Source organism: Macaca fascicularis, chromosome 13 (genome assembly GCF_037993035.2).
Source record: "Macaca fascicularis isolate 582-1 chromosome 13, T2T-MFA8v1.1".
In the NCBI taxonomy this organism is placed as follows: Eukaryota; Metazoa; Chordata; class Mammalia; order Primates; family Cercopithecidae; genus Macaca; species Macaca fascicularis.
Window position 1 is genome coordinate 101,218,729 of NC_088387.1, and position 72,089 is coordinate 101,290,817.

General features: G+C 45.0%; 1 protein-coding gene across 1 annotated transcript; it reads left to right on the forward strand.

Annotated features, from left to right (window-relative positions):
• Positions 1-1,790: 1,790 nt before the first annotated feature.
• On the forward strand, positions 1,791-43,939 carry APOB (apolipoprotein B). Its single transcript, XM_005576465.5, has 29 exons — positions 1,791-1,988; positions 2,302-2,340; positions 3,379-3,494; positions 4,766-4,911; positions 7,706-7,859; positions 8,573-8,728; positions 10,124-10,248; positions 10,931-11,016; positions 12,316-12,535; positions 13,262-13,489; positions 15,783-15,900; positions 16,013-16,159; positions 17,215-17,426; positions 17,689-17,926; positions 18,782-18,958; positions 20,628-20,819; positions 22,016-22,183; positions 22,662-22,873; positions 25,818-26,000; positions 26,594-26,715; positions 28,538-28,748; positions 29,662-29,837; positions 29,947-30,134; positions 30,615-30,760; positions 31,705-32,078; positions 32,591-40,162; positions 40,562-40,676; positions 40,795-40,966; positions 41,904-43,939. The coding sequence occupies exons 1-29, from the start codon at positions 1,919-1,921 to the stop codon at positions 43,506-43,508; spliced, it is 13,668 nt and encodes a 4,555-aa protein (XP_005576522.3). The 5' UTR covers positions 1,791-1,918; the 3' UTR covers positions 43,509-43,939.
• The last annotated feature ends 28,150 nt before the right edge of the window (positions 43,940-72,089 follow it).

Below are 72,089 nucleotides of genomic sequence, written 5' to 3' on the forward strand. Positions count from 1 at the left end.
TTGTAAGTTAAAGCTCGACACCTCCTTTTGGCTTCTCTATACCTGAATATTCTTACCCATTCTCCTTAATGTGAAAATGCATGGAAGCAGGACCATTTCCTCACACACGAGCAGCAGCGAACCCTGTGGAAAGTCAGTCCACACAGAATAATTCAAATAAAGTGTTCAGAGAAACGGGGTTTCAGAGCAATTACTTTTTCCAGACCCTTCACAATTCAGTGGTATAGGTATGACGAGCCTTGAGTTGAGACCTCTGTAATATCCATCTTTAGTAACATTAATATGCCATGGATGCAGAGCACTGATCGCTGGAGGGAGTTCAGCTGCCCATAGGAGTTCATGGCTAATGACAATATCTGAATAAGGACAGGGGTGGAGCCCAGGGGCAGGGAGCAGGCGAAGGAATTTCCATGAGTCTCCTCTGAGGGAACTGCATCTTTATACATAGTTACTGTTTCAGAATTGATCCTTCTGGGATCATCAGTCTTCACCAGTAGCTTGTTACATCTGGAGGTATCTCATAATTCAAACAAAGCTGACAAGTTGTAACAATGAGCACACACTGACTTCTGCAACAGGCGCTGTCCACTTCCCATCCGCACTCATCCAGCTTGCTCCTGGCCGCCTCCCGCTCGCCTTCCTGGGTGGCCCCCCAGCAGGTCTACCTACCTGGTTTGCGCCCCCTCTATCCTACCACAATTGCTCACCAGCGGTTTCCTGCCGACACAGCTTGTCTCCCTAACCAGATTGGCGGTGCCTTGGGGATACAGCCAGGCTCAGACATTCATTCAGCCCATCATACTGCCATCCCATCAATAACCCCTTCTGAGTGACCCCAGGTTAGTAAACTGAGTGACGCTGAAATTCTACTGCGGCTGATTCCCTACAGCTGGGCAGAGGCAGCGAGCATGGGCTGAAGTTTCCTTTGGAAATAGGCAGTGCCTAGAAGAGAAGGTAACGAGGCATGAGAAGATTCCAGATGTCTATGAGGAATATGACATGTCCTGTCCACTACGTTGCGTTTCCTCATCGGCCTCCCCACCACTGCAGGAAACCCAGAAGCTGGTGCAGGTAGAGAAAGCCTGCTCTCAACACCCCAAGAACACTGCGCAAAACAGGTGGGCCCTGGGAGGTTGCTCTTCCCCAGAGGCCTCTCCTCACTGGGGTTTCTTAAAGACAGACACTTGGACTCCTGCTGGGACCAGGCAGGCCGCCCATCCTCAGGGGCAGTGCCTGATCACTCACTAGACCCCCTGCATCCCCCTTCTCTCTCCTCCTTCAGCACAGGCTGAACCCCACAGCCACAGACACTCATCAGGATTAGGGTGTCAGTGCAAATCCAAGGTCCACCAAAATGGAAAAGAAGGAACCGGTGGGAACATGTCTCCACCAAGACAGCGCTCAGGACTGGTTCTCCACGTGGCTCCCATTTCAGTCCAGGAGAAGCAGGGATTTTGTCCCCGTGGTGGGTCATCTGAAGAAGGCACCCCTGGTCAGAGCAGGCTTCTCAGACCCTGAGGCACCAGCCATGGCCCCACTGAGATATAGGAAGGGCCGTGCCAGAGCCTTGAAGACGCTCGGGGGAGGGAACCCACCTGGGACCCAGCCCCCCGGTGGTTGCAGCTGCATCCCAGGTGGGCCCCCTCCCTTGAAGCTCTTCAAGGCTCAAAGAGAAGCCAGTGTAGAAAAGCAAACAGGCCAGGCCCGGGAAGCGCCCTTTGTACCTTTTGCAATCCGGACGCTCTTGCAGCCTGGGCTTCCTATAAATGGGGTGCGGGCGCCGGCCGCGCATTCCCACCGGGACCTGCGGGGCTGAGTGCCCTTCTCGGTTGCTGTCGCTGAGGAGCCCGCCCAGCCAGCCAGGGCCGCGAGGCCGAGGCCAGGCCGCAGCCCAGGAGCCGCCCCACCGCAGCCGGCCATGGGCCCGCCGAGGCCCGCGCTGCTGGCGCTGCCGGCGCTGCTGCTGCTGCTGGCTGGCGCCAGGGCCGGTGAGTGCGCGGCCGCGCTGCGGGCTCAGAGGGAGCGGGAGGGAGCCGGCGGCACGAGGTTGGCTGGCGCAGCCAGGGCCTAGGCCAGAGGGAGGGCAGCCACAGGGTCCAGGGCGAGGCGGGGGACTGGACCAGCTGGCGGCCCCCTGCAGACTCAGGATGGGGGGCATGGGATGGAGGGGCTGAGGAGGGGGTCTCCGGAGCCTGCCTCCCTCTTGAAGGGTGAAACCTGTGCCTGTGGTCCCCCTGTCGGGCCCTAGCACCCGCTGGGAAGACGTGGGAAGCTCACAGATTTCTTTCTCCTGTCTTACAGAAAAGGAAATGCTGGAAAATGTCAGCCCGGTCTGTCCAAGTAAGGCATCTGCGCATGGGGCGTGGAAGGGTGCCCAGCCCCATGCACCCTCCTACACCCGGGTCCCTGAGGTCCCCCCACTCTAAGGGGCTAAGATGGCCTCGTGGTGTGCCCTGCTCTGACCCCAGGAAGCAAGTTCCTTGAGCCTCTGCCCACACGCAAGGGATGCCAACTCTCCTCTACCTGCCCTTCTGTTCTCTCCCAAGAGTTCAGCCTGGGGGCGGGGGAGGGAAAGCACTGACACCCCGCTGGCCTGTGCACACTTTGAAGAAACATCACTGTCCTGTTTATCAGTGACTAGTCATTGATTCGAAGCATGTGAGGGTGAGGAAATACTGACTTTAACCTTTGTGCAGAAATCGGACCTCCATCCCCTTCCTATTTACCTGACCCCTGGGGGTCAAAGGAGCTGGCCTCCAAGGGGACCCTGTGTGCTGGAGCCGCGGGGCGGACGTCTGATGGGGCAGCGCTGCCATCTGGTGGACATCTGCCATCACTGCAGCTGGGCTCAGGACCCAGATGCTCTTTTTCTTCAATTGTTCAGAAAATTCCTCTCAACTACAGTGGAAACCTCCAGAAACTCCTTTCTAGGAGTTTCTTAAGTTAGTTACGCTTAATGCTTAATGAACTTTGCCTCAAGTATTTGGTAGTCTCAGAGTCACGGAATTAAGGCGTTTTCAAGCTAAAAAAGCTTTAGAGAGAGTACTATTTGCGTCATGTTGTCATCTCTTAATTTACCAGAGGGTGTCTCATGCAGATTTTCTGAGCCCCATTACTTGACACTTGTCATTCCCTTCCCTGTGCCTCAGACGACATAGTCAAGACATGCCAGCTAATTTAAACATTAGCCTCAGCAGAAACATAATGGAGAAGTCAAATCTATAAAGGAAAATGAAGTATAATATAAAGTCAATTAAAAACTAATTTCAGTTTAATTACATTTTAATTATCTATGCCACTGCCCCTCTCTGCCCAGAACTGGCTGTCCGTGGGAGAGCTATTTCTCCTATGTGGCTGACGTATTTCTCCCCACGTTAGGAGATACGACCCGATTCAAGCACCTCCGGAAGTACACGTACAACTATGAGGCTGAGAGCTCCAGTGGAGTCCCTGGGACTGCTGATTCAAGAAGCGCCACCAGGATCAACTGCAAGGTATGGAGGATGCAGGCGGGAGGGACCCAGAGCCCACAGCTTTCCCCCAGCCCTGTTCCAGCGGGTGCCCAACACGCGACCTTCCCGGAGGTTGTGTACTGAGCAAACGCAGAGCATCCCAGAACTGTTGTAATCTGATCAAACATTGGGACTTTGCCTCTGTTTGTAAGTCAGCCACATTGCTGAGATGTTGTCTGCCCCCGCCAAATTTCGCAAGCCAGATGTATTTTCCCGTTAACTTCCCAGATGCAATAGGACTACGTGATCTAGATTAGCAGCAGTGTGGGTCTGTAGATTTCAGCGTGAGAGAAGCCCAGTAGGTGAGCTAAGGAAGGCAGGCATGTCAGAATCGCACTGTGAAATGCAGTTTTTATAGTCTAAGTCCAACAGAATCTGTTGCTGAAAAACGAATAGAAAGAAGAAAAAAATATAAACATAGTTTGTTCTAAAATAAAACTTTGCTTATTATTGAGACTGGTTGTACTCATGTCACGTACATCTGGAGCAGATCTATAGGCTGCTGTTAGGGTTTGGGTGGGGAAGAGAAGTCAAGCTGAGCCGTCACCTTTTTTAGAGAGTGTTGTAGCTCTTGTCTGTGCTATACAATATGGTAGACATGAGCCACATTGGACTATTTAAATGGAATGAAATTAAAAATTCATATTCGTTGTCACATTAGCTGCATTTCAACTGCTCAACAGGCGCCCTGGCTACTGGTCCCCCTATTGAACAGCACACATGTACAACATTTCTTTAAAGTTATTTGAATAGTACTGGATAATAAGTAGGGATCCACTGAAACTCCAGCCATACGCGAAGCTCTAAATAGGCCCTAATAGATATAAACCAGTTTTTTGGGTGACATTAAGGGGACGTTTGCTGTGGAAACTGAGGATGGCCCTCTTCCTGCTTTCTGTTTTTCTCCTTCACTCTCACTCCTAGTCTACAGCGCTTCTATTTAACCACAGCTCTTTATAATTGAAGTAACTTTAGAACCAATAAAAGGACATCCTCCTTCCTGTGCACAGAGGCAAACTTAAGAAACGTGTTACCCTGGGAGGGGGAAAAGGCCAGCAATAGGACTAAGTCTAGGTTGGTGCACAGAGCACCCAGGAGGCATGTTGATAAGGCACGTGGTGTTGAGGAGCAGGCAGTGGTGTTCCCAGCAGAATTCCCTTTGGTGCTCTGATTAGAGATTAAGCCCTGGGCTTCAGGGGCCGCCTCTCATTCTTGATAGACAACCTCAATGCTATGCTACCCTGTATTCTCAGGTTGAGCTGGAGGTTCCCCAGCTCTGCAGCTTCATCCTGAAGACCAGCCAGTGCACCCTGAAAGAGGTGTATGGCTTCAACCCTGAGGGCAGGGCCTTGCTGAAGAAAACCAAGAACTCCGAGGAGTTTGCTGCAGCCATGTCCAGGTAAGGCGTGTTGTACATGAGCACACACATATGTGTGTGTCCGTCCGCTGAGGTATGAACTTGTGTGTTTACACCAGGCACGGATGTGACTCTAAGTATTTGTATTCCATATTCATCGTGGATCAGGGAATTGCTGTGTTTTCACAATCATCAAAAAGAGACAAGCATTATTTGCCCTTCCCTAGTTAGGTTCCTTTAATTATCATTTTAATGTGTTTCTAAAAATCTCATGCTTTAAACTTCTTGAGATTATAAAACTGAGATGCTGTGTTTAAACAAGTGAATTCTTAAAGAACTAAATAAGACCAGTGCTTGGTGGTCTTCGGTGCGAGGTCCCAGAGGCGCTGGCTGCTGTGGCGGGGCACGTGGCGGGGCAGGGTCTGTCCAGCGCAGGGCAGAGGAGCACCAAGGCTTCAGTGGCTCCCCCTCCTAGGCTGGCATTCAGCCACTGCACATGGATCGGCCGCTGCAGCTGCATCTCTGCTGACTGATCAGGGCCCATGTCACACCCGTTGTAAATATTTTCAACATCACCCCTGCCTCATCCTCAGTCACAGTTTGTAGGGTCTTAGGTGTGTGTGAATACAGACAGGATAGAGTTGTTAACTTGGTAGCATCAGAAAACTCCGTCTGAATTAGTCTGTTTCTATGCTGCTGATAAAGACATACCTGAGACTGGGCAATTTACAAAAGAAAGGTTTGTTGGACTCACCGTTCCATGTGGCTGGGGAGGTCTCACAATCATGGTGGAAGGTGAGGGAGAGCAAGTCACATCTTACATAGATGGCGGCTGGCAAAGAGAGCTTGTGCGGAGAAACTCCTGTTTTTAAAACCACCACATCTCCTGAGACCCATTTGCAATCACGAGAGCAGCACGGGAAAGACCTGCCCCGTGATTCAATCACCTCCCACCAGGTCCCTCCCACACATGTGGGAATTATGAGCTACAAGATGAGATTTGGGTGGGGACCCAGAGCCAAACCATGTCACCATCCTTGCCCGTTTTTCAGTTTTACTAAACGTTAGATTCAGATGCCAGTCCTTTCTCGCCAAAATAGGCTGTGAGGCTTCTTTCCTTCATATGCTTTATTTTCTCCAAGACTTAACTGTCTATGAGGGAGAGAGGTATGGTGGCAGGAGGAAGGAGTGGTTATTTTTTGGTCCTTGGTCTTCTCCAAATACAGAAGAGACTCCTGTTCTTGACAAGGAGGGCTTTCCAGGTTTGCATTTTCATGACTTTAACTGTCTTTTTAAAAAAATTGACATATAATAATTATACATATTTATTGAGAATATATTGATGTTTTGATACATGTAATGTATGGTGATCAGATCAGAGCAATTAGCATACCCATCATCTCAAACATTTATTGTTTCTTCGTGTCGGGAACTTTCTGAGAGGGTGTAGGCTGTGGGAGATGAGTCTGTCACCTTTTCCTCCTGATGTAACCAGAGTGGCTGCAGTCAGGTCCTCAGAAACTTAGCAAGTACCCAATGGGAAGTCCCTGAGACCAAAGTCAGCATGGGCTTCAGCCATGGCCTGACACCATACAAAAGAGTGACTGTCCAACAAGTGTATGGAAAGAAGCTCCAATTCACTGGTAGTCAAGAAATACAAATTAATGTAACAACAAGATATTTATCCACTTATACCCATCAGACTGCAAAACTGGAAAACAGCAATAGCACCTGTTGCTGGCAGGCCAGTGAGGAAAAGTGTGCTGTCCTGAGCTGCTGGTGGAAATTAGAGCCATCAGGCAATATCTACTCTAATTTAGAATACTTAATACCCTTTGACACAGATATTTTAGTCTCTGGGACTCTAGCCCATGAAAATAAAAGCAGTAATGTGTGAAGATAGGCATAAGGATGTTTGTTTTGGTATTGTTTGCGTGGTTTAAAAAAAATCCAGAAAGAGAGAAGGCAAATGCCATCAAATGGGGCAATGTGTGAATAAATTCTATATAGCCATGGAATGGAATGTTCTGCATGCAGCTTTTAAAAAATCTGTTAGAGCTATACCAAGTGACTCAGAAGGGTTTTTGTGAAGTATAATTAAGTGAGAAAAACAAGATAAAAGTATGCACAATACAATGCCACTTGTATAAAACAAACAATGACAAAATCTTTGTATGACTCTGTTTGCACTCACCCATGTTTACAGAGGATTGTGTGAGAGCACAGAAACAAATGGAACAACCACTTGGGTGTCCATATGGGGAGGATGGGCAAAGAGACTGATATGGGTGGAGAACAGAGCAGGGCTGGATGAGCCAAGCAAAAAACGTTAAAACACGGCTGGACCTGGTGGCTCATGCCTGTAGTCCCAGGACTTTGGGAGGCCGAGGCGGGCAGATCACCTGAGGTCAGGAGTTCGAGACCAGCCTGGCCAACAGGGTGAAACCTGTGTCTACTAAAAATACAAAAATTAGCTGGGTGTGATGGCAAATGCCTGTAGTCCTAGCTACTCCAGAGGCTGAGTCAGGAGAATCACTTGATCCCAGGAGGTGGAGGTTGCAGTGAACTGAGGTTGCGCCATTGCACTCCAGCCTGAGTAACAGAGTGAGACTCCATTTCAAAAAAAGAAAAAGAATCACCAAAATATATGTATATGTGCATGCTTTTTTGAAAATGTATGTCTATGTGTAGCTATATTCTATATTTACAAAAAATGATGTCACAAGAACAATTGGTTAAAAAACTATGAGAAAAGCAACTTCAGTGCCACCCAGCTTACTTCCAGCAAGTTGTAGTGGAGAAGGACATTCCCATGACCATCCTCTCTCTGGGACAGGTATGAGCTCAAGCTGGTCATTCCAGAAGGGAAGCAAGTTTTCCTTTACCCGGAGAAAGATGAACCTACACACATCCTGAACATCAAGAGGGGCATCATTTCTGCCCTCCTGGTTCCCCCAGAGACAGAAGAAACCAAGCAAGTGTTGTTTCTGGTGAGGATTTAGAAAACTGATAGCAGTGGCCCTTGAAACTCATCTTCATGTGTTAGAGGCCGGTCCTACCATATACAAAGCAGATTGTTGAGTCAGCTCCATGGCTAGTTACACAGGAAGCCATGGATTGGTGTGACATACTGGTGCCCGAGATTCCTCCTGTCCCTTGGGCTCGCTCACAGATCATTCCAAGCAGGCTGATCAGGTTGGGTCTAATTTTAAAACAGTTATTGAGGCGTCCTGGCCACCCCACCCCCACTTTTGTTTAATGCTGTTCACCTGTGTTTGATGGGTTATGGTATAACACAGTCAATCCTGTGTGTATTTTAAACACCAAAAATAACGGGATCTGTTGCCAGTCTCTTTTACGAATTTCAGGTTTCAATGTGAGACAGAATTCATTTCACCTCAGTCCCATGAGCACTTTTGTGCCCTTATCTGGCTCTAATTTCTCTATGACACCATACTGGGAGAAGACAGCGATGCATCCTGCAGAGCCTTTCTGCAGACCCACCCTTAACTGGTTTTCTCTCTCCCAACTTGGGCTGGCCAGGCACTAGCAAGACCACACTCTGCATAGGAGGAAAAAGAAAGTCCCTCCCAAAGCTAGATTCCTTCTGCCTTTTCTTTCACAATCCCCACCCTGTCCCTCCCAAATACCCAAGGATGTTTCCCATGTTGAATATATGTGGTTGCATCTTCTGCCCCCATAGGATACCGTGTATGGAAACTGCTCCACTCACTTTACCGTCAAGACAAGGAAGGGCAATGTGGCAACAGAAATATCCACTGAAAGAGACCTGGGGCAGTGTGATCGCTTCAAGCCCATCCGTACAGGCGTCAGCCCACTTGCTCTCATCAAAGGCATGGTAAGTCCCATGTCAGCACTGTCATGCACACCAAGGAGCATCCTCTTATTAATAACATTCCAAAATTTTCAAGCTAGTGGGCACCTTTGAGGGAGGACAGCCTGCCCAGCCTGTTTTTTATACAGACTACAGATAGGACCCTGAGCAGGCATAGGAAGGTCTGCCCAGGCTTCATGGCCTGGGATCAGTTGAGCCAAGACTTGAGTCAGGCTCCTCCCTCCCAGCCCAGAGCTCTGTCTTTCCTCCTGTCCTTCTGTCACTGGCACTAAACCACCTCTACTCTCATCACTTGAGAGTAATGACTGCTCATCTCTGAGAAGGCTCCGGGGATGGATGTAGGGCAGCAAAACTACCTACTGTTCCTTCCTGCACAAGAACTCCTTGTGCCAGCTCCAAGCCTCTGGACTTTGAAGAAGTCCGAAGACCTGTGTTCTCCCCATCTCCTTCATCCCATGAAATGCAGTGACTTAAGAGTGTTCCAGCTTCTTGTCCTCCCACCTCCAGTACCACCCTGACCAAACACGATCCCTCTGCCTCCGGCCTGGAGCACCCTCTCCTCTCTGTTAAGTGGGGCCATGGAGCACCATATTACCTGAGCCTGCCTGACCCCTGCAACATCTTCCCTGATATGAGCCCCAGGCTGTCTCAGTGAACATGAAGAACTTGAGCAATCACTGTCATGCCGGGCCCTGTTCCTGGTCATTGTCCTTCGGGTTGAAAACAGGGAGTCTGATGACCATGAGTGCCACAGTCAGAAGAGGATAATGCACTGGCTTAGGGGTCTTTTCTGAGCATCTGCTGTGTGCTCAACCCCACTCTGGGCAGCACCAAGGAAGGGACAGTGGCAAATGAACCATGGACCTTCCCCTCAGGATGCTTCCAGTCTAATACAGGAGCCAGGTCAATAAAGCATACATTGTATACTCAATAAGGTGATACGCTGAACAGTGCAGACAAGAAATCCTGGGCCTGACCAGGAAGGAGAAAGTATTATTCATGTAGCTCAGTGGGCAACGTTTCATGGAAGATGTGGAGCAAGAATCCAAAAAATGCAAAGAATGTGTAAATGAAACAGACATGTAAGAATGGGCTTTTGGGCAAAGAAAACTGACTGAGCAGGTGTGTGAGGGGCTATGTGGTGGGATGGGCATGTGGAGGATACAAAGTTTAGACTTTGTCCAGTGGGGGTGGAAAAAGAGGAGTCTATAGCTTGACTCAGCTTTGGGGATGCCGACATGTTGCACCCCCGGTCTAAATGTCAAGTACCCAGCTATCTTCTTTCCCTGAGTTTATCTAGTGGTACAGGACCCCTCCTCCCTTCTACCTTGAAGGTAAATGCTTTTGACAGAAGACACAGGGACTGATCAAAATGCTTGTCTCCAATCTCATTCACAGACCCACCCCTTGTCAACTCTGATCAGCAGTAGCCAGTCCTGTCAGTACACCCTGGACGCCAAGAGGAAGCATGTGGCAGAAGCCATCTGCAAGGAGCAGCACCTGTTCCTGCCTTTCTCCTATAAGTAGGTCACCTGATGCACTACTGATTTGTCATTTAATGGGTCAGTGTGAACTGAACACTTCTCAAGTGCTCTGTTCCAGGCAAACCTGTGCCTGGGAGGGAGGTATGGAGAAGGATAAAATGCAACCCCTCCCTGTCCCCCTTTTTAAGCTAACAGGCCATTTGGCAGAAAAGTCCTAGGCATGCAAAACAACCCAAGACCAACAAAAGATATCTAAGACCCAGTCTTTAAGGGGTGTAGATCCAGAAAACCTGGGGATCACTGCAGGGTACCCTGGTTAGAAAAGGTTTCATGGAAGATTTGGGATATTTACTGGAAACCTATATATCCAAATCCACTTTGAAAAGTGACAATCAGTGAATATTTATTGAGTAACTGCCATATTCTTGGTTCTGTGCTGTGGAAGATACGAAAGAATTTCGAGACATTGCACTAGTTCCTATGTCTGGCCACTCCAGACTAGTGGAGAGTATAAGGCACGCATGTCCTTTTGATGGGAGGATGACTAGCGTGACCAAGAAGAGGTGGATGTTATTCATTCAGGGCCAACAATGGCTGGATTTACCCATGCTTTGAAAGATGGGCAGGACTTGCGTAGATGCAGAGACAGGGGAAACCTTCAACATGGAAAGAATAGTATCTTCTGGCCATCCATGACATGATGTGCTTCCTTGGTTACCAGGAATATGTATGGGATGGGAGTACAAGTGACACAGACTTTGAAACTTGAAGACACACCAAAGATCAACAGCCGCTTCTTTGGTGAAGGTAAGACTTTCTGTCCACACAGTTGCTGGAAAATCTACCTAAGATGTGCCAATCATGGCTTAGCCACTTGCTGGGCCCTGTTAAATGTCTGCTGACTAACAAGTGATATGGACACTGGTGTTCTGGCTACCTCTATGAGAAAGCAAACTCATCTCAGAATGTCAAGTTGCAATGGCATAAAGAAAAAGAAGTTCCCAAAGCTACCTAGGCGTTTGTAAATAGAAAACTGGAATCCTAAGTTTAACATGACATATTTGGTAGCACTGATATCACCTATCCTGTGATAAGACCCAGAGCTGTCCCGGATGAGGTGGACCAAGTGGGAGAGAACCTTCAGAGTCCGGCCCAGATAGTAACCTCAGGAGTCAGTCTTTAGAGGTAGAAGGAACTCTAGCAATCTTGAGTCCAACCCTTACCCAGCATTGTATTGTATTTATATCTGTCCAAATTCCTTCTTGTACATTACCTCATTGTCCTTTTTGTTCACAGCAACCGGTGACGTCAGGTGGTAGAGAGGTGATTTTATACCTATTCTACAGGGGGGAAAGTGACACAGAGAGGCTTAGAGTTTGATGTAGACAAGGCCGTAGAATATTAGAGGGGGCAAATAAGTGCCCAGGTTGTAATCTAAGCCAGGACTCTTCTCATTACACCACACTTCCATGAGGACTTTTACCTCTCTTCCTGGCATAGGTCATAGTAGGTGGTGGAGAGGATACAAAAGTGTCTCCCCTCCCCACAAGCTGCTGCTAGACCCAATTAGAAGAAATGGTGATGAGCATCAATGTGCCTGGTCCCAGTTGTAACCATGTCAACAGCAGCACCTCCTCACCAATTATTTCAAGCTAAAGGTAACCTGATGATAGACTCAGACAAGTCTGAATTCCACTTCAGCTCTACCTCTTAGACCCTAAGAACTCTTCAAAAGTAAGTTGCTCATTTCTGGGTCGCAGTTCCTCATCTCTGGGTCTCATTTCTGTCTCATCTCTGGGACTCAGAGCTGAGATCCGGGGATGACAGTTTACATTGCCCAAAAACTCTGTGGGTCTCTGAAGCAGGGCTGAATTTATCTTTAAATTGAACAATAATGCCAACCCACAGGGATAGGATGATGAGTCGGTGAAAACAATTAAGTCAATCACCTATGGCAGAGCCAGATCTAGCAGTCATTGAATACATGATAGTTTTCTTCCCTTTTCCCCTGTGCTGATACTCCACAATTTCCAGCTTCCAGTAGACAAAGATATGGTTGAGATGAAGAAGTAAGCTAGAGTTCCTTTGACACTTTCCATTTTCCAGGTACTAAGAAGGTGGGTCTCGCATTTGAGAGCACCAAATCCACATCACCTCCAAAGCAGGCCGAAGCTGTTTTGAAGACTCTGCAGGAATTGAAAAAACTAACCATCTCTGAGCAAAATATCCAGAGAGCTAATCTCTTCCATAAGCTGGTTACTGAGCTGCGAGGCCTCAGTGAGGAAGCAGTCACATCTCTCTTGCCACAGCTGATCGAGGTGTCCAGGTATTTAATGGTTACAGCTCAACTTTTTATAAAACTGATGGTAACTGACTGAACTTTCAAACCTTGACCAAATGGAGAATCTCAGGGACCATTTGGATATCAATCCAGTTAATCAATTAGTCAATCAATTCATGATTGCTGGATAGAGAACTATCAGCTGACGTGCTAAGAGTTCCATGAAACACACACACACGCACACAGTGTTCAAGGCAGCTAAGTATTTGTGTGTTAAAATAGGAGGAGAATAGTTCCCACATTTTGATGGGTATCTTTTAATTCCTAGTTCTATTGCAGGTGCTCTCCAGAAGCTTATAGGCTGGTGGAGAGAGAACTCAGACAAAAAATATTATATGATTTCTCTACCCTTCAAGGCACTGGCTTTAGGCGCTATGAAGGTGAGAGAAGGGACTGAGGCCAGGAATGAGACCCAGCTAATGTTGGCCAGGCATATTCCATGTGCTGGCCAAAGGGCTGTGATAACAGTCTTCTTGTCGCTACAGATCCACAGTCCCCTCTTGGGACTGTCCTCGATGGGGCTTCTCCTGTGGGTAATGTTCCTAAGGAAAGCATCATGGCTCTGAGCTCCAAGTTGGGTTTTGAAAGATGGTTAGATTTGAATAGTGAATGAGGTGATTAAGGGCTCTCCTGGCAGAGGACACACCATGAGCAATATTTTATGTGCCCTGAAGGTGGTCTGTATAACTTTACCCATGTCTTTCTTCTCAGTCCCATCACTTTGCAAGCCTTGGTTCAGTGTGGACAGCCCCAGTGCTCCACTCACATCCTCCAGTGGCTGAAACGTGTGCATGCCAACCCCCTTCTGATAGATGTGGTCACCTACCTGGTGGCCCTGATCCCCGAGCCCTCAGCACAGCAGCTGCGAGAGATCTTCAACATGGCGAGGGAGCAGCGCAGCCGAGCCACCTTGTATGCGCTGAGCCACGCGGTCAACAAGTGAGTTTCCACACTGTATTTATCCTCCTAGGAGCAGAGGGACATCTTGCACTTCTGTGCGTCTCTGTATTAAAGCTGAACTCCTCCTTCCACTTTCAAACTCTGCTCCTTACTCTTGTGTTTATTCTTGATCATTTTTGGAGTAATGACTTGAAATAAGAAATCAGCAAACACAAACTGAATTTTTAAAAATATTTTCTCTACATTATAAAAGTTTTTGAACATAACAAAGTTGACAGAATTTCAGAGGGAAAACCCCTGGAAAACCAGCTATCTCCTACCATTTAAGTGTTATTATATTTGCTTTATCACATATACATCCATCCATTAATTCATCTTATTTTCTGAAGCATTTCAAAGTAAATTACAAACATTAACACACTTTCCCCTAAGTACTTCAGCATGCATATTATTAACTTCAGTTCAATATTAGTTAGCAGTTTTTTCCTCTTAATTTTTTTTTTTTTGACATGGTTTCACTGTGTCAGCCAGGCTGGAATGCAATGGTGCAGTCACGGCTTACTGCAGCCTCAAATTCCTGGGCTCAAGTGATCCTCCCACCTCAGCCTCCTGAGTAGCTGGGACCACAGGCGCATGCTACCATGCCCTGGCTAATTTTTGTATTTTTTGTAGATACAGGGTTTCACCATGTTGCTCAGGCTGGCAGTTTTTTCTTTTGATGAAATTTTTTTGCTCTTTCTTTTTTACATTTTTATATAAATTTATGTGGAACAAGTGTAATTCTGTTACATGAATAGATTATGCAGTAGTTAAGTCAGGGCTTTCAGGATATCCATCACCCAGATAACATATAGTGTACCCACTAAGTAATTTCTCACCATCCATCTCCCTCCACTTCCATACCTGAGTCTCGATTGTCTTATCATTCCACACTCTATGTCCTTGTGTGTATATTATTTAGCTCCCACTTATAAAGTGACAACATGCAATATTTGTCTGTGACTGTCCTGTTTTACTTAAGACAATGACCTTCAGTTCCATCCATGTTACTGCAAATGACATGATTTTATTCTTTTTATGGCTGAATAGTATTTTATTGCCTATACATTCCACATTTTTAATCCAATCATCCATTGACGGACACTTAGGTTGATTCCATGCCTTTGCTATTGTGAATAGTGCTGCGATAAACATATGGGTGCAGGTATCCTTTGGATATAATGATTTCTTTTCCTTTGGGTATGCACCCAGTAGTGGGATTGTTGGATTCATTGGTAGTTCTATTTTTAGTTCTTTGAGAAATCTCTGTATTGTTTTCCATAGAGGTTGTACTTATTTACAATACCATCAACAGTGGTTAACTGTTTCCTTTTCTCTGTATCCTCACCAACATCTGTTATTTTTTGTCTTTTGAATAATGGCCCTCCTGACTGTTGTAACATGTTATCTCATTGTGGTTTCAATTTACTTTTCTCTAATGATTAGTAATGTTATGCATTTTTTCATATGCCTATTGCCATTTGTGTGTCTTCTTTTGAAAAAATGTCTATTCATGTCCTTGTCTACTTTTTAATGGGATTATTTGGGGGACTTTTTGTTGAGTTGTTTGAATTCCTTGTACATTCTGGATATTAGTACCCCACTGGATGAATAGTTTGCAAATATTTTCTCCCATTCTGCAGGCTGCTCACCCTGTTGATTATTTGTTTCACTGTGCAGAAGCTTTTTGCTTTAATTAAGTTCTGTTTGTCTATTTTTTGTTTTTGTTGTCTTTGCCTTTGAGGTCTTAGTCATCGAATTCTTTGTCTAGGTCAATGTCCACAGAAGTTTTCCCTAGGTTTTCTTCTTGTATTTTGATAGTTTCAGGTCTTACATTTAAGTCTTTGATCTATCTTGAGTTGATTTTTGTATACGGTGACAGATAGTAGTCCAGTTTTATTCTTCTGCGTATAGCAATCCAACTTTCCCAGCACCACTTATTGAAAAGGGTGTCCTTTCTCGAGTGTATGTTTTTGTCAATTTTGTCAAAGATCCATTGACTGTAACTATGTGGCTTTATTTCTGGGTTCACTATTCTGTTCCATTGATCTATGTGTCTATTTTTATGCCAGTATCATGCTGTTTAGATTACTATAGCCTTGTAGCATAATTTGAAGTCAGGTAATGTGATGCCTCCAGCTTTGTTCTTTTTGCTTAAGATTGCTTCAGCTACTCAGGCTCTTTTTGGATTCCATATGAATTTTATAATTATTTTTTCTCATTCACAAGTTTGGATTTTAAGACAAACCTAACTGGGGTTACCGAGTCTTGACTCTCTGCTCTTATTCTGTAGCTATCATAAGACAAACCCTACAGGGACCCAGGAGCTGCTAGACATTGCTAATTACCTGATGGAACAGATTCAAGATGACTGCACTGGGGATGAAGATTACACCTATTTGATTCTGCGGGTAATCTCAGTCTTTTACACGACATAGATCATTTCAGAAGCGCTTTTCCTGGATACCTTTTACTTCCCTCTCCTGCACCCTGATGGGTTCTTGTTTCTTTTCTTCAATGCAGGTCATTGGAAACATGGGCCAAACCATGGAGCAGGTAACTCCAGAACTCAAGTCTTCAATCCTGAAATGTGTCCAAAGTACAAAGCCATCACTGATGATTCAGAAAACTGCCATCCAGGCCCTGCGGAAAATGGAGCCTAAAGACGAGGTAAAGTCCACAAGAAGAGGTCTGAAAGTGAAAGTTCATTAACAAGGATTTGGAAGGTACTGGGGAAATGAGACTCTAAATTTCATCTACTGACTTTATTCTGCTGTTCCCTCCCTCCCTCCCTCCCTTCCTTCCTTCCTTCCATCTTTTGAGATGGAGTCTCACTCTATTTACAAGGGTGGAGTGCAATGGCACGATCTCGGCTCACTGCAACTTCCGCTTCCTGGGTTCAAGCAATTCTCCCTGCCTCAGCCTCCTGAGTAACTGGGATTACAGGCACATGCCACCACACCCAGCTAATTTTTGTATTTTTTTAGTAGAGACGGGGTTTTGCCATGTTGACCAGGCTGGTCTTGAACTCCTGACCTCAGGTGATCCACCCACCTCAGCCTCCCAAAGTGCTGGGATTACAGGCGTGAGCCACTGCACCTGGCCTCTACTGTTTTCTAATTGCAAATTTCAACAAGCCTATTGACTTGACTGCCTAGCAGTATGTGACATGAGAGAAATACCTGACCTTGCTGCTATGTCAACATGCAGAATGTGAGATGTTTTTGCTACCTACCACCCACCTACCAGATTGACCATCCCTCTCATCATGGAAAAACATGCTTAATTTTCCCCCAATAACCTTAGGCTAGGATAGTCAACTTGGCCCCCTCTTAGGTGGCAATGGCTCCAGAGCTTTGGAAACTACCTTATTTATTAGGCCCAAACTCTTACTACCCCTTTTCATCTTTACCCTCACATTAAAATAACTTAGGTTAAAACAACTTTATTTTCACTTAGTGAAACAAATCATAACTTGGCCATGATTTATGTGTTTTAATGGAATTGAATTCAACAGGCATTCCACAGGCATCTTCTGGGAACCCTTACTTGATAGTGCTCTAGGAAACACTGGCAAGAAGATTCAATACCAGCATTTGAAGAGTGATTACAGAGAAATTAGACCTGTGCTTAAGAAAGAGCTAGCAGACAATGCCAGTGTTTGCCAGGCACGTTCTGTGTTCTGACCACAGGACAGTGATAACCATCTCCTCTTTTGACTGCAGGACCAGGAGGTGCTTCTTCAGACTTTCCTTGATGATGCTTCTCCAGGAGATAAGCGACTGGCTGCCTATCTCATGCTGATGAGGAGTCCTTCACAGGCAGATATTAACAAAATTGTCCAACTTCTACCACGGGAACAGAACGAGCAAGTGAAGAACTTTGTGGCTTCCCATATTGCCAACATCTTGAACTCCGAAGAATTGGATATCCAAGAGTAAGTAAGAGCAATTTTTCCCCACATACCACTGAGGGCCCTAAGCTGGAATTCCAGCGCTAGGTTTTGGCATAGCCACTGTCCGCCCTTGCTTCTGACACAAACACTTGTGCAAATGTGTAGCAGACCTAGACCCAAAGCCTTAGGGTAAATGAAATCCAGACATTTTGGTAGTGATTGGAAATCCATATTTACTTGGGCTGCAAGAGTCAAAGGATAATAACATGGTGTGTCAGCTCAAACTATACTTCTTCTTATCTAGTCTGAAAAAGTTAGTGAAAGAAGCTCTGAAAGAATCTCAACTTCCAACTGTCATGGACTTCAGAAAATTCTCTCGGAACTATCGACTCTACAAATCTGTTTCTCTTCCATCACTTGACCCAGCCTCAGCCAAAATTGAAGGGAATCTTATATTTGATCCAAATAACTACCTTCCTAAAGAAACCATGCTGAAAACGACCCTTACTGCCTTTGGATTTGCTTCAGCTGACCTCTTCGAGGTAAGTGTGAAGAGTTCAAGGTTCTCTAGCCCATTTTGTACAGCATCATAAACAGAGAGTCCCTGGGAGCCAGAAGCTAGCCAGAGGAAAACAAGAACCACCAGGCACTTCCTACCATGACTCTGAGGCTTTCTTCTTTCCCTCCTTCCCTGCCTTCCTCTCTCCTCGCTGGAGGTCACCTGAAGCATGACTTCTTAACATTAATAGAAATGCAGGCCGGGTGAGGTGGCTCATTCCTGTAATCCCAGCACTTTGGGAGGCCGAGGCGGGTAGATCATGAGGTCAGGAGATCGAGACCATCCTGGCTAACACAGTGAAACCCGTCTCTACTAAAAAAATACAAAAAAAATTAGCCGGGCGAGGTGGCAGGCACCTGTAGTCCCAGCTACTCGGGAGGCTGAGGCAGGAGAACGGCGTGAACCCAGAAGGCAAAGCTTGCAGTGAGCAGAGATGGCACCACTGCACTCCAGCCTGGGCAACAGAGCGAGACTCCGTATAAAAATAAAAAAAAAATTGAAATGCAGATGTCTCGTCTTTAAGTCCCAAGCCAAGGAAGCATATGTGCTGCCTAGTCAGATCTGCTTCAAATCTCAAATTCACTCCCAACTCTGAACCCTTGGTTGAATTGCTTGTCCTCTCTGAACCTTAGCTGCCTCTTCTAGAAAAAAGCAAGTAATAAGGTCAAGATTCTAGTGAGATTTTAATAAAGCAGCTCCTGTGAAGTGCTAAGATCAGCTCCTGGCCTGTGGTATTCAAATACTTGTTTAGATAAATGGACATCAAGAGGGGGAACTACTAGGCTGGCATATAACAAAGAAAGCTGATGCCATTTTCTTATCTGATTTTGTTTCTCAGATTGGCTTGGAAGGAAAAGGCTTTGAGCCAACATTGGAAGCTCTTTTTGGGAAGCAAGGATTTTTCCCAGACAGTGTCAACAAAGCTTTGTACTGGGTTAATGGTCAAGTTCCTGATGGTGTCTCTAAGGTCTTAGTGGACCACTTTGGCTATACCAAAGAGGATAAACGTGAGCAGGTGTGTATTTGTCAAGTATCTTCTTAAGGAAAGCTTTGGGTCTCCATGCAAAAACAATTCTTTTCTAAGCAAGGAAGTCATCAAAATATTATCTAACTGAAGTGATAACTATGGTTTTTATCAACCAGACCTGCTGGGATAAGGGCCAGTATCTTCAGTAGTTAAAGGTCTCCCGAAATTCAGTGTGCCCAGAAGGAAGACTTCTATCCTGAGAAGTACTCTAGGATAACAATTAAGAGTATGAACTCTGGGCTGGGCGTGGTGGCTCACACCTGTAATCCCAGCACTTTGGGAGGCTGAGGTGGGTGGATCACGGGGTCAGGAATTTGAGACCAGCCTGGCCAACATAGTAAAACCCCATCTCTACTAAAAATACAAAAAACTAGCCGGGCATGGTAGTGGGCGCCTGTAATCCCAGTTACTCGGGAGGCTGAGGCAGGAGAATTGCTTGAACCCAGGAGGTAGAGGTTGCAGTGAGCTGAGATTACACTGTTACACTCCAGCCCGGGCGACAGTGTGAGACTCTGTCTTAAAAAAAACTATGAACTCTGGGCATGGATTTAATTCTAACTTCCCTGTCTTGAAATTGTGTGCACTTGGGGAAGTTGGTTGATATTATGTGTATCTGTTTCTGTCTGCATCCCAGACTACTAATAATAGTCCAAACCTCACAAGGTTATTTAAAGACAATGAAATAAGGCATCTAAAATTCCAAGTGCAGTGCCTGATGCTGGCATTGACTGTTCAATAAGCAGACACTATTGCGAGTTTTAAATTAATATTTTCATTATTATTAACTGCTTTCTTTAGCGCTCACTGCCATCAGTGCACTAGCAAATGAGACCAAAATTCCACTTTGAAGCTAGTAATGAGCCCCTATTTAAGGAGCAAAATAGGCTGTATGATCTGGAGCTTATTCTTGAATTTTTTGCTACCCAATGTGTGGTCTGGTCAGAAATGTAGGTTCTCAGGCTTCACCCACAATCTACTGAATCAGAAGCTGTATTTTAGCAAGACCTCATGTGACTTGTATGCACATTCAAGTTTGCAGAGCAAGGCAGTAATTTACCCCTCCAAGCTCACTGTTGAGCACCAGTTCCATCTTCTGATTTCCTGACCCCCACTTGAGGCCAAGGGTCTTTGATCTGCTTTGAGTCTGTCAATTTCACATTTTTTTCCCCCCAATGCCTGGGCATCCATCTCTGAGATTCTTCTTCTCTCTAAGAAGAACTTGTCTAGGATCAAGTGTTTTTCAAACTTTTGGTAAATTTACATAGCAGCTACATTTTCTTAAGAAACACTTTGTAGTCTTCACTGGTCAAAGAAGAGAAGGCTAAGCAGGGAATGGGTGGGAGACAGAGGATCTTCTAATCTTGAGGATCCTGGCATACTGGAGAGCAGGGACCCCTCCCCTCAACCCACCACATCTTACTATGTCTACAGATTTTTAAATTAAGAATAGCTTTAAGAGTGCCACTATCCCTGACAAGACCTTAGTTCTTTCATCTCTGTTTAGAGAAATTAGCCTGGACTTCAGTGTCTCCCTGTTCCTCACCTGAAGCATTTTTTTAGGCCCATCCTGGCTGCAGCAGACAGGTCCCACATTGGGAACTAAAAGGTGTTTGACATTGCTGACATCTCACTGGCCATTTTATTACTAAACTCTCAGGACATGGTAAATGGAATGATGTTCACTGTTCAGAAGCTGATTGAAGATTTGAAATCCAAAGAAGTCCCGGAAGCCAGAGCCTACCTCCGCATCTTGGGAGAGGAGCTTGGCTTTGCCAGGCTCCATGACCTCCAGCTCCTTGGAAAACTGCTCCTGACGGGTGCCCGCACTCTGCAGGGGATCCCTCAGATGGTAAGTCAGCCATGAGACCAGACGTTGGTTTTTTTAGATCGCCCAGATGCCCTTATGATCACAACTGCACAAGACAGAAAAGATGCTTGTACTTTCTTCAAAGATGCAGGTTTGCCTTGAATTTCACTGAGATGACTCTTGGATCACAAGGAGCTGTTAACATTTAGAAATTAAGCTATTCATAATGTTAGCTATATTTTTAAGAGCATTAATTTATTCATCTGGAAAACAACGTTCGGTATACCTTCCTCTACCTTTGCTGAAGGTCCTTTTATTTTTATTTTTATTTTTTTAATTTTTTGAGATGGAGTCTTGCTCCCAGGCTGGAGTGCAGTGGTGCAGTCTCGGCTCACTGCAACTCTGCCTCCCGGGTTCAAGCAATTCTCCTGCCTCAGCCTCCCAAGTAGCTGGGACTACAGACACGCGCCAGCATGCCCGGCTAATCTGTGTACTTTTAGTAGAGACAAAGTTTCACCACGTAGGCCAGGCTGGTTTCGCACTCCTGACCTCAAGTGATCCGCCAGCCTGGGCCTCCCAAAGTGCTGGGCTAACAGGCATGAGCCACTGCACCCGGCCTGAAGGTCCTTTTAATATTGAAATGATATAATGATTATAAAAAAAAGTATTTGGCAAACTATAATTCACTATCTAAATATGCTATAATTTTTATTATTAATTTATTAATAAAAGGAAATATATAAATGTATTCCTATGGCTTGATAAAAAAAATGTTGACTTTAAGAAAACAGGTCTCAAGCTATTTTATGGAAATATTATTTAAAAAATAAAACCCAATGCAAACTGATATTTTTAAAAATGATTTTATCATAATATAATATATTTCAAGTACACCTTCACTTACAGTCAGACTCCAGAACACCAGAATGAAGCCATGGCATATATGATACTTAAAGTCCATAAAGCTCTGAGGCCCAGCAATATTTTTAAGAGCCTTCTGAATCCAGTTGAAAATGACATGATATCTATCTAGTGAATTTTCTTCTATCCTGATTCACTGAAAATGGTAAAAACATCAGTTTGATCTTTATTTATCAAACTATTCAGCTCATCAAAATATGCTAATCCTTCCTTTCTAGATAAAGAGGAATTACTCTCCAATGTATGGAAGGTTGCATTTAACAAAACTGACTTTAAAAAGACTTACTTTTATTTGCTCTCCCCTGTTGGGTCTATAGATTGGAGAGGTCATCAGGAAGGGCTCAAAGAACGACTTTTTTCTTCACTACATCTTCATAGAGAATGCCTTTGAACTCCCCACTGGAGCTGGATTACAGTTGCAAATATCTTCATCTGGAGTCACCGCTCCTGGAATCAAGGCTGGAGTGAAACTGGAAGTAGCCAATGTAAGATTCTGTTTGCCTTTTGATTTCTCAGGTTATTATTTTCTTCCAGGGTGGGTTTCTTGTTAAAACACATTTTAAAATGCGTTTTCAGTTCAAGACAAAATGCATCATCATTGTAATCATCTTATTATTTTTTATGAAAAACTTTAAGCTTCCACCAAAATGCACCACCTCACCAGCTCCAGTAGTGGTACAGCCACAAGACAAGAACTCAGTTCTCTCAATAAATGAGTATTCCTATCATCTTTTTAAACTGATTTTGCCTAATGTTAACTCAGGTACTTTCTAGTTCTGGGTAGTGTAGTCCAACTCTAGAGAAATGAGAACTTGCTTTCCTTCTTCCAAACAAATCCCAGTAATGTTTCCAAAGGTGTGTTATCCAGGAAGTGTTTGCCTGGAGGTGAGAAAGGTGGTTGATCTGACTGACAGGGGACTGAAGTATTTAATGAATCTGAATGGGTTGCTTTCTGACTTATAGATGCAGGCCGAACTGGTGGCAAAACCCTCCGTGTCTGTGGAGTTTGTGACAAATATGGGCATCATCATTCCAGACTTCGCTAGGAGCGGGGTCCAGATGAACACCAACTTCTTCCACGAGTCAGGCCTGGAGGCTCGTGTTGCCCTAAAAGCTGGGCAGTTGAAGTTTATCATTCCTTCCCCAAAGAAACCAGTCAAGCTGTTAAGTGGCAGGTAATTCTTTTAGCCAAGTCTGCCTAGCCAGTTTGAAAGAGAGAACAGAGAATGTATCTGCAGGATTTCGCCAGGCTAAACAGTTGATTGAGATTATTCAGGTCCTGAGGAAGTGGGAGAGAAATAGAGAGGAAAGATTCCGGGTTACCTATTTTAATTCTAGCCTAGACTTACTACATAACTACATAATTACTTTTCTTCTACTTTCCACATTTTACTAAATTGTCCTTTATCTTTCTGCTTTGAGACTTATTAAGACCTACTGCTTAATTAGTTATTATTAAGTTGTGATTTTTTGTTATCTATTTGTTTTGAGAATGAAGAAACAGTAGCTCTGGAGATCATCTTTGGGAAATGAATTGTTTTTCACCCCAAAAAATACCTAAGAACATATTGATTTGAGGTAGCTAGCTCAGTAGGTAAAGCATGAAACTCCTAACCTCGTGATAATGGGATACAGACTCTTATGGAGAGTTTCATTTTAAGTGGCACCCTCAACCATTGATTTACCTTAGTTTTCATATTTTAGACACATTCATATGTTCATTCAAAAATAATACTTAATTGGCCAGCCCGGTGGTTCATGTCTGTAATCCCAGCACTTTGGGAGCCCCAGGTGGATGGATCGCTTGAGCCCAGGTGTTCAGAGAGCAGCCTGGGTAACATGGCAAAACCTCATCTCTACAAAAAAAAAAAATAACAAAATTAGCTAGACATGGTGGCGCATGCCTGTAGTTCCAGCTACTCAGAAAACTGAGATGGGAGGATCGATTGAGCCCAGGAGTTCAAGCCTTCAGTGAACCATGCTTGCACCACTGCACTCCAGCTTGGGTGACAGAGCAAGACCCTGTCTCACAGAAGCCAAATATAGTATATTTAATTGCTTAATATGTGCCACATGTGTTGAGTGAGACATACAAGGTCCCTGACCTTTGAATGCTTACATTTTATGAGGGAGACACACAATAAAGCAAGCAGTAATCATAAAGTAAGGGCTAAGTTATAGAAAGTATTAGAATACCATGAAATTTTATATCATGTAGCCTGTGCTAGTCAAGGAATGCATTCTGAAGTAAGTGTACTTGACCTGATAACTGAGGACTGTGTCAGAGTCATTTAGGCAAAGGAGAAAGGAGTGAGTGTTCCAGGCAAAAGGAAAAGCAGGTAATGGCCTGAAGGTAAAGGCATATGGTTCAAGGAACTGGAAGAAGTGCAGAATGGTAAGGTGCTCAGGGAACGTAAGTGAGAGATGACGGGGAGAGGTAGGCAGGGGAGAGATCATTCCCAACCATGGAAGCCATCCTAAGGAGTTTGGACTCTTTTGAAGGCACAGGAGTTGAAGAGGGGAGCAGAAATAAGATAGGGGTGATGTTTTAGAAGAAATACTCTGACTCTAGTGTGGAAAATGGGTGGGAAGGAGGCACAGCTGGACACGAAGAGACCATTGGGCATCTCTTACGATCCTGTGTGGCTAAGAGCTGATAATGGCCTGCAATGGAGGAAAACCAGGTATAGAAAGGAGTAAGCAGATTCTAGAACTTTCTAAGAGGCAGAATCATAAGTACTGGGTGATTAATTGGGTATGGGACAGGGAAAAAGAAAGAAGAAAAGAGGGAGGAGGCACCCTTCACTTAAATAAGAACTACAGTGGGAGAGCTTCTTGTTTTAAGGAAGGTGACAAATTCAGTTTTGGATGTGCTGCATTTGATGTCCTATGAAACAACCAGTTTAGAAATCTAGTGGCAAATAGACCTGTGGATCTGAGCCCAGTAAAGTGGCTTGGGCTCCACATTTGGATTTGGGAATCATTAGTATACAGAGGTTGTTGTGGTTAAACAGCAACTGGTGTAGAGTGAGACATGAGAGATGAGGACAGAAATATGGAGAAGACGAAAACATGTAAAGGAAGAAGAGGAATAACCAGCAATGAGTTAGAAGAAGTGACCAGAGAAGAAGAAGGAGAACCAAAGCCACAAAAGGTCGCAGAAGCCATAGAGCAGCCATAGGGGAGATCACCCCATGGGTAGGCAAAAGCTGGCATTAGGACTCCAGCACATCAGCAAAGCTTGGTCTTATGGCACCCCCAACTTGGAGAAGCAATACTTGTAGGAAAATGTGCTGTTTCAAAGAAAGCATCCTTAGAAAAAACCAGGCCAAGGTTGAACTTTCTTACATGTACTAAGTTTTTAAGTACACACTTGGAAGGAAGGTGCCATCATCTCTTCAGATGTGAGAGGCTCCAGGGTCTTAGTCTGGTCATGAGTGTGCAACTCTACTGAAGGCTTCTGGGAGGTCAAGGAAGATAAAACCTAAATATGCCCATTGGATGTAGGAGCAAGGAGGGCATTAGAGACATTGATGAAAGCATTTTCAGAAGATGGAATGAGCAATCAGAGCACAGTTAGTGCAGCACGTTGGGAGGAAGTGGAGACTGCAAAGGCAGACAACTCTTGATGGTGAGGAAGCCAAGAGAAAGCAAGAAAAGAAAGAAAGGAGCATAGGCGAGGGGCACAGGGGAGGAGACTTGAGTGTGCTTAATGCAGGTGGAAGTAAGCAGGTAGAGAGTAGGGGATTTCATATGAAAGAGACAGTTTCTCTTGCCTTGCATCATAGGAAGGAAGGGGCACACTGAAATTCAGCCCCAGTGATCAGCTATTTAACATCTCTGAGCCTCTGCTTCTGTAAAATGAGAACCATAAGCCTACTGTTGTGGGGATTACAGGAAACATGGAAAGAACTCAGCTGGAAGCTCCACAGTCACTCTCATGGCTTGTCATGTTGATGTTCTTTCTAATATTATTTGTTTCTCAGTAAATCAAATAGTTAGAGATAGGTGTGGACTGAGGGAAGACAAGGATAAGGGGGTATTTACACCCTGAGAATTTGTGATATTCATTTTGATTCATGACTTAGCAATAACTCAGGTATTTTTGTTCTTCACCAGCAACACGTTACATTTGGTCTCTACCACCAAAACGGAGGTGATCCCACCTCTCATCGAGAACAGGCAGTCCTTGTCAGTTTGCAAGCAACTCTTTACTGGCCTGAATTACTGCACCTCAAGCGCTTACTCCAATGCCAGTTCCACAGACTCCGCCCCCTACTATCCGCTGACCGGGGACACCAGGTTAGAGATGCATTTTCTCACCTTTTACATCATGGTCACCTAGCATGGCATAGGAAAAAAATGCTCTGTGTTGTAAGCCCCTGTCACTAGCCTTCTGGGTTTGCACCATCTTTGGGTATTTAAAGCAGGGTCCTCTGGCCAACACGTTGGGTGTCCCATTTTGCTTTCTTATACACAGGACAGGATCACAGCACAGATCCCAATTTGCTCCTAATTCAGTGTCCATGTTTCTGAGCCTCCAGACCCATTGCTATGAACTTCCTGGAGCCCATCAATGTGCTTGAAGCCTTCACCATACTTAGGTGGCTCCCTGTCTTCAGCCCCCAAGTTCCAGTGCTTGTTCTCAGCTTTGCTGAAACAACCAGCCAACTCCTGCTCTGCTTGTCCAAAGTCTTGGGAATCCTGGTGTCTGCCCTTGCCTTGGGTTCTTGTAGGACTGAGGGATCAAAAAGATCATCTTAGTTAAGGGCAAGAGACAATGTTAAAATACGGACCATATTTTTGTTGCATTTGAGGCTGAATTGTTTTGGGGACATTATCTCCATCCTTGAAAGCTCTAACATTATGCACTGTCTTCATTGTAACATCTTCAGATTAGAGCTGGAACTGAGGCCTACAGGAGAAGTTGAGCAGTATTCTGTCAGTGCAACCTATGAGCTCCAGAGAGAGGACAGAGCCTTGGTGGACACCCTGAAGTTTGTAACTCAAGCAGAAGGTGAGTATTCAAAACACAGCTGCTTCATCTCTGCTCGCAGTCTCAGGTTCAGAATTCATGAGGAGAACACATGTAATTTAACCTATTTAACAAATATTAACTGAGTACCCAATAAGTGGCAGGCCTATTTTAAGACCTGGGGCTAGAACAGTGAACAATGGAGTCTCTGCCTTCGTGGAAGTTACAGTGAACAACCAAACAAGTTAATATTTGGAGTGTCAGATCAGTACTGGGGAGGAAAACAGAGCATAGACTGGTCTAGGGAAGGCTAGGAGTAAGAGGGAGGAAGAAGGGCAGGGAAAGCAGTGCATTTGGAATAATAAGGGAAAGTCTCCCTGGTAAAGTGAGTATAAGGAGACCTAACAGAGATAAGGGGAGAAGCAGTGTGGTAAGACTGTTACAGGCAGAGGGACCAGTAGGTGCAAAGGCCCTGAGGCTGACATATTGCTGCCATGTTTCAAAGAAAGGAAGGAAGCCAGTATGGCTTGAGCAGAAAGACCAGGGAGAAAAGAGGTAGAAGATGAGGACAGAGAGATATGGAGAGGTGAAGGAAGGATGATCTCATAGGCCATGGTAAGAACTTCGGCTTCTTCCTGTGAATTAAATGAAAGCCACTGGGGAGTCCTCATGATTTGATTTATGTTTATGTTGAGAAAAGACTATGGGGAGACAAGGGCAGAGAAACTACTATGTAGGTTATCACAATAATCCAGGCAGGAATCAGTGCTGTTTTGGATTAGGGCAATGGCAGAGGAGATATGAGAAGGGGTTGCATTCTGACCATATTTTGAAGATTAGGCTGACAAGATTTGCTGATACAGTAGATGTTGAGTGTAAGAGGAAAAGGGGAATGAGGACAAACCTAAGGTTTTTGGCCTGGGCAACTGGAAAACAGAGCTTCCATTTATGGAGATGGAAAGGGCAACTGGAGGAGCAGGTTTTAGGGAATGGGGCAAAATTAGGTGTTCACTTTGGAAAAAATTTTATATAGGGATAGCATATCACAAAATTAAACTAGGAAGAAAATCCCATGAGAGAAAGTACTGGGGGAGCAGGGCATGCTGGGGAAATAGTGTTTGGTAAACATTGTTTTACAAAGGATATAAAATGGACGAGCCTATGGATCGAAGGATGCCTGGGAATCTTGTTACAAAGAAAGGGGGAGTCGGGCAGATGGAGCCCAGGGCAAGGGCAGCAAGGAACCAGGAAAGGCATCTTGAATGGAAAGTAATATAGAGATGTCGTGTCTTCCTGGCCCAGAAGGACTGTGAGCCTTTGCTGTTCCACAAACAAGCTAAGTGCTCCCCATTTCAGGGCCTTTGTATTCCTGGCCCTCTGCCTGGAATGTGCTCCTCCCAGAACTCAGCATAGCTCCAACCTCTCTTCATTCTGATCTCTGCCCACATGTGCCCTTATCAGAGAGAACTTCTCTGACCACCAAGTATGAAATAACACTTCTTCTATCCCTTTCTTTTATCCTTGTATCCAGTTTTACTCTTCTTCATAACATTCATTACCATCTGACATGAGCAAGTTACTTGTTTATTGCCTGCACACCTCCCCCACTAGAAGGTAAGCCCCATGAAAGCAAGGACTCCCCAGTGCCAAGAGCAGTGTCCAGCACATAATAGGCTCATAATAGGCGATCCATAAAGACTTGTATACATGAATACCACTGAGTTTAAAATTTTCAGTAAAATCCTGAATTGTGTTTTTGTTTAAGTACATTAATTCCTTGGAGTTTCTCTGCTTTTTCCTCTCTTTCCTTCCAAAACATAGCTTCCTACCATACATCTCTTGATTCTCTTATACACTTGTCCAGGTGTAAAGCAGACTGAGGCTACCATGACATTCAAATATAATCGGCAGAGTATGACCTTGTCCAGTGAAGTCCAAATTCCGGATTTTGAGGTTGACCTTGGAACAATCCTCAGAGTTAATGATGAATCTACTGAGGGCAGAAAGTCTTACAGACTCACCCTGGACATTCAGAACAAGAAAATTACTGAGGTCACCCTCATGGGCCACCTAAGGTAAGGAAGGCTGAGGGTCATCTGACCTGCACTGCAGGCCTGGGTGGTTCTTTTCATTATTCCTCTTCTACTTTATACCTGACCAAGCCATGTTCATGTTCACCCCAGTGTACTCAGAGTGGCAGATAGAGCCCTTAACATTTTCCTTTTTTTTTTTTTTTTTTTTTTTTTTGAGACGGAGTCTCACTCTGTCACCAGGCTGGAGTGCAGTGGCACAATCTCGGCTCACTGCAAGCTCTGCCTCCTGAGTTCAAGTGATTCTCCTGCCTCAGCCTCCCAAGGAGCTGGAACTACAAGTGTGTGCCACCACACCCAGCTAATTTTTGTATTTTTAGTGTAGACTGGGTTTCACCATATTGGCCAGGATGGTATCCATCTCCTGACCTCGTGATCCACCCGCCTTGGCCTCCCAAAGTGCTGGGATTACAGGCGTGAGCCACTGCGCCCGGCCGAGCCCTCAACATTTTAAGCCTCTGCGCATGTCCAGTTGGATTTTCCTACCATTTATCAGGCACTTACTATTCAGGTATCAAGCACAGTGCTGGGTGCTTTAAAGAAAGTATCTCAGTCCTCACAATAAACTGCGAGGTCAGTGTGAGTTTACCTGTTTCATGGATAAGGAAATGGTAGCTCAGAGGGTTTAAATCATTTGACCAAAGTCATAGAGCTAGTAAATAGCAGAACAGGATTCAAACAGTTTTCAAAAAGCTTCTCTTTCTCCTAAACCTGCTTGCAAAGTCCTTAATTTGTGCTGAATGTTGGCTTCAGAAGTTAATGAATTTGATCTGTGACTGCTTCTCTGAACCATCCTTGTATCTGGTTTTGATCACCGCAAATGGAACTTCTGTTTAATCCTGCATATCTCCTTTGAAAGGACAAAATCACTGGTGCCAACTGATTTTCTTTACCATAGTTGTGACACAAAGGAAGAAGGAAAAATCAAAGGTGTTATTTCCGTACCCCGTTTGCAAGCAGAAGCCAGAAGTGAGATCATCGCCCACTGGTCACCTGCCAAACTGCTCCTCCAAATGGACTCATCTGCTACAGCTTATGGCTCCACAGTTTCCAAGAGGGTGGCGTGGCATTACGGTACGTGTCTCTTCCCCTGTGTGAGCACTTCCAAAGTAATGCAGCTGTTGAGACCTGTGGTTACAGGCTGACCTAGTACCACTCACAACTATTTCCTATGTATTTTCAGATGAAGAGAAGATTGAATTTGAATGGAACACAGGCACCAATGTAGATACCAAAAAAATGACTTCCAATTTCCCTGTGGATCTCTCTGAGTATCCTAGAAGCTTACATATGTATGCTGATAGACTCCTGGATCACAGAGTCCCTCAAACAGACATGACTTTCCGGCACGTGGGTTCCAAATTAATAGTTGTAAGTATGAGTCTGCCAGTCAATAAATACATGGGTATAAGTGCTGATTACATCCTCAACTCTGAGCTAGGTGCAGGAAGGTATCCAAAGATGTATAAGGCATGCTTCCTACCCCCCAGGGAATTCTTGGGGAAAAAAAAAAAACTTTCACACATGTGTAGTTATCCAGTTACACAAAGCTGAATATGATACATATCAAAGAGATGCTACTAAGCAGAACAGTTCTTTGCCTAGTGGTATCAAAGGAAGCTTCAGGACACTAGCTAGGAGGCTGACTATGTTAGACGTTCCTTTTATAAATATGGGCAGTGATCAGTGACTGTCAACGAAGATTCATAGTTTTCTGTTATTTATTTTTAACATTCAGTGCATTGTCCTGCTAAATAATTAACTTGTCAAATCTGGATTTGTGCCTAATGTTCATTGCTCTTTGAGGCTCATCCATGCCCATTACCTTAAAAATCTCCTGTCATTTTGTAGGCAATGAACTCATGGCTTCAAAAGGCGTCTGGGAGTCTTCCTTATACCCAGACTTTGCAAGACCACCTCAATAGCCTGAAGGAGTTGAACCTCCAGAACATGGGATTGCCAGACTTCCACATCCCAGAAAACCTCTTCTTAAAAAGGTAAAAGAAGAAACCGGCAAAGCTTCTTGAACCGTGCAAAGTAAATGAAAGATTTTACATAGCATGATTTGGATATTTTTTTAATTTAAATTTTTAAGGGAAATAATTTAAGCATTTTAAGGAGATTAATAACTAGTGCAAACACTGTGGCATTTTTGCATTAGTAAACATGAGAATGCCAACCCTGTCAGGAAGAATCTAAGAAAGTAATTGGGGGATTCTGGTACTTTCATCCTAAGATATTTTATCAGTACAACCTGAATTGGAAGGTCATTCAGCTTTCTTCTATTATAAGCAAATTCTCCCTCTGACTGTGAAGAATTCAGAATGGCTAGAGGCATTATTGACTACATGCTTACTGTTAAGTTACAGAGAGTCAGACCAACCATTGAGCACTAAATGGAGGCAGCATTCTGAGAAAATACTTTAACCCAGGCTTACTGACTTCCACACCTATGTTCTTTCCACAAATCAAGTTGCCTCAATTCAGTTTAGCAAGTTTGTATCAAGTATCCCCTATGGGCAAAATGCTAGACTAGGTACAGTGAGAAGATAGAAATTGGATAAGATACAGTCCTTTCTCTCAGAAAGATACCATGTAGACACCAACAAATGACAAATAATTAATTATATAAGCAAAATTATGACATGCTCTTTGAGAAAGGTGCAAGGAACTATGTAACTGTAAGAATGAGGCAAATTGGCTATGACTTAGGTGGGATGGTAATGATAATGAGTGGCTCTTAGAAGAGCTTTGTAAGGATTTGAGTGTTTGATAGGTGGAGATAAAAGCAAAGGGGTCCAGGCATAGGAGTAGCACAAGGAAAAGCGCAGAGTGGCTTCGGGAATGAGGCAGGTACAATATTGCTGGGAAGGTCAGAGGCAGAGAACTTTGAATGACTGATGTCTGACTGGGGGGATGTTGTCTTTGTTGTTCATTTCAGCGATGGCCGGGTCAAATATACCTTGAACAAGAACAGTCTGAAAGTTGAGATTCCTTTGCCTTTTGGTGGCAAATCCTCCAGAGATCTAAAGATGTTAGAGACTGTTAGGACACCAGCCCTCCACTTCACGTCTGTGGATTTCCATCTGCCATCTCGAGAGTTCCAAGTCCCTACTTTTACCATTCCCAAGTTGTATCAACTGCAGGTGCCTCTCCTGGGTGTTCTAGACCTATCCGCAAATGTCTACAGCAACTTGTACAACTGGTCCGCCTCCTACACTGGTGGCAACACCAGCACAGACCATTTCAGCCTTCAGGCTCGTTACCACATGAAGGCTGACTCTGTGGTTGACCTGCTTTCCTACAATGTGCAAGGTGAGCTATGCTCAGGTAAAGGATGCACAGGGCTAGTTCATGGCAGGCTCTAAGAGGAGAGCCTCCTCCAGGGAGGAAAGGACTTTGGCTTTCTAGCAGATAATCATCCTTGCTACTTGGAAGTCTTTTAAATCTTTTATTTTATTCAACAAATAGAAATATTTATTAAACATATCACATGTATTAAATATTCTAGTAGGCAGTAACAGAAAGTAGATAAGCCAGCAATTACAATTCAGTGTGAGAGGTGCTATGATAGAGTGTAGCATATAAGTATAAGGTAGAGTAGAAGCACTCAGCAAGGGAACCTAAACAAAGCCTGTGGTGGTCAGGCAAGGCTTCCTGGAGGAATGCCTTTTGCTATCAGATTTTATGTTTGCATTACAGGTGGAGGAGTCTATTGCACAACTGGCCCAGAAAAATGGGACTTTATTATTGAAAGACTTTCACACAGAGATTGCTCTGGAAATGTATTGCTTAATTTAACTAATGTCTTTTCATTTTTATGTTAGGATCTGGAGAAGCAACATATGACCACAAGAATACGCTCACACTATCATGTGGTGGATCTCTACGCCACAAATTTCTAGATTCGAATATCAAATTCAGTCATGTAGAAAAACTTGGAAACAACCCAGTCTCAAAAGGTTTACTAATATTCGATGCATCTAGTTCCTGGGGACCACAGATGTCTGCTTCAGTTCATTTGGACTCAAAAAAGGAACAGCATTTGTTTGTCAAAGAAGTCAAGATTGATGGGCAGTTCAGAGTCTCTTCATTCTATGCTAAAGGCACATATGGCCTGTCTTGTCAGAGGGATCCTAATACTGGCCGGCTCAACGGAGAGTCCAACCTGAGATTTAACTCCTCCTACCTCCAAGGCACCAACCAGATAACAGGAAGATATGAAGATGGAACCCTCTCCCTGATCTCCACCTCTGATCTGCAAAGTGGCATCATTAAAAATACTGCTTCCCTGAAGTACGAGAACTACGAGCTGACTTTAAAATCTGACACCAATGGGAAGTATGAGAACTTTGCCACTTCTAACAAGATGGATATGACCTTCTCTAAGCAAAATGCACTGCTGCGTTCTGAATATCAGGCCGATTACGAGTCATTGAGGTTCTTCAGCCTGCTTTCTGGATCACTAAATTCCCATGGTCTTGAGTTAAATGCTGACATCTTGGGCACTGACAAAATTAACAGTGGCGCTCACAAGGCAACACTAAGGATTGGCCAAGATGGAGTATCTACCAGTGCAACGACCAACTTGAAGTATAGTCCCCTGGTGCTGGAGAATGAGCTGAATGCAGAGATTGGCCTCTCTGGGGCGTCTATGAAATTAACAACAAATGGCCGCTTCAGGGAACACAATGCAAAATTCAGTCTAGATGGGAAAGCCGCCCTCACAGAGCTATCACTGGGAAGTGCTTATCAGGCCATGATTCTGGGTGTTGACAGCAAAAACATTTTCAACTTCAAGATCAGTCAAGAAGGACTTAAGCTCTCAAATGACATGATGGGCTCATATGCCGAAATGAAATTTGACCACACAAACAGTCTGAACATTGCAGGCTTATCACTGGACTTCTCTTCAAAACTTGACAACATTTACAGCTCTGACAAGTTTTATAAGCAAACTTTTAATTTACAGCTACAGCCCTATTCTCTGGTAACGACTTTAAACAATGACCTGAAATACAATGCTCTGGATCTGACCAACAATGGGAAACTACGGCTAGAACCCCTGAAGCTGCATATGGCTGGTAATCTAAAAGGAGCCTACCAAAATAATGAAATAAAACACATCTATACCATCTCTTCTGCTGCCTTATCAGCAAGCTACAAAGCAGACACTGTTGCTAAGGTTCAGGGTGTGGAGTTTAGCCATCGGCTCAACACAGACATCGCTGGGCTGGCTTCAGCCATTGACATTAGCACAAACTATAATTCAGACTCATTGCATTTCAGCAATGTCTTCCATTCTGTAATGGCTCCATTTACCATGACCATTGATACACATACAAATGGCAACGGGAAACTTGTTCTCTGGGGAGAACATACTGGGCAGCTGTATAGCAAATTCCTGTTGAAAGCAGAACCTCTGGCATTCACTTTCTCTCATGATTACAAAGGCTCCACGAGTCATCATCTCATGTCTAGGAAAAGCATCAGTACATCTCTTGAACACAAAGTCAGTGCCCTACTTACTCTAGCTGAGCAGACAGGCACCTGGAAACTCAAGACCCAATTTAACAACAATGAATACAGCCAGGACTTGGATGCTTACAACACTAAAGACAAAATTGGTGTGGAGCTTAGTGGACGAGCTCTGGCTGACCTCACTCTACTAGACTACCCAATTGAAGTGCCACTTTTACTCAGTGAGCCCGTCAATGTCATTGATGCTTTAGAGATGAGAGATGCTGTTGAAAAGCCCCAAGAATTTACAATTGTTGCTTTTGTAAAGTATGATAAAAACCAAGATGTTCACACCATTAACCTCCCATTTTTTGAGACCTTGCAAGAATATTTTGAGAGGAATCAACGAACTATTATAGTTGTACTGGAAAACATGCAGAGACACCTGAAGCGCATCAATATTGATCAATTTGTAAGAAAATACAGAGCAGCCCTGGGAAAACTCCCACAGCAAGCTAATGATTATCTGAATTCATTCAATTGGGAGAGACAAGTTTCACGTGCCAAGGAGAAACTGACTGCTCTTACAAAAAAGTATAGAATTACAGAAAATGATATACAAATTGCATTAGATGACGCCAAAATCAACTTTAATGAAAAACTATCTCAACTTCAGACATATATGATACAATTTGATCAGTATATTAAAGATAATTATGATTTACATGATTTGAAAATAGCTATTGCTAATATTATTGATCAAATCATTGAAAAATTAAAAAGTCTTGATGAGCACTATCATATCCGTGTAAATTTAGTAAAAACAATCCATGATCTACATTTGTTTATTGAAAATATAGATTTTAACAAAATTGAAAGTAGTACTGCATCCTGGATTCAAAATGTGGATACTAAGTACCAAATCAGAATCCGGATACAAGAAAAACTGCAGCAGCTTAAGAGACACATACAGAATATAGACATCCAGCACCTAGCTGGAAAGTTAAAACAACACATTGAGGCTATTGATGTTAGAGTGCTTTTAGATCAACTGGGAACTACAATTTCATTTGAAAGAATAAATGATGTTCTTGAGTATGTCAAACACTTCGTTATAAATCTTATTGGGGATTTTGAAGTAGCTGAGAAAATCAATGCCTTCAGAGCCAAAGTCCATGAGTTAATTGAGAGGTATGAAGTAGACCAACAAATCCAGGTTTTAATGGATAAATTAGTAGAGCTGGCCCACCAGTATAAGTTGAAGGAGACTATTCAGAAGCTAAGCAATGTCCTACAACAAGTTAAGATAAAAGATTACTTTGAGAAATTGGTTGGATTTATTGATGATGCTGTCAAGCAACTTGATGAACTATCTTTTAAAACATTCATTGAAGATGTAAACAAATTCCTTGACATGTTGATAAAGAAATTAAAGTCATTTGATTACCACCAGTTTGTAGATGAAACCAATAACAAAATCCGTGAGCTGACTCAGAGACTCAATGGTGAAATTCAGGCTCTGGAACTACCACAAAAAGCTGAAGCATTAAAACTGTTTTTACAGGAAACCAAGGCCACAGTCGCAATGTATCTGGAAAGCCTACAGGACACCAAAATAACCTTAATCATCGATTGGTTACAGGATGCTTTAAGTTCAGCATCTTTGGCTCACATGAAGGCCAAATTCCGAGAGACCCTAGAAGATACACGAGACCGAATATATCAAATGGACATTGAGCAGGAACTTCAACGATACCTGTCTCTGGTAGGCCAGGTTTATAGCACACTTGTCACTTACATTTCTGATTGGTGGACTCTTGCTGCTAAGAACCTTACTGACTTTGCAGAGCAGTATTCTATCCAAGATTGGGCTAAACATGTGAAAGCATTGGTAGAGCAAGGGTTCACTGTTCCTGAAATCAAGACCATCCTTGGGACCATGCCTGCCTTCGAAGTCAGTCTTCAGGCTCTTCAGAAAGCTACCTTCCAGACACCTGATTTCATAGTCCCCCTAACAGATTTGAGGATTCCATCAGTTCAGATAAACTTCAAAGAGTTAAAAGATATAAAAATCCCATCCAGGTTTTCCACACCAGAATTTACCATCCTTAACACCTTCCACATTCCTTCCTTTACAATTGACTTTGTAGAAATAAAAGTAAAGATCATCAGAACCATTGACCAGATGCTGAACAGTGAGCTGCAGTGGCCTGTTCCAGAAGTATATCTCAGGGATCTGAAGGTGGAGGACATTCCTCTAGCGAGAATCACCCTGCCAGACTTCCATTTACCAGAAATCGCAATTCCAGAATTTGTAATCCCAAATCTCAACCTTAATGATTTTCAAGTTCCTGACCTTCACATACCAGAATTCCAGCTTCCCCACATCTCACACACAATTGAAGTACCTACTTTTGGCAAGCTGTATAGTATTTTGAAAATCCAATCACCTCTTTTCACATTAGATGCAAATGCTGACATAGGGAATGGAACCACTTCAGCAAATGAAGCAGGTATTGCAGCTTCCATCACTGCCAAAGGAGAGTCCAAATTAGAAGTTCTCAATTTTGATTTTCAAGCAAATGCACAACTCTCAAACCCTAAGATTAATCCGCTGGCTCTGAAGGAGTTCGTAAAGTTCTCCAGCAAGTACCTGAGAACAGAGCATGGGAGTGAAATGCTGTTTTTTGGAAATGCTATTGAGGGAAAATCAAACACAGTGGCAAGTTTACACACGGAAAAAAATACACTGGAGCTTAGTAATGAAGTGATTGTCAAGATAAACAATCAGCTTACCCTGGATAGCAACACTAAGTACTTCCACAAATTGAACATCCCCAAACTGGACTTCTCTAGTCAGGCTGACCTGCGCAATGAGATCAAGACACTGTTGGAAGCTGGCCACATAGCATGGACTTCTTCTGGAAAAGGGTCATGGAAATGGGCCTGCCCCAGATTCTCAGATGAGGGAACACATGAATCACAAATTAGTTTCACCATAGAAGGACCCCTCACTTCCTTCGGACTGTCCAATAAGATCAATAGCAAGCACCTAAGAGTAAACCAAAACTTGGTTTATGAATCTGGCTCCCTCAACTTTTCTAAACTTGAAATTCAATCACAAGTTGATTCCCAGCATGTGGGCCACAGTGTTCTAACTGCTAAAGGCACGGCACTTTTTGGAGAAGGGAAGGCAGAGTTTACTGGGAGGCATGATGCTCATTTAAATGGAAAGGTTATTGGAACTTTGAAAAATTCTCTTTTCTTTTCAGCCCAGCCATTTGAGATCACGACATCCACAAACAATGAAGGGAATTTGAAAGTTAGTTTTCCATTAAGGTTAACAGGGAAGATAGACTTCCTGAATAACTATGCACTGTTTCTGAGTCCCAGTGCCCAGCAAGCAAGTTGGCAAGTAAGTACTAGGTTCAATCAGTATAAGTACAACCAAAATTTCTCTGCTGGAAACAACAAGAACATTATGGAGGCCCACATAGGAATAAATGGAGAAGCAAATCTGGATTTCTTAAACATTCCTTTAACAATTCCTGAAATGCCTCTGCCTTACACAACAATCACAACTCCTCCACTGAAAGATTTCTCTCTATGGGAAAAAACAGGCTTGAAGGAATTCTTGAAAACAACAAAGCAATCATTTGATTTAAGTGTAAAAGCTCAGTATAAGAAAAACACACACAGGCATTCCATCACAAATCCTTTGGCTGTGCTTTATGAGTTTACCAGTCAGAACATCAAATCCTTTGACAAGCATTTTGAAAAAGCCAGAAACAATGCATTAGGTTTTGTCACCAAATCCTATAATGATGCAAAAATTAAGTTTGATAAGTACAAAGCTGAAAAATCTCATGACGAGCTCCCCAGGACCTTTCAAATTCCTGGATACACTGTTCCAGTTGTCAATGTTGAAGTGTCTCCATTCACTGTAGAGATGTCGGCATTTGGCTATGGGATTCCAAAAGCAGTCAGCATGCCTAGTTTCACCATCCTAGGTTCTAACATCCGTGTGCCTTCATACACATTAATCCTGCCATCCTTAGAACTGCCAGTCCTTCAAGTCCCTAGAAATCTCAAGCTTTCTCTTCCAGATTTCAAGGAATTGTGTACCATAAGCCATATTTTTATTCCTGCCATGGGCAATATTACCTTTGATTTCTCCTTTAAATCAAGTGTCATCTCACTGAATACCAATGCTGAAGTTTTTAACCAATCAGATATTGTTGCTCATCTCCTTTCTTCATCTTCATCTGTCATTGATGTACTGCAGTACAAATTAGAGGGCACCACAAGATTGACAAGAAAAAGGGGATTGAAGTTAGCCACAGCTCTGTCTCTGAGCAACAAATTTGTGGAGGGTAGTCATAACAGTACTGTGAGCTTAACCAAGAAAAATATGGAAGCGTCAGTGGCAACAACCGCAAAAGTCCAAATTCCAATTTTGAGAATTAATTTCAAGCAAGAACTTAATGGAAATACCAAGTCAAAACCTACTGTCTCTTCCTCCATGGAATTTAAGTATGATTTCAATTCTTCAATGCTGTACTCTACTGCTAAAGGGGCAGTTGACCATAAGCTGATCTTGGAAAGCCTCACCTCTTACTTTTCCATTGAGTCATCTACCAAAGGGGATGTCAAGGGTTCGGTTCTTTCATGGGATTACTCAGGAACTATTGCCAGTGAGGCCAACACTTACTTGAATTCCAAAAGCACACGGTCTTCAGTGAAGCTGCAAGGCACTTCCAAAATTGATGATATCTGGAACCTTGACGTAAAAGAAAATTTTGCTGGAGAAGCCACTCTCCAACGCATATATTCCCTCTGGGAGCACAGTATGAAAAATCACTTAAAGCTAGAGGGCCTCTTTTTCACAAATGGAGAACATACAAGCAAAGCCACCCTGGAACTCTCTCCATGGGAAATGTCAGCTTTTGTTCAGGTCCATGCAAGTCAGCCCAATTCCTTCCTTGATATCCCCCACCTTGGCCAGGAAGTGGCCCTGAATGCTAACACTAAGAACCAGAAGATCAGATGGAAAAATGAAGTCCGGGTTCATTCTGGGTCTTTCCAGAACCATGTTGAGCTTTCCAATGACCAAGAAAAGGCACACCTTGACATTGCAGGATCCTTAGAAGGACACCTAAGGTTCCTCAAAAATATCATCCTACCAGTCTATGGCAAGAGCTTATGGGACTTCCTAAAGCTGGATGTAACCACCAGCATTGGTAGGAGGCAGCATCTTCGTGTTTCAACTGCCTTTGTGTACACCAAAAACCCCAATGGCTATTCATTCTCCATCCCTGTAAAAGTTTTGGCTGATGAATTCATTATTCCTGGACTGAAACTAAATGATCTAAATTCAGTTCTTGTCATGCCTACATTCCATGTCCCATTTACAGATCTTCAGGTTCCATCCTACAAACTTGACTTCAGAGAAATAAAAATCTATAAGAAGCTGAGAACTTCATCATTTGCCCTCAACCTACCAGCACTCCCTGAGGTAAAATTCCCTGAAGTTGATGTGTTAACAAAATATTCTCAACCAGAAGACTCCTTGATTCCCTTTTTTGAGATAACCGTGCCTGAATCTCAGTTAAATGTGTCCCAGTTCACGCTTCCAAAAAGTGTTTCAGTTGGCAGTGCTGTTTTGGATCTAAATGTGGTAGCCAACAAGATCGCAGACTTTGAGTTGCCCACCATCATCATGCCTGAGCAGACTATTGAGATTCCCTCCATTAAGTTCTCTGTACCTGCTGGAATTTTCATTCCTTCCTTTCAAGCACTGACTGCACGCTTTGAGGTAGACTCTCCCCTGTATAATGCCACTTGGCGTGCCAGTTTGAAAAACAAAGCAGATCATGTCGAAACAGTCCTGGATTCCACGTGCAGCTCAACCATGCAGTTCCTGGAATATAAACTAAATGGTAAGAAATATCCTGCCTCCTCTCCTAGATACTGCATATTTTCAATGAGAGTTATGAGTAAATAATTACGTATTTAGTTGTGAGTAGATGTACAATTACTCAATATCACAAAATTTTAAGAAAGGAGATACATGTGTACCCTACATGTAAAAACCAAACTGTAGAAAATCTAGTGCCATTCAAGACAAACAGCTTTAAAGAAAATTAATTTTTATGTAATTATTTTAGGACTAACAATGTCTTTTAGCAATTTATTTTGAAACAACTATGAGCTGTACATTGCATATTTTAAACATAAGTGAAGTATCTGGTAGGATAAAATTCTCCCAGTTTTCACAATGAAAACATCTATGTTTTACTGTTATGAATCTAATAAAATATAAAATCTCCCCTATACAGTTGTGGGAACACACAGAATCGAAGATGGTATGTTAGCCTCTAAGACTAAAGGAACATTTGCACACCATGACTTCAGTGCAGAATATGAAGAAGATGGCAAATACAAAGGACTTCGGTATGGAGCTTTTATTGAAACTTTCTCCCTTTCGTGATGTTTCTCCCACAAAACTCATTGTGATTTTCATCATCTCCATACCCCTTTCGTGATGGTTCATCTGTTTTTCTGCTTTCAGAGAATGGGAAAGAAAAGTGCACCTCGATATCAAAAGCCCAGCATTCACTGATCTCCATCTGCGCTACCAGAAAGACAAGAAAGGCATCTCCACCTCAGCAGCCTCCCCAGCCATAGGTACCATGGGCATGGATGTGGATTTTTCCAAATGGAACATCTACTACAGCCCTCAGGTAAATACCACCTAATGAGTGACACGCCTCCAAGAGAGAGTGGAGAATTGGGGCAGATACATTTAATTCAAGACCAAATATTCATTCAGTGATACCCCAAACTAGGTGAAAGACAGGCGGTAAGCAACTTCTTCTCTGAGGAAATATTCTCTAGAAAGTATTACAATGAGTCCTTGATTGATTTAAATTTTTAGATGCACACATTACATCCTATCAGCACTGTTATTTATTAATTCTGGACAAATCCAGAAAGATGAGGGTTATACCTCATCATCTAAATCATAGGAAAGCTCAGCCATATGCAGGGTCTGTTTTTCAGAGAGTGGTGGTCTCTGAAGTATTTAAAACCTTAAAATTCTTCCCCACAATAGAATTGCTAGATGAGATACATCAAACTCCTCTCATGTCATTTACAAGCTCTGCCAGGGCCAAATCAAGGGTGACGTTACTAGAGGGGAACTAAACATGGTTCTATTACTGTTACTAAAAGTTTGTCATAGGCTTGGAGAATGCGTACTGATATTGGGATTCTGGGTCTCTGCAGGGTGGGCTCCAACTTGCCTTTTTTGCTACTTCTTCTTTCCCTATCTGTCATTTCCTGACTCTTCTCTCTCCTTTCTCTTCCCCCTCCTCCTCCTCTTCCAGTTTTCAGTCCCAGGAAGGTTTTAATGTTAAGTGTCACAGTGTAAATGCCAAACACTAAGCATTTTTTTTTATCCTTTCTGGGGCATGTGATAAAGAGAAATTAACAACAGTAGACTTATTTAACCATAAAACAAACACACGAACGGACATATGAAAGATAAATCCCTTTCAGTATATGAAAGATTCTCTGATCTTTATTTTTAACTGCTAATGAAGTTTTAGTGTACTATATTATGTAATCGGAGTAATTGAAAACATGTTCTTTTTTTTTTTTTTTTTTTCCTACATTTAGTCCTCTCCAGATAAAAAACTCACCATATTCAAAACTGAGTTGAGGTTCCGGGAATCTGATGAGGAAATTCAGATCAAAGTTAATTGGGAAGAGGAGGCAGCTTCTGGCTTGCTAACCTCTCTGAAAGACAACGTGCCTAAGGCCACAGGGGCCCTTTATGATTATGTCAACAAGTACCACTGGGAACACACAGGGCTCACCCTGAGAGAAGCGTCTTCAAAGCTGAGAAGAAATCTGCAGAACAATGCTGAATGGGTTTATCAAGGGGCCATTAGGCAAATTGATGATATCGACCTGCGGTTCCAGAAAGCAGCCAGTGGCACCACTGGGACCTACCAAAAGTGGAAGGACAAGGCCCAGAATCTGTACCAAGAACTGTTGACTCAGGAAGGCCAAACTAGTTTCCAGGGACTCAAGGATAAGGTGTTTGATGGCTTGGTACGAGTTACTCAAGAATTCCATACGAAAGTCAAGCATCTGATTGACTCACTCATTGATTTTCTGAACTTCCCCAGATTCCAGTTCCCGGGGAAACCTGGGACATACACTGGAGAGGAACTTTGCACTATGTTCATAAGTGAGGTAGGTATGGTACTGTCCCAGGTATGTTTGAAAGTCCATAATGGTTCAGAAATACTGTTTTCCTATTTCCAAGACCTAGTGATTACACTTCCTTTTGAGTTAAGGAGACATAAACTAATAGATGTAATCTCAATGTGTAGGGAATGGTTGAAAGTTTTATCAGAAGAAGCCCAAGAGGTATTTAAAGACATTCAGTCTCTCAAGACCACAGAGGTGCTACGTAATCTTCAGGACATTTTGCAATTCATTTTCCAACTAATAGAAGGTAACATTAAAGAGCTGAAAGAGATGAAATTTACTCATCTTATTAATTATATCCAAGATGGGATCAACACAATTTTCAATGATTATATCCCATATGTTTTTAAATTGTTGAAAGAAAACCTATGCCTTAATCTTCATAAGTTCAATGAATTTATTCAAAACGAGCTTCAGGGAGCTTCTCAGGAGTTACAGCAGATCCATCAATACATTATGGCCCTTCGTGAAGAATATTTTGATCCAAGTGTAGTCGGCTGGACAGTGAAATATTATGAACTTGAAGAAAAGATAGTCAGGCTGATCAAGAACCTGTTAGTTGCTCTTAAGGACTTCCATTCTGAATATATTGTCAGTGCCTCTGACTTTACTTCCCAACTCTCAAGTCAAGTTGAGCAATTTCTGCACAGAAATATTCAGGAATATCTTAGCATCCTTACCGATCCAGATGGAAAAGGGAAAGAGAAGATTGCAGAGCTTTCTACCACTGCTCAGGAAATAATTAAAAGCCAGGCCATTGCGATGAAGGAAATAATTTCTGATTACCATCAGCAGTTCAGATATAAACTGCAAGATTTTTCAGACCAACTCTCTGATTACTATGAAAAATTTATTGCTGAATCCAAAAGATTGATTGACCTGTCCATTCAAAACTACCACACATTTTTGATATACATCATGGAGTTACTGAAAAAGCTGCAATCAACCACAGTCATGAACCCCTACGTGAAGCTTGCTCCAGGAGAACTTACTATCATCCTCTAATTTTTTAAAAGCAATCTTCATTTATCCTTCTGTTCCAATTGAACTTTCACAAAGCACAGAAAAAATTCAAACTGCCTATATTGATAAAACCATACAGTGAGCCAGCCCTGCAGTAGGCAGTAGGCTACAAGCAGAAATACATATGAATTGGACCTGCACCAAAGCTGGCACCAGGGCTCTGAAGGTCTCTGAACTCAGAAGGATGGCATTTTTTGCAAGTTAAAGAAAATCAGGATCTGAGTTATTTTGCTAAACTTGGGGGAGGAGGAACAAATAAATGGAGTCTTTATTGTGTATCATACCACTCAATGTGGCTCACTTGTATTGAAAGACAGTGAAATGAGGGCATTGACGCAAATGTTCGGGCACAGCAAAACCTCTAGAACATATAGTGTGATTTAAGTTACAGAATAAAAATGGAAACGGAGAAACTGTGGAGGGAAATATTTTGCAAAAATATTTTAAAAGATGAGGTAATTGTCTTTTTTATAATTAAATACTTTATAATTCAATATTTTATGAATAGTTAAAAAGAGGAGAGAAAAATTTAAAAGATGTGGTAATTGATCTCAGGAATTGTATTTGCCAAGTGAGAAGGAAAAAATATTCACAAAGGCTTGTACATACTTTGATCCTGAGGAACACCTCTGGTGTCTTCATGTGCCGCATAGTCTTCCTCACTGACAGTCTGCCTTTGCAAGGCAAGGCTCTTGGGTAGGCCTTGAGATGAAACAACAGGTCCTTTATTTCACTCAGCCTGCCAGGAGTGGAGAAGGAATGGCTAGGAAGTCCTAGCCCCAAGGGCTTCATGGCAATAAGGACCCCAGATGTCTCCCTGGAGCTCTGCCAGGATCCATTCAAGGCAAAGAAAGTATGATTGGGAGAGGAGGGGTGGAGATGTAGATTCCTAACAATTCTGCCACACGGCATACATGTATGCTCTTTAAGCTCCTAAGCACCCTTATTTTTCCAAATGTAATATCCAACAATCCCAAGTGTAATAAAAACCCAAGGGTTTCTCCTGCCATATCCACTCACTTCAAACTCTGATTTTAAACATTGGAAATGTCCAGTCAGAGCCTCCAAGCTGAGCTCCAGAAAGAGAAAGCTGCAAAAAACCTGTGCGACAAAACTTGCACTCATATCACTGACAAGGGTAGATACAAAACAGCACATTCTTTTCCATGACATTGAAGAGCAAAGGGAGAGTGTAACTTGGGGGCAATAAGAAATCGGAGGTCACCACCTCCCAAATCCTACGTGAGGTCTGTTTGGAAAAGACCTCCTTTTTTAATTCAAAAATACTTCAGCCTTCACCATTCTTTCATAAAGCTTCACATTCTCTTGGTGAAGCCCACTGTTAAAATGCACAGGCATTACCTGGAAAAGGAAACACATCGCCTTAACAATATTCTTGTGTACTGAACTGAAGAGCGAGAAAGAGTCTAGGGAGCTATAATACATGGTAGCATATGAATCTGGTACTCAAGGAAAGTCTGTTGGATAATGGATGGATGGATGGATGGATGGATGGATGGATGGATGGATGGATGGGCAAGCGAATGAATGAGCAGATAAGTGAGGGGTCAGTTTTGAGAGTGAGAGAAACATGGGGATTAGACCCAAATCCCAGGGCACCACATGGAATAGTTCCAGGAATAGTTCTGCAAGAGTTTCCCTGATAAGCTATAAGCAGCAAAAATCTAGTGAGTGTTCAAACTGAAAGGAGGCCTGGAATTGTGGCTTAATTTGGAGGGAAAGAGGGAGTCCAAGATTCCCAGTGCTCATTTGTTGATATCTATCTAGGGTTGAAAGGAAAAAAAAACAGCCACAAATACAAAATGATTGTGCAGTCACATGGTATCCACTGCCCAGTTCCTTGACCAGTGTCCCTCATACAAAGGGCCCCTGATGAGCTCAGAATGTCTTTGTTGTACTGAGTGAGGTTGGAAGAAGAAGGGATCCTTGTAGGGGCTTGGACTTTGCCTACTCCCTTCTTTGGTCTTCTACTGTATATCTGGATACTTCTCTGGGTTCAATTAATAGCCACATTTTTTATTTGCTTGTACTTTGGGCAATTTATTTCACCTCTGCAAGCTTCAGTTCTCTTACCTATGAAATGGAGATAATATTTATTCTGCCTGCCTTGCAGAATTTTTCATAAAAATCAGTTGAAATAACATATGTGAGTTTTGTAACCTTTCATGTCCTGTAGAAACAAAATGCCACTATCATTAGATGATTATTAAAATGAGGTTATGGCAAGAAGAAAGAATGCGGGCAGGGCTACGTGTCCAGTTCAATGAACATTGATAAAACACCTCTATGTGTAAGGCACTGTGCAGTAGCTCTGTAGAGGAGACGATGATCAATAAGATGCAGTTCCTGGAGGTCTGTCTGCCCGTTTGTCTATCAAAAGTGAAATGTGTTGTCTCATGTTGGATATAAACAAAGCACTATGAGGAATTTAAAAGAGGAAAGTTTGTGAATCGGGGGATTTTTCTTGAAAAGGTTGAAATGGATCTTGAATATAAGTTGACTTTAATAAACAGATAAGGGAGAGAGGGCAGTGTAGGAAGAAGATGGGTAAAGAAAGATAGATGGGTGTGTTGTAAGGACACTGGATTGTCTAGTTTAGCCAAAGCACAGGAAAGGTAAGAAGGAGAGAGGATTGGAAAGGCAGATCTGTAGTACTGCAGAGGGCTTGAATGTCAGAGTGAAAAGATGACACTCTCTTTGCTGAAGGACAACCAGTGAGCTTTTGAGCAGAAGGGTGACATGCATTGTGATTTAGGAAAACCAACATATGATAGCATATGGATAATGAATTGTAATGGGGTGAATCTGGATATGAGTGTATGAGTCCATTCTAACATTGCTATAAAGAAATACCGAGACTGGGTAATTTAAAAAGAAAAGAGTTTTAATCAGCTCATGGATCCTCAGGCAGTACAGGAAGCATGACTGGGGAGGCCTCAGGAAACTTATAATCATGGCAGAAAGCAAAGGGGAAGCAGTTACATCCTACATGGCTAGAACAGGAGGAAGTGCGGGGAGGTGCTACATACTTTTAAACAACCAGGTCTCATGATAACTCACTCACTATCGTAAGAACAGCACCAAAAGGAAAATCTGTGCTCATGATCCAGTCACCTCCCACCAGGCCCCACCTCCATCATTGTGGATTACAATTTGACGTGAGATTTGGATGGGGACACAGACCCAAACCACATCTATGAGGTTGTACAAGGGTCCAAGTAACAGATGAGGAGTACCTCAGTCAAGTCCTATGGTTGGGGATGGTGAGGAGGGTAGGATAAAAGAAGATTGGGATGGCAGAATTGACAGAAACAGGTGGCTGATTGAGTAAAACACAGAGGATGGGTGTGAAAGCTCTTAGAAATGGAGTTGCCTTGGTAAATTTGGAGGCAGGGATTGGAGGAATTGTAGGAGAGAGAAGAACAAGGAAGAATGAGTAAAGCAGACTTCAGAGTTAGGAAATTCTGAACCTGTGTAACTTGAAGGACTATGGAGCCTCAGTAGAAATGTGAGGAATGTGCTGAGTGGGAGATTATTAGTATAAAGTGTGAACTCATCCACTATCACAGCTGGAATGGGACTATGGGATCACATAGTGAGTTTCCATTTGCAATGATGTGTCTAAGCGGGGATATCTAGCAGGCCAGTTGGAAGTGCAGGCTAGAGAAACAATATCCAAAGGAGTAGGGACGAAGGAGGATTTTAACAAATAATTGCATTAATTTTATGTTTATATAAGTATCTTTAGAAACCTAACAAGAAAACAAAGAGTTTTTCCTTTTGTACTGTTAATTGGCCTGTTGTCCTGGGAGTAAGTCAACAGGTACATCTGCTAAGAACATACTGTGAGGTGACGTGGAAAGTCCTGCTGTAAACACAGATATTCCTCCCATTAAACAAACATCTAAAGTTTTCAACCAAAGGAGAAATTACATAATGGAGCCCAGCCCAGGTCTCTGGGGCTTCAGAAGCATGATCAAGCTGTGTGCTTTGGTTTGACTCCCAGGTCCCGCCTAGAGTAGTGGTGCTGTCCTCAGGATAAATCTGATAAGAAATGGGTCCAATGGGACTTAGCACCACCAGGTGCCTTCAGAGCTACCTCCATTTTCTTCTGCTTTTCACTTGAAGCCTGGTCAGTTGAACAGCTCAATTCCCCTTTTTTTTTTTGGTGAGTTGAGCAAAGCCCCCTTTAACTCCCTATTCTAGGTCCCCTTCTGACTGTAATTTATGACTTAGTCCCAATTCAGTCAGAGAAGGGGCCAAGCTGGCCCTCAAATGGGGCCTGCAATATGGGAGCCAGAGTGGACAAACAGATGTTCCCTCTAAAAGTGTCTAATAACCAGAGATAAATGTGCAGAAACAGACCCTACCTCTTAGCTCATCTCCTTGTATGCTGTTTCACATTAAGAGGTCAGCTGTAACTCCCTTCAGAATGCTCCATTTGTTGGTGGGATGGTTGGGTGGTCACCAACAAATAACATTCCAGAGCCTCATAAAAGTTGGTGGAGTAGGTGCACATGTTTCCACAAGAAGAGGGCCCTGCCTGTCTCCGCTACATAGACTGGCTCATGCCTTCCCCAGGTCTGAACAGTGCTTCAGGTCAACAATGCCAGGGCACTAGGCGCTAACAATGACACTTCTGTCCATTTTACTCCCTGGACTGACACCACCAAAGCCCATCCTTGGGGTGAGAGGGATGACTCAGGCCTTGAAGGTGGACTGGTTCATGAACTGCAGACTTGTGTCCCCACCCTTGTTTTTCAACTGTGGCTTGGGCTGTCAGCTGTGCAGCATGAACACCAAACCACAGTGGGCAGAGGCATCCAGAGTTTAGATTCTAACCCAGAAACAGTGCCTAAGGAAAGCACAGCTGGACCAATAGCTCAGCTCCACCAATTCCCTCTCCATGCCTCTGCTTTTCCATCAGGTGGGGCTCATCCAGGCTTGTGCCAAGGTCTTTCTAGAGTAATGGAGCTCAGGATAGCTCCAGAACACCTAAAGCCTTTGCACTGGGGTTGGAGCTAGGATCATCAGAATATTTCTATAATCACATGGGATGTTGGATGATCCTGGAAAGAACAATAGAGAGAGCTGACTGCTGCCCTGTAGCTCTGTTGAGCTGAGGTTGGGAACCAAGGCAGTCAATACTTCCCTCCTCTCAAAAGAAGTCCCCGCTCTCAAATTCAAGCTTCATCATTCACGAATTATTTAACTTCAGAAAAGTCACTTGAGTTTCCTAACCTTCAGTTTCATCATTAAAATGAAGATCAAGAGAGAAAAATAGGTTGCGCGACTCTGAGCAGGAGGAGAAAGTGGTCCCTTCTTATGTTACAGAGTTGTTACAGAGATTAAATGAGGTAACATACATGGAGCCTGGCACACAGCAAACGAATGCATGGATGGTTTTCTATTGACAGAAGTTAAAATAAATGACGTACAATTACAATTATACTCTACATAGAGGAATCTGACCACAACATAATAGAAAATAAGAATGCAAGTCCTGGAAGATGAAACGCAGTGCCAGACTCTTTTGGTTTTTGTTTGTTTTTGTTTTAGTTTTTTGTTTGTTTGTTTGTTTGTTTGAGACAGAGTGTTGCTGTATCACCAGGCTGGAGTGCAGTGGCAGGATCTTGGCTCACTGCAACCTTCACCTCCCGGGTTCAAGCGATTCCCCTGCCTCAGCCTCCCGAGTAGCTGAGATTACTGGCACGTGCCACCACGCCCAGCTAATCTTTTGTGTTTTAGTAGAGATGGGGTTTCACCATATGGGCCAGGATGGTCTCAATCTCCCGACCTCATGATCCATCCACCTCAGCCTCCCAAAGTGCTGGGATTACAGGCGTGAGCCACCGAGCCCGGCCGCCAGACTCTTTTAATAAAGTTAAAATCGAGAACAAAGCGCTTTGTTTTCTAGGATTATAGTTTTGAAGCCAGGGAATGCTAAACTCAACATTCAGTATAGGTTACGATCTGGTGGGGAGAGGCAGGGAAGGGAGGGTGAGGATTCATGGGTCAATGTGGGTGACCCTCATGCCCTCATTCTCATGCTAGGGGGTGAGTTTGTAGGTGCTTGTGGAGCTATTAATTGACTTAGTTATATTATTTATTTAATTAAGTAAAACAAAGGAGGAAAAAGTAAAGCCTTTAAGTGCATGGCTTTTATGAAGCACTTAAATTATTTCATGCTTCCTTTTCCTCTTCATCTGAGATTTTTGGGTAGATCAACTCCTCCTTTTCAAGGCAAAATTATTGCTTCAGCAGCTATTTATCAAGCCCCTTCCCTAGGCCAGGCATTCTCCTAAGCATTCAGGGCAGAGAAATAAACAAGGCATTGCCATAGGAGGCTGGACATGGTGTTCAGTCTGGGAGGGACCCAGATGAAGAGGACTTATAGGGATCCTGGGATCACGAAGACAGAAGAGTCAGGAGGTCGCAGAACACACTTGGGAGAGAGACGTGGGTGTGAGTTCCAAGTGTGCCACTCACCAGCCATGGGATCCTGGGACAGTCACTTCACCTCTCTGTTCCTCAGTTACTTCATCTGTAAAATGGGAACTCAGAGAACAATAACGTGCTCCAGATGAACTGAATGAGCCCGGGTCCTCCTATACCACCTAAGCTTTTCACCTCTGTGACTGCTTCTTTTTATTCTCTCTACAAAAATCCTCCAAGACCCAGCAAAGAATGTCTCTCAGTCCTTGAAGACCCCTCTGATCCCTACTGAGGCACACCCAGGCCATGTGCTTGCCTTGATCTAGTTGTCCTTGCCTGTGTCACTCCCCAGGCCAAACTGAAATCAACCAGGCCCTTCCAAGGGGTTTCCCCTGAGGTCTCGTCAGTTTTCCTCCATGTCTCACCCTGTGACTGGGTAGCTGAAGGGCCTCCTCTTGGGGATTCCCTGAAAACAATCAGTCCCTTCATGGATGCCTCTGAGACAACTCACTCAGCACTGGTGTGTGCTGCCGTCCTCTGGCTAAGCACACACACTAAAGTGGCACTTCTAGGCTTGTTCTCTCAGAAAAAGGTTTGGATGGGAGATGGAAAGGGCTGCAGTTTCACGAGGCTGACTGGCTTGCTGTCATGCTCTATTGCGTGGATTTAGCCTCCACCTCTGCTTCCCCATCCTGGGCACCCTGCCTCCCCACTCAAAGGTCCCGCTGCCCATACAGGGCTGACTCTTTCCTATGACAGGTACAGAGATAAGCCAGGGACGCAGGGTCTCCCCTCAGCTCTGTGAATGGGGCAAAGCCACGATGCTGGGACAGAGTGCACACACAACCCCAACTTCCCAATAATACTGGAGGCAGAGAGTCATCCAAACATAGGACTCGCCCACCCTTAGACTCCCCTTTCCTTCTCCAGACTCCCTGGGCAATAGGGGGCTGAGTTCCTGGGGGAGTATAGAGGATAGAATTTAAAGACAATTTCTATGCTGCAAAAAAGAGGCACTTGTTGTAAGCTGATTTCTGAACCAAACACAGCCCTGTCCCACTTTATGCACTCATCATATCCTGTAAAGTTTGGGCATTTCCTTGAATAAATCAAAGAATATTTGAAATTTACAATATAAGAGAACCTGATGGAGAATATTCCTGTAAAACAAAGTTTCCTCTTACCCTGTGAACCATTTTTCCTAAAATGAGTCTTCCTTGCAGATGTCAGGGTTTTTGACGGAATTTTCTTAAATCAGGTTGGTCCTGAGCCAAGTCCTACTGAGACCACTGGAAGATGATGTGGAACAAAGGCACCAGGTGGCAGGAAGGATTTGACTCTGCTGTTCCCGAAATCCTTCTAGCCTGGGAAATAATCAATCAGGAGACATCAAGCCAGTTCCTTGGCTTGTGCGTGCGATGCATTTTCCTCATACTCACCCAAGATGGGCAAGGGAGCAGGAGATGTTTGTTACCTCATCCTTGCTGACACATGCAGAGGGCAACATTTCCCTGGAGAGTCAGTCCCTGAGCCAGGCTGCACTCTCACCTCCAATGCAGGCTCCTCCTGCCACTTAGCATCACTCCATGCTCTGCTACCCACTCTCAGGCGTGCCTTACTCCCTTTCCCCTCCTATGTAGGGGCATATCCTCCCTGACTCTCTACAGAAACATTCAAGGTCCTCTCAAGTGCCACCTCCTCCATGAAGTCCACTGGGCAAGCTACGCACTCTGATCCGCAGGCCCTTTCCTCAGTATGGGAATGAGTGTCTCTGTCCACTGTCAGTCCACTGTGAGGACAGGATTTGGTTGCACTCCCCCAGGAAGGTACAGCGGCACACTCCAGCCCCAGAGGTGGCCTTGCATGGGGCCAGCCACAATTTAGCAGCCTGCAAACTCAGTCGAGTTTCCTCTTCAGCACCTCTGCTGACTGAGCTGTGGTGTAAAGAGTAGGTCAGGTGGTAAAGAGCTTGGACTTGAAGATTCGCAGACCTGAGTTCTTGACCCAGCTCTGCCTCAGTGGTACCCTGTGGCATCACTTCCCTCAGCCCCCATTTCTTCATCTCGCAAAATAGCCTTCTCACAGAAGCACCTGGTGAACGCTGAAGGCATTGTACACCCAGAACCCGGCACACTGCCCAGCACACAGTAGGTGCTCAGGAAGAGTTTGTGGAATGCATGAATTATGGTCTGGAGTTCACGCATTCCTGAGCCAAGCAGTCACATCCCCAGGGCTGTGTCCCGACTCTGCCTGGCTTTGACTCCAGGAACCAGCTTGCTCAGCCACTGGTCCAGCACAGGCCAGCTCTCTGCACTATCTTGCTTCTTGCAGAAACTTTCTCTTGCTGGACAGAACACACGCTTTCTGTCAGCTTTTATTTCTGTGATGGCTTGCTTATGAGCAGGGCATTCCGTTCTAGGAATTTCTTGTTAAAATATTTCATTTAATTAAGTTTTTACAACCAGCTCTGCTTTGTGTCTGTCAGAAGGTAGGGGCCAGTGCAGCCCTACCCTCAGCTCTCTGGGAGGCCAGGTCACAGAGACTCTGGGGAGAACCAACCCGGGCCTGAAGGTTGCATCCCTGGATCTCTAGGAATTCTCATCTGCCCCAAAAGAGATGGGTCTGTCAGAAGATGCATCCCCACAACAGGCCCACTGGAGACTGAGGTACCATGAAAAATGTTGCCTGTCCCCACTATGGTGGGGTCTCTCAGCCTAGGGATTGCTCTGTGTCTGAGCCCGAAACACAGTCCGGAGCAAGCGTGCTGTGCATGATCACAGCCTCTGCTTCGCATCCCCTGAAACTCCACCCAAGACCCACACCTTGGCCCGTTCCATCCCAGAACCCCTCCTCACCCTCCTCCTTCCCAGAACCCCTCCTCACCCTCCTCCTTCCCAGAACCCCTCCTCACCCTCCTCCTTCCCAGAACCCCTCCTCACCCTCCTCCTTCCCAGAACCCCTCCTCACCCTCCTCCTTCCCAGAACCCCCCCTCACCCTCCTCCTTCCCAGAACCCCCCCTCACCCTCCTCCTTCCCAGAACCCCTCCTCACCCTCCTCCTTCCCAGAACCCCCCCTCACCCTCCTCCTTCCCAGAACCCCTCCTCACCCTCCTCCTTCCCAGAACCCCTCCTCACCCTCCTCCTTCCCAGACCCCTCCTCACCCTCCTCCTTCCCAGAACCCCTCCTCACCCTCCTCCTTCCCAGAACCCCTCCTCACCCTCCTCCTTCCCAGAACCCCTCCTCACCCTCCTCCTTCCCAGAACCCCTCCTCACCCTCTTCCTTCCCAGAACCCCTCCTCACCCTCCTCCTTCCCAGAACCCCTCCTCACCCTCCTCCTTCCCAGAACCCCTCCTCACCCTCTTCCCCTGGCCTGTTCACGCCCTGCTCAGGCCCTCCTTCCTGGGAGCCCTCCCTGTCCCTCCTGCTCTCCTCCAGCCATGCTCCAAGCGGAGATTACACCTCCCTGCCCAACCCCATAGCCTTTCCACCTTCTCATCCCCAACCTTTGCACACTTCTGGGCCACAGCTGGGACACGTGTCTCCTCCATGGGCCAGGCTCCGGCCTTGCTAAGGAGGCCTCGGGGTGCTGAGCTCAGCTGAGCATGTTGCTCCTTTCCCCACAGAGCCCGGTTGCCACCTCTCAGGAATTTGTGGTAATGGACGTGACAGAAAGTGTCCTTCTTCCCCACTTGTACCTGAAAAGGGAACAGACTGTGTGTGCCTAGCAGGCAGAGTATCAGGCCACTTGGAACAAGGTAGTGTGAGAGGGCCTGGGTGAGCAGGTGAGAAGGGGGCCTTGTGCAGGGATGTGGCTGCACTCAGTGCCTAGCACGGAGCCTTGGGAAATTTTCTTTGCACAGCAAGCAAACTGCTTCCCTGTGAGTCTCCCAGTCTGGTGGAAAGTCCGGGGACCCACCCTAAGGGGGCATGGGAGGTGGGCTCTCATGGCCCATCCAAGGCTGTCCCCTGACCTGTCACAGGGCGGCACTGGAGGCTGAGTGCTGCCTTCATGGGCTCCTTCCTACCAGCAGGTGGTCTCCCGACCCCGCCCTGTACCTGGCCTAAGGGAACCACCGTGGCCCCTGGATAACTCCAGGCTCCTGGTGGCGTTGCTAAGAGGCTGGCTGCCACCTGTCAGGAATTTTCGGTCAGGGATGTGGCAGAATGTGCTGTTTTCCCACACTCGTATTTTAAAAGGTTACAGACCATGTGTGCATAATAGGCAGAACATTAGGTCACTTGTCTCACTTAGAACAATAATCCGTTTTGCTAGGGGTCAGGTTGACACAAAGAATCTGTCCAGACCAGGTCTCTTGATGGGACTTAGCCCTCCCCTCAAACTAATGAAATTTTCAACTCGTGGGTACTTGAGTTAATAAAGTGTGCCACACATCTGCTGGCAGAAGAAAGCCCTGGGGTTCAATTTTGAGATCACTGACATAATGTTTGAGTGGCTTCCTGCTGGCGCCCAGCGGGACACCAAATTAAGGAAAGCTGCACAATGAACGTGTGAGAAAAAACATTAGTGTATAAACACAGAGGCCAAGGAACCCTGAGGGGAGCGTGAGCAAGGGGAGGCCGTGGAATTACGGAGGGAGGGTCGGCGGGAGCTGCCGCTGGGATTTCACACCAGTGGCCCACAGGTAGGGAATTATTTTAAAGGAAATTGGCACCGACACGACCTTAGGTCAAAACGATGAAAAAACGAAAACCAGCATATTTTCAATGACTGTTGAATTAAGTGCTAAAGTATAATGTGAGTGGTTCAGAACGAAACAGAGAGCTGGAGGTGAGACTGTCAGACAGCCCCAGGAAAGGTTCAGTTCCAGGTCTGGAAACTCCTGAGAATCCAGCCCCTTGGGCCTCTCCTCTGCCACTGCTCAGGCTAGGGCGAGGCCAGGCCTGCTCAGCGACAGGAGGAAGGAGCACATTGCCCACTGAGATGGGAACTCTCCACTGGCTTTTCCAGCTGTTCACACAGAGAAAACCAAACTTCCAGTCCTTCAGAGTGTGCAAAGCCTGATGAGCTCTCCTTTCTGGTCACTTGCAGACTCTGAAGAGGAGGGGAAAGAGGGTGGCCCTGATTATCTGTGTCTTCCCTCGGGGAGCAGGTGGAGGCCTTCTTCCTGCCATGGCCGGCCTCCCAGGAAACTGCTGTGTTGCTTTGAGGATCAGACGCTGAGGTCAGTGTAAACCAAGGCTGGACCAGGAGTGCCCTTCCCCAAAAGCTGAAGAGTGAAGGGTGCTGGTCAGGCCTGAGGCTTCCTCCTGACACATTCCTGCAGCACCACCAAAATAGTCCTGTGTCCCCCAGACACAAATCTAGAGATCTGTGGGAGCTGGTAAAGCCCACACTTAACTCCTCCAGGCATGGCCAACCCTCTGCCCCAGGCAAGCTCTGCTGGGACAGTAAGGTCAGAGTAGGGAGACCCCGGGTCACTTTTCCTTAGTTTTTCTTGTTCCCTTAATACCTCATCTCCAGTGCCTATCATGAACCTTGGGGGCACACAGAGGAGCTGGGGGAGGTGAACACAGGAGGATAAGCAAATGAGCTCAACACTGCTCTCCGCTCAGCGCCACACACAGGAAGGGGGCTCTGTGGCCAGCCCCAGCCAGCAGGACCCCTGCCCCCTGAGCAGCAGCCAGCCCTTCTGACATCTGGGGAAAAGGGCTCGGCAGATGTGTCTCCAGGGCTTCGGCAGAAGCCAGACCCATTCCCTTTCTTTTCTCAGTGACATGCCCCCTCTTCACCCACTTCCTTGCCCCAAAAAAGCTCCCAGAGGCCCCCTCCTCTGGGACCCCTAATCTCCCAACCTGCAGACCTCCCTCTCCTCTAAGCCAACTGTCCTCTTTCCTCCTCTTAGTTTCTCCTGTGCCCTCCCTTGGCTGGGCCTGGGTTTCACAGGTCTTGTCCCTTCCACAGCCCATGACTGGGGTCCCAAGCTCCTGACCGTGGCTCAACATAACCCTGTTGATCAACTTCAGGGCAGAGTTGGTCCCAACCACACATCTTCATGAATGCTATGAGCCTGTGCTTCAAGGGAAGGCTGTGCTCCCTTCCTGTCCCTTTCTCCGTGAGAACTCAGCGAGTGAGTGAGGAGAGGCAGGGTGAGGCGGGGCCAGTCCCCAGGAGGGACCACGCTGTGATTGATGATGCCTTGGCGTTCTCCAGGGGCTCACCAGGCAACTGAGTGTGGCCGCTGGCTGAGGAATGCAGAGCGAGTGGTCCGGGCCCTCCTCGAAGGTCCAGGGCTGTTCTCTTTGCCTGGAGAAAATGTCCATGCTCAGTTTCCCAGCATTCAGCCCAAATCTCACCAAGGGAGAGAGGCTTTGTCCTTCTGTCCCGGCCTCTAACGGAGGACATGGAAAGAACAGACTCCAGGCCCAACTGCCTGAGTTCTAATTCCAGCTCTCTTGTGCACTTAGGGGTAACCTTGGACAGGTTAGGGAACTGTTCTGTGCCTCCACTTCTGCATATATAAAACGGGAATAATCATTGCATTACCTCAGAGGGTTCTGGTGAAGATTTAGAAGTTCATTGTGTAAACTCCTTAGAGTAGTGTCTGATGCAATGTAAATGCTGTCTAAGTGCTTTTATCTGATCATCCCTGAGTACCAAACACCTCTACCTCTCTCACCATCTCCTAAAGTTGCAATAGGTTTCTGTCATGTTTGGTACCTGATGCTAGGAGGCCTATGTCTCTGTTGAGTTCCTGCCTCTGCCCTACATGCTTAAGGGCAGCATATATGCAGGCCTCAAAATGTGGGGAGGAGGTTTATCAGGGGACCGGGCCAGCATAGCCTGCCAACATGGACAAGCCATGCCGCTGTTCCATCCACCAGGGAAGCAGTCCGGTGATGCCCTCTTTTCTCCTCTCCCACCCTGAAGTCACTAGAAGCCCAGGTCCCTGGAGGGTGTCTGCCACAGCACACGTGTGGTGAACGGGAGCAAGTTATCAGTCGTCAGCAACAACTTACACATCTATTGAAAGTAATGAAACACACATCATCCGGCACTGATGTTCTCTCCAAGTCCCAAAGTCTGCTGTGCAGCCCAGGGCTCAGCAACGTGGGGAGGCCATTCCCAGCTGGAGGCTGCCCATGCCTTATTGGGTCCTCAGGTCACAGCCCCAGGGAGACCTGAGGTCAGGCCCCCATCACACCTCCACAGACCCCATCAGTCTCATCTGTGCAAAGAAACAATAGGACCAAGTGATCTCTAAAGGCCTTCAGATTCTGGCAGACTTCAGAGGGGAGCCCCTATAGTATCATCACCACCATCACTGTCATCATCAGGAGTCATTTAACAGAGCTCAGCTCTAGATCACTTCTTGTAAGGTCACATTAATGGTACTGCAACAAACGCATAGTAACATCCTGTGTCTTTATTTTACAGATGGGGAAACTGAGACTCAGAAACGTTAAGTAGCTTCACTTTTAAAACTTATGAACAGTCAAGTAGGCATAAACTCCAGATCTGTGTGATCTCCAAAACCGTACCTGGAAACATTCACTGTGCCATTTTATAATAAAACTGATGACACCAATAATAGTAACAACTTCCATGTGCCAGGCACACTGTATGGGTGTAAGCTCATTTCACCCTTACACCAACTTACACAAAGGTGAGTATGATCATCCCAATTTTTCAGGGGGATTAAATAACTTGTCTAGAGCCAACAGAGGACTCTAACTTGTCAAATTCAATTGTGTCAGTCCTTTTGTTGAAAATCAAACATTAACCAGAACACACCTTCCTAATCGCTTACCCAGGTTTATTTCTGAGGACAGAAGAACTGATATTCTTCCAAATAGCACAAGGAAGGCCATTAAAGTATTGAAATACTTTTGGACCACTTGGTATATAGGGGCTGCCCCCAAGCTCCCCAGACTCTCACACATACCCCAGTCATTCTGACTTCCCCCATGGGACCCTCTGGCCTCTCAGGACTCCAGCCAATGCTGAGTTACTGACAGTGTTTATTCTGATTGGTCAGTGACTGTGGTAGGCTGGGTACTAAACATCCTAAGTAGGGCCCTTGGTAATGGTAACCGAAGCATATAGACACAGGCATGTAGGTGTACACATTATATTGACTCCTGGCCCAACACATGCACATGGAGGACACAGAAATGCAAAAATGCCTACATATAGTCACAGACTTGTGCACACACACACACACACAAACACATGCACGTGCAGATACGCATATCTGCATAAATGTATGCATGCATGGACACATACATGAATAGATGCACCCCCACACATGCATACCCCCAGTGTCCTCCAAATTTCAAGAGTTTGGTCCTATGACAGGAAGAGCCACCCCATGGACCTGCTCAGGAGACAGAGGGTTTCAAAGTGCTCATCACACAAAAAGCACCGCACTAGAAGTCTAGCAACCAGACTCTAGTTTGTTACATGACCTTGAGCAAGTCAGAGCTATGGGACTGTAGGCTCAAAAAGATTTACAGCATGGCTTAACCTCTCCAAGGGTGAAACAGAATCACAGTCCCCACATGCCAAGATCCTCGTGGTGTTTCTTTGAGATGCCAAGGCTTTTCATCCCTATGTTCTCCTCCCTGCCTTTCGTCCTCCCTAGGAAAAAAGCAATAGAAAGTAGGGCTCCAGATGGACAGAGAAGGGTGAGCAGGGGAGCAGGGGACTCCTGCTCCACACTACAGTGGGAAACAGAAACTGAACCAGCACCTCCCTAATCCTCCACTTGGTCTCTTTTGCCCAAAGTGAGGTCCAGACCATGAGGATTCAAGAATGTGCCTCACAGGCATCCCAAGATCTCAGCTCCTTATTAAACATTTCCATACTCATTTGGGCACAATCAGAATTTTGTAATCAACTCCGGAGCATCCATTTATGGGGATAGATCATTTCCAGATGTGATTCAACATACCAAGAAAAAAAACTGCACTCATTGATTAACAAATGATTTCTAGATGGAGAATACATGTGACCAGCAATTTGCAGTGGAAATTCTTGCATCCAATTTTTTTTTTTTTTTTCTGAGTGGTAGAGAAGCCAGGAGTCTTCCTGGCCTAGCTTGTCTCTTTTAAGCAGAGGTTTCTTCCCCAGGCTGAGTCCAAATGCATCTGTTTCTGACCAGATCAAACAGGAGCTGAGAAAGAACATTGGTCTTTACCAGATCTTCCCTCTTTCTTCTACCCTCCTTTTGTTGGTGATTTCTCGCAGCCCCCATGCTTTGAGCTAAGAGTTAGAGCAAATCATACAAAGGGAAAGAATTCTTAGCTGCCAATCCAAAGACTGCTGTCTAGTCTATGCCTTCGACAAACTGCTCATGTGACCTGCAGCAATGTTGACACTAAGAAAGCCTCACCTGTTTCTACTCATTATTCATTTATTTGGTTTTTTGCTCTATAAACATTTTTAAATCACTTACCAGGCACTACTTCCTGGCTAACCTATGCAGTGTGTTCCCCAATCCATGGAAGACATTGCTAATTGAGGATTGCACAACTTTCCCAGAGATCCTTCACTGGATGTGCTAGGCACCCACTAAAAGTCTGCTCCTGTATCAAGGATTCAAGTCTGGCTAAGGCTTGGTGTCCTTAACCTGGGCTGGCAATTCAGTGGAGGAGCTACTTCCAGGTGCACCTGCTGCAGAAGACAGCATGAAAGCAAAGCCTTCCTGGGCAGAGCCTCAGAATTTCAGAAAGAGAGGAATTAAGGTTGGCATTTGGGCTCTGATATAGGAACTTAACTGTTCAAAGAGGGATGTGCCCATCCTAAAACAAAAATAAGGAGAACTTGGGAGAACGATCCAGATTTCGTCAAAGCCACTAGAGTTTTCGTTCTGGCCACACTTCAGCAGCAGACTCCTGTCCATGTGGGGATCATTTTGCGGCTTTTCTTGGCTTTTCCAGTCCCTGCAGTTCCCCCAGATGCTCCATATTCCATTAGTTAATTGGTTTGCTCCTTCTACTCTGTGCATAGCAGATATCACATAACATTCGCATTGTTCTCAACCCTCTTTCAAAGGGTATCAGTTCCTCCAGCGACCATAAGTGATTCTGAGTTCCTGCATGTTTTACTGGGCTACTGGAAAGGCGAATGTGCCTATCAAAAAGGAAAATGTCTGTATTGTGGGATGCAACCAAGCCACAACTTCATTTTCGCCTCTGGCTGTACTTTTTGTTTGTTTGTTTGTTTGGTTGGTTGGTTGGTTTTTTTGAGACGGAGTCTCACTCTGTCACCCAGCTAGAGCACAATGGCACGATCTCAGCTCACTGCAAGCTCCACCTCATGTGTTCACGCCATTCTCCTGCCTCAGCCTCCCAAGCAGCTGGGACTACAGATGCCCACCACCATACCCAGCTAATTTTTTGTATTTTTAGTAGAAATGGGATTTCTCTGTGTTAGCCAGAATGGTCTCAATCTCCTGACCTCGTGATCCACCCACCTCAGCCTCCCAAAGTGCTGGGATGACAGGTGTTAGCTGCCACACCCGGCTGTACTTCTTGAGAAGTAACAAAAGTGGGACTAGGGTGTCCTTGTCTCTGATAAACAGGTCACACTCTGTAGATGGACAAACAAAGTGCTTGGCTGAAAATAAGATGTTTTTTGGCTGTCACCTCCAAAATGTGACAGATTCTTCACGTATGTTATTTAAAGCAAGCAGCTAGCTCTCTCTGCCTCCATGCACTGCCTACACCAGACGTTGAGAATCAAGCAGAGTGCAAATGTAGCATCAGCAATGTTGACACTAAGAAAGCTAATGCTTTTTGAGTACATTCTAGGAGCAGTGTTTTGTCTGCATTTTTTCCATTTGATCTTTACTGCAACCCTCTGATGTTGGTGTTATTATTCCCGTTTGACAAATGAGAAAACCAAGACTCAATGAGGTTCAGCAAATTGCCCAAAGACACACAGCTAGTAAATGGTGAAGCAGGGATTTGAACACAACTCTAACTCCAGAACCTGTGGTCTTAATTGCTCCAGGCTATGTCTGTAGACTCTCCATCCATCCCCTGCCATCCACTTCATGCCCAGTCACTCCTGGCTTGAGTTCGTCACCATGACAATAAGCATTGATTGGGGCCACAGCAATCCTCAGATGCTCAATCAATCAGAACTGCTTTTTGTTCTTCTCCCAAAAAGTTTTGGGGCTGAGTTCCACAGGTGGAGCTTCTGCCTGGCCAGGGAAGCAGAGGGGCTCCAATTCAGTCCTCTGCCTCAACAGAATTGTCATGGCTCCGACAGAGGGACAGGAATGTTTCTGATCAGCACGGAGCAGACTGAGAGGGGGTGCGTGGCTGGTTACTGCCTCACAGCAGAGCAGGAAATGCAATGTGAAGGCTGAAACACAGACAATTGACAGTCTGTCGCTTTCACAGCCAAAAGCTACTTTCTCAACCAGAGCAGGAATTCTATATTGAGCATACCCCTTCGTCACAGCCCAGGAGGATGACTTTCAAACACAAATACAAGATAATAACATGCAGAGATTTGTCGTAAGTGCTCAATTAATGATTCACGTTGACCCTCCAGACAGATCAATTACCACAAACAGGCATTGCTAGCTAGACTTTCCTTACACCTTCCCCTACATGTCCAGGGCCCTGGGGAGTTGCTCGAGCCAGGAAAGTCAGGGCTGGTGTCTGCGCAGGTGCTTCTGGGCTGGATGCCCAAGAACTTCCAGACTGGGGGAAAAGCTGCACCCACTCTGCCCCCCTCATTGTCGTCACCTGAACTGGATGGATTTTTCCAGGAGACAAACAGCTGCTCAATGTGCCATTGGTTTTCTTCCTGATACCAGTTCATTCCCTAAAACATTTTCTGAGTTAAACTGGACTCATCTGGTATAGGGCAGAGTTCCTCCTGGACAGTGTTAGGAAGGTCATAGGCTCAATCTTCCCTCTGAGTTACCTTGGTCTTCGACACCACTCCAGACCCTAGAAAACAATCCCAGTGACCTGTGACCCTGGGCTCCCATCCTGAAAAGTCAGTGGATTCCAAGCCCCTAGGACTCTCGCCCTCCTCCAGGGCCCTGCAGCTCACGTGCTCTTCTTTATGGTTGTAGAACTTGCCGAGCTCCCCTGTTTCCTCGAACATCTCTCTCTCTGCTTCTTGGACTTCTTCCTTGTCATTACCCTCTTACCTCTGAATTGACTTTGAAACGAGGCTTTTCCCAACTGTTAGCTGGGCTACCAGCCACACTTCAGATGACCTCAATGAGTGGAGGTCTTTTGGGGGCTCCCAAAACAAGCAGACTCTTTCCATTTCAACAGTCTCTTCTCTTAAGGAACTCGGAACACGTTTCCTCGGGTCAGACTAGAGGAAACCATGTGGCCTAATTCTTTCCCCACTCACAGTCAGTGATTGTGGTTTAACCTTTTCAAATCTACATCTCTGCATCCCACAGCACCTGTCCCAGGTGTCTGTCCTGGGAACCCTACCCTTATATCCCAGTATCCCCCAGAGGGAAGTGTGCATGCAGCTTCTGCAACCCCATAAACTTCACTCAACTGAATGAAGCGCCTATTTCAAGAGTTTGTCAAACTCAGTAAGTCCCAAACCAACTTTCCCATTATCCCCCAAACACTAACCCCTGAATCTAGTGAACTTCCCACTCTCTGTACTCCCCATCTCATGAGTTTCACACCTCGGAGTCCTCCCGCCATGTCACAGGTCAGCCAGAACTCCTGGGAATTCCCCTCCCTCACTCAACATGCATTTGCAGTGTCTCTTGCAATGAAATATCCCCACTGCCCATGTCCCTTTCATGTTTCAACACAGCCCCAGCTGTGGGCCTGCGTGACTGGGATTGGTAGTGGGAGGGGAGGGATAGCATATGATCAAGGTAAGTCAGTCTAATTGATCTCTCTCCTTTTTCCTACTCACTCCAGAATTTGAACTAAAAGATACAGAAACTACAGCTCAAAAAGTTTAAGGCACTGGAACAGAAAAGTCATGTAGAGTTAGGGTCACACTAGGTTCCAGAGCAAACCCAAATCCTGGAAGAGCTGAAATTCTGAAATTCTAAGACCACAGAAATGAAGTTCCTTGCAGAGGAAGCCCCAGAGAAGGATCCTGACCTGAAAGAAGCAGAGAAGGGTAGCGATGCCATCCCAGAGGGACACAGAGGGACAAAGATGGACAAGCACCACCTGATAGTTTGCCACATTCCAGGAGGCCTGGCAGCACTTTAGCAGTCCTCTGTTCTTACTCTTTATTCCTCTGTTTTGTCTCAGTTCATCTGAGTAATTTTTGTTTCTTATAAAATAATCCTCAACGGAGCCAAAAGCTTAGTGTGACTATTTAACTTTTTACACGCTCATGACCTGACTCCACAACTAGGATGTACCTCTCATGCCCCACTCATCTCAGCCTCCTCCAACCATGCCCAGGCCCAGGAACCCACAGAGGCATTTACCAGCAGCAGCATCATTCTCCAAGAAGACTTTTACTTCTTCAAAACTGTTCACTGTCCCAACGATCCTGGAATATTGGCCATGGCCCAGCATCGTCCTTGGCTCTCTTCCTGACACTCTTTCTCTTCCCATTTCAATCCTTCCTCTCACCCACGGACACCCCTGGGATGAGAGTTACCAGGAAAAGGAGATAAATATCATACACCCTGAAGGTGGCTAACAAGTGGCTTGCAGAGTTGTTCATTCTTTCATTACAGATCCATTCATCCATCCATCCATCCATCCATACTTCCGCTAATCCACCCATGCATCCATCCATCTATCCAATCTTATATAGATCACCCTTCCTGGACTCACTGGGCTTGGAGATACAAAGTGAAATAACACTGAGTCGCTACCTTGTACTCAAAGAATTCACAATCTGAGCCCACATAACATTCCTCAGGGGCCAGTGTTCTCAAATCTCACCCAAGAGGTATAGCCAGAAACAGAGGAGGGATAAGCTACTGGGGTCTTTCCCAGCGGTCTTCATTCTGACATTGACCCTCCCTAGAGTAGGAGAGGGTTTTCAGGCAGCAAAGAGGAGGGCAGGTGTGGGAGCAGGGCACTCTGCATCTGCTGAGACCATATGACAAGGTGACTCCTTTCCTTGTGCAGGTATAAGGCCAGGAAAAGGGAAACTGCCCTTTGCAACACCCAGTCCTTCACTGGGTCTGTGTGGCTAAGAAGAAGGGCACAGCAGGGGCTGCATTGTCCTGGCCAAGTCAAGAATATCTGCCATGGCGTATGTACTCTGCCAGGCTCTGAAATCTGGGGTTACAGGGTGCAGAGGTGGTATTTATTCATGCACGAAGACCCAAATCCCTAAGTCTCCTCCCACACACCTCCTACTCTTGAAAACAGCCAGCTCCTCGGTGTGTACTGCCAGAAGCCATGTCTTCCAGCCACTTGACTTTTTGATGAGAAGAAAGCTCTCCTTGAGGCTAACTCCCCAGGCATCAGTCAGAATCCAGGTCCTCATTTGGTAGAGACCTCACTGGAAGCTGATTAGACTCATGCCCTCTTAATGCCCCAGGGAGGCCAGACCCAGGCCCTTCCAGCTGCCCTTCAGGCACTTACAAAAACAGGGTTCTGTTGTAACTTCTTTACTTGCCTGGCTTCTTTCTATGTAAATTCCTTCCCATTTTCAAAGCTGGCTGTCAAATTATGTTGTTCCAGGGCCTTGGCTGTGGGGAGGCCAGTACTGCCTCAGTCTCCCTCCCCTGGTTTTATTTTTTGGGGCTGGATAGTTTCCTATTGTCCTGTCCATTCTAGAATGTTTAGCAGCATCCCCAGCCTCTGAGGCTGGCAGCATCTCTTTGCCAACAGTGAAAACTAGAAATGTCTCTAGGCATTGCCAAGTGTTTCCTGGGGAACAAAATCCCTTGATTGAGAACTACTGCTTCAGAGGGACACAATCTCGCCATCTCCCTGGGCAGGACTCTGTCTCTATGAGCTGAACAGCTTTGTTTCCAACAGGAAATAGGAAGTCAGCCAGGTGCCTCCTCTGAATAGTCTCTAGAGGGTCTGCCACCAGTAACTTACCCAGATCCTAAAGCTGAGAAGTCACACATAGGCCTGCAATCACCATGGTCTTCTTGGAAGCAGAACTCACTCTACTTGACCCTCTCCTCAATATCCTAACATCCTAGATTTTCCAAGAAAGCTGAAATTTAAACACCCTGTCCTATTGGCCCCATTAATGGACATGTGTCCCTCCATTTTTGATCCAGGAAACATGGGTTCAGTACTCGTGACTCCCCAACAAACAAGAAGCTGCTGCATTCAAGGGTTGATAGTGCTGGTCAGCCTCTATTCACAAGGTGGGCCCTATACCTTCCTAACCCGTATCCCCTTCCCAGGGGGACAAGCTCATTCTGTGTGGTACCCCAGGGAGTTTCTAGACCAAGCTCTGCTGCTTCTGTTTCTGCAGGAGAATGAGGGGGAGAGGAAGGATGCAGACCTGTAGATGGTATGTCCTTCATGTTAATTAGCCTTCCATGATGGGGCAAGTCACAGAGGGAGGACTGTAGAGTCCACAGTGGTGATGATCCTGATGTGATGGTGGGGATGGTGCCACAGGCGGTGGTGGCAGTAGGAATAATGGGTATACAGATGATAGCAGGAGGTAAGCATTCTATAGATGACCACCCCCACCCCAACTTAAATGCACAAGGAAGCAGCCCTTTAGAGCAGAAATGCAGCAAAGAAGCCCTTTAGAGCAGCTTTTTTAACTTGCTGGTTGTTGCTGGCATTATCTGATTCCCAGGCACTTCCTGGATTAAATCAAGCTTGAAATGAGGCGTCTTCATTCAGAGCAGGCCCTCGGGAGGAAATGTGAACTCTGAAATGCATTTTTGGAGGAAATGTTAAAGCCTCTTTTAATATCCCAGTTGAAAGAGAAAAATGAAAGTTACAGGCTGCTCCATATTTTATGATAAACTGATGCTAACATGAGTTTGGCTGACAGAGGTGGCATTAGAAGTGGGACTCTCCGAGGAGGGCTGGAGATTCATTTCCCAGGTCTTCATAACAGCCTCGTACTTTGGAAGTATGGCTGCTCACTTGGGGAGACGCACTCTGCAGCCTCCAGAGCTTGTCCCACTGCGGCCCTAAACATCTGACAGCATGCTGGCCAAGTCACGTGGTTGGATGATGACAGTGTCCCAACATAGGAACGTTTTTACCATTTTTCATTCTTGTTTCCAAACATTTGTCTTTGCTTATAAAGTGAGGGGTATCTGTGAGTGGTGGAGGTGAAGCAGCAAAGATGGAAACCATTTGTGAAAGACGTCTGTTTCTACCTTGCTTTGATTCCAAAATCTTTCTGTTCAATATCGAGAACATTTGGTGGGAATGTTTTAAAGGGTGCCATTTTATAAATGGGTGATGGTCTTCTGTCATTTCAGATGAGAACACTGTTCAATTGTATGCCTTTGCTGAAAACATGGGAAATGAAATTACACCTGTTCCTATCTCTGTAATTCAGCAGTCACGAGCCAGGAGCAAGTTTGGGAAGGTTCTCTGAGCAGCTCTGGATCACCTAGCTCTGCCGACCCGGCCTCAGCTTCTCAACACCTTCACTTGCCTTCAACTACAGCAGGGCAATACCCAACCCCCATACCCATCAGTTCTGAGAACTGCTGCTTCCCAGCTCCTTGTTTGTGATCTCACTGCTTCTGTTGAGCCCCTGGTGGCCCATCAAACCCAGCTGTCTGACTCCTTCTTTCCTGTCTACGTGCTTTCTTCTCTTCATCAACCCATGACTCCCATATGCCACACTTTCACACTACACTGTAATTATCTGTTCATGTGTTGGCCTCCTGCACCAGACTTTATGTCGGAAGAGCAGAGGCCATGGCTTCAACATTGCAGCTGCCAGAGCCTGGCATGCACAAACGTCAAATGAATATGTCTTAATTTGTTCAGTTAATGTGTTTTAATCAAGATTACCAGGAAAAAACAACAACAACAACAACAACAACAACAACACTCAAACTGGCCCTAAGTCAAAAGGGAGATGATTTGGACAGTAACAGAGTATCTCATTGCATCAAAGAGCAGAAGCGTAGCTTGGCCACCAAGACACCCAGCTGAAAACGGGAACGCCCATGGAAACAGAGACCCCAGTTCTTTTTTGCTGTCTTCCCGGCTCCTTTCCTGTAGTCTCCTGCCTCTGCTTCGCCCTGCATATCTGAGAAGGCTGTGCCACAGAGTGACTAGGCCCTAGGCACTCACAAGGATGCTCTGTCCTGGAATTGCAGGTTCCTAGTGCATTAAACCCACTGTCAGATCCCCAAATGTGAAGCAGGGATGTGCCTCTCAAAGTCAATGTTTTTCCAATGGAGGAGGTGGCTCTACCACTGCCAGGAGATTAGGGAGGGGCAGCGCAATAAGATCAAATAGAAAGATGAAGGAGAAAGAGACAACTAGTTTTTATTTGTGCCTGGCCCTGGAGAACACATGTCTTTATTGACACTCATTTTAGCCTTGACCTTCCTAAAAGGGCCTTTTCAATTCTCATTTCTTTGCAAGAAAACAGAAGTCCAGAGTTGGGGAGAGGACTCCCACCACTGTTCAGTGGCCAAGCAGAACTGCTTCCACCTTCCTACTCTAGTGAGGGGTTGCAGAGTAAGCCACCATGAGTGACCACACACTGTGCCCCTGCACCCAGGAGAATTGCATCTTAACCCTGGAAATTGTAAACTTGAGATATGACTTTTCCATAGTGGAATGTCAGACCTCACTGGTTGGTTTGATGGAAAGATGGTTTGGGAGTCGAGAGAGTAGATTTATAAAGGACCCAGCGCAGTTTCTAGTGCAGTCTCCACAAATGGAAAGTACATGTAAGTGTCCATGGCCCAAGGGGACACAGATACATAAAATTCAGTGACATTAGGCTAGTTCTTCATTTGGTTTAGAACAGTGGTTCCCACCCTATGAGCTCTGGATCTTTATCATACCTCAGAGCTATTATGAATACAAAGGGCCCATGAGGCTATTTACACATTAATCTACGCCTGTTGCCTTAATAGATCTTATTTCATGTAAATGCTAACTACTACTATTAATGCATACTGATGATGCTATGATTAAAAGATACAAATTTACTTCAAAACTTCCTCAAATGTATAGGAACTTCTAGTTATTAAGTAATCTTTCAAACTCTAGGACTACGGTTCTAGAGTTCATGTAGAAATCCATGAACTATTCTGAGGGTCCTGGAAATTTTTGACATTACAAAGGAATTCTTATAATCTCTCAAATACTGAGGTTCTTCTCAGTTTTCCTTTCGTGAATGATTTGATGGACTTCAAAAGGCTGGAAGTAAATCCTTAAAGCTAACGAAAGCACAGAGGACACCTGTGATCGATTGCAAAAAATTGCCACAATTCTTTGCAGCCTCTCCCATCGAGAAGTATTTCTTGACTTCATGGTTTGATTTGGATAATAGAATGCAGAGAGTGTGACGTCATCCAAGTCCCAAGCCTGGGCCTCAACAGTCTTTGCACGTTTCCACATGCTCTCTTGGGATTCTACCACCACTGTCATTTAATAAAGTCTAGATTTGCCAGATGGAGGATGAGAGACCACATGGAACAGAGTCGAGCCATCCCACAGAGCCATTTTAGACAACCAGTTCAGGCTCTGATGGCAGATGCATGGGAGCACCCAACCAGAATCCACCGAGCGGAGCTCTGCGCAGATAATCCCAGCCCAAATTGCTGATCTGCAGAATCATGAGGTAAACAAATAGTTGTTGTTTTGAGTCACATTTAAAATTTAAATTTTGAGAGCCTCTGGCACAACTTAGTCTGTACTTCTCCCCTGGGTATTTGTGACCACTCCTCACTGTATATATATCTTGCTGCCACCATGGGAAACTACTCAAGCAGGATCGTTGTCGATCACAAAATGCCACAGATATCCAACCATACCAACAAAAGTTCTGCAACGCCTGGAGAGCAGCTTGTAGGGCATAGGGCTGTCACAGCCAGGAACACTATATTCTTTTCTTTTCTTCTTTTTTTTTTTTTTTCTGAGACAGAGTCTTACTCTATAGCCCAGGCTGGAGTGCAGTGCTGCCATTTCAGCTCACTCCAACCTCCACCTCCCAAGTTCCAGGGATTCTCGTGCCTCAGGCTCCCAAGTAACTGGGATTACACGCATGTACCACCATACCTAGCTAATTTTTGTATTTTTAGTGGAGATGCGGTTTTGCCGTGTTGGCCAGGCTGGTCTTGAACTCCCGATCTCAGGTGATCCACCTGCCTCGGCCTCCAAAATGCTGGGATTAAAGGCGTGAGCCACCGCGCCCAGCTAGAAACTGTATTCTTAAGGTTGGTTCACACTAACCCCTTAGGACAGAGCCTTCTTTTGCCAAGAAAGGGTCCCCTGGATTTTAGAATGAAGTTATGTGATTCATTGCACTTAATGTTGGATGTCTCCTGCCTGTTCACTGTCTAATGGGATCAAAGCTGCATTGAAGCTAGCCAGACCAGAGACTCTGCTTCAGAAAAGTCAGCGTCAATCTCCTCCTCCCTCCAGTCCCGTACATTTCACCTGGCCTTTCCTGTGAATGTGAGTTTTTTTTTAAATTCTCTCATCCCTCTTTCTGGGATTTCCTTTGTGACCCATTCTGTCTAAGGTTGAGATTATACCAGCCATTCCCGGGAACATACCTCAGATCTTCCCTCCATAGAAGACCTCAACTCCATAGAAGTTAAAGTCCCTAATTGAATTCTGAACAAAGTAGCTGGGGTCACTGGACCATAGCAGGGGTCTTGAGTCCCCAGAGAGAGCTGCAGCCAACACAATACACATAAATTCTCTAATCAATTCAGGTCAGTGTTAGTTAGAAATCTGTGTCCCCTGCAGATTGTTCACAGGCCAGATCCTCTCTCCAGTCAGCTGTTGTGGGGCTAAGAACCAGAACACAGCCTTCCTGGGGGAAGGCCACTGCAGTTCTCAGCCTCAGGCCTGGGTCTTACTCTAGCGTCTTCTTGCCTAGATGCTCCGAATGCTTTCTTTTCTCCCACAAGGTCACCAGCCACCCAGCAAATCCTTGACTCAAAAATCCACAACATTTAGGAAAAGTCCGTTGGAGAAGAAAATAAGAATTTAGATTAAGCTTGCTTTAATTCAAGACCCAAAAAGGGTTCTGGGGAAATCCAACCTCCCTCCATGGGTCCCCTGCTTACTTCCTCCCACCCTGTCCATCCCCAGCAGGGCCCAGTCCCCTCCTGACACAGGAATGGCGTGCCTTTTTGGAACTTTTTAATTTTCCCCCACCAAGGAAACCTGGCAAGCTAGCTCTCACCACTGTTCTCGGGACACAGAGCCTGGCAGTGAGACATAACCATTCTTGCCCAGCCCTTTGACCGCCCTGGTCAACAACTTCCAAATATTTGGATCGAGAGATATTTTAGTTATTCTCACATAACACAGGCAGCCTACTCCCAGGAAGGAATGAGAGTTCACAGCCAAAAGGAAACTGTCCCTTGTGCTGTTGGCAGTTTTACCACGTGAGTCAGTTCAGCATTACACGGGCCTCACAGTGGTCCTCCTAGTCTTCGCAGATCTTTTCAGAACAGCTCTGTGCCCAAGCCTGTGCTGAATGCTGCCAGGCACAAGAGAAGCGAGTTATCTTCATCTTCCTTATCACATTGCCATCATCACCCCCACAAACCCTTACATAGCAATCACTACATGCCAGGCAGAATTAAATATTAACTCATTTAAGCTCATAGCATCTTTATGAGGCAGAGATCATCCATATTGCCATTTCAAAGATGAGTAAGTTGAGGCATGAAAAAGATTCAGTAACTGGCTCAGGGTGACCAGCTGCCGACTGGCAGAACTGGGGTTCAACTCTAGGCATTCATTTTTCTGCATCTCAAGACAACCTTGATAAGTTAGTCTTAGATTCATGAGCAGCTGTGAGCCAACAGGACCTGGGGTGGGAGATGCTGAGGGACAATCCACACCAGAAAAAACAGTTACTAAATAAGTGGCAAACAGAAAGTGTTAAATAAATAAACGACAGTGTGCACACTTAAGACTCGGGTTGGTCTTTTGAGAAACAACACAGTGATTAGCATCCTAATTGTAGCTTTGTACAAAGAAAAAAAAATTGTCATTTTATTTAGTGATTAATGTTTACCAGAACCTTAGCTAAAGATTTACACACAAAATAGCACTTAATCCATATATAACCCTCACGACAACAGCACAAATTTGTTCTAACTTGAATAAGGTCTGGTTTTCTTAGGCCTCTCATAAGAGGCCTCAGAAAAGAAACTTTGGTCTGGCTGCCAAAATGATAGGAGAGCAGTATTAATCAGCACTGCAGTCCCTCGAGGAAATACCTAAGTGGTGTCACCATCCTAACACGCAGAAAATCTTTTGGAAATCATCTTCTTCTATTTCCCTCTATTATCATGTCTCACATCTTGGCAGATGCCCCCAAATCCTCTCTCTTGCCTCATCCCTAGTGGCAAGAAGAGTGCCCCCAACTGAGCCTGTCTTGGCTCCTTCTCCCATCCACCTTCGCCCTCTGGCTTTGTCCTTGTTCTTCAGCCATTTGTAATAGAAATCCTGTGAGCCTCCACGTTTTACCCTCACACACACTCCCCGGTCTGGATAAAAAAGACCCCAGAACAATCAGCAAAACACAGACACTTCTCAGCCAGGAAGGGCAGGACACGGGAGGCATCTCATGGTGGTATGCAGTAAGCTTTTGATAGTTCTGGGACCATTGTAAATAAATTCGCAGTGATAATTTTCAGATCAGGAAATTGAGGCTCAGAAAAGTTCATAAGCTCTTCTAAAACAAACAAAAAAATGGATTTGAACCTAGGTTGTTTGCAAATAAATTATAAAAAGCTACAGATAACTTTGGCCTGTCCCCATGATATTAGTTCACATGACCAACACTAGATTTGTGAAATGAGCTCCTCCCACTGCCCTTCCCTGGGTGATCCACAAAATGACCTTTCCCATTTTCAATCTTTGGCCTCTGAGGTGTATTCGTAGACACAGATATACACCTGAGGCACACTTACAGGCCCATACACACACATTCACTGTGATACACACTAATGCACAGAAAGCACACTCACCCAGCCTCGCCTAGTTTTGTGGGTGAAACCTCAGGATG

Coding starts and splice junctions, on each gene's coding strand:
- APOB (XM_005576465.5), top strand. CDS start 1,919: ATGGGCCCGCCGAGGCCCGCGCTGCTGGCGCTGCCGGCGCTGCTGCTG. Junction 10,249..10,930: donor TTCCTGCCTTTCTCCTATAA/GTAGGTCACCTG, acceptor CTTGGTTACCAG/GAATATGTATGGGATGGGAG. Junction 20,820..22,015: donor TGCAGGGGATCCCTCAGATG/GTAAGTCAGCCA, acceptor TTGGGTCTATAG/ATTGGAGAGGTCATCAGGAA.